The sequence below is a fragment of the Pan troglodytes genome, chromosome 20 (genome assembly GCF_028858775.2).
Source record: "Pan troglodytes isolate AG18354 chromosome 20, NHGRI_mPanTro3-v2.0_pri, whole genome shotgun sequence".
In the NCBI taxonomy this organism is placed as follows: domain Eukaryota; kingdom Metazoa; phylum Chordata; class Mammalia; order Primates; family Hominidae; genus Pan; species Pan troglodytes.
The window spans coordinates 39043687-39114133 of NC_072418.2; the positions used below are offsets into that span (position 1 = coordinate 39043687).

A 70447-nucleotide genomic window follows, 5' to 3' on the forward strand; every position below is an offset into this window, starting at 1 on the left:
GCTCACACCTGTCATCTCAGTGCCTTAGGGGACTAAGGTGAGAGGATCTCTTGAGGCCAGAAGTTCAAGATCAGCCTGAGAAACATAGCAAGATACCATATTTACAAAAATTGTTCTTTTTTTTTGAGACAGAGTCTCATTCTGTTACCCAGGCTGGAGTGCAGTGGCACGATCTCAGCTCACTGCAACCTCCGCCTCCTGGGTTCAAGCAATTTTCATGCCTCAGCCTCCTGAGTAGCTGGGATTACAGGCACCCACCACCAAGCCCGGCTAGTTTTTTGTATTTTTAGTACAGGTGGGCTTTCACCATGTTGGTCAGGCTGTTCTCAAAGTCCTGACCTCTGGTGATCCACCCTCCTCAGCCCCCCAAAGTGCTGGAATTAGAGGCGTGAGCCACTGTGCCTGGCCTAATTTTTCTATTTTTCATACAGATGGGCTTTCACCATGTTGGTCAGGCTGATCTCAAACTCCTGACCTCAACTGATCCGCCTGCCTCAGCCTCACAAAGTGCTGAGATTACAGGCGTGAGCCACTCTGCCTGGCCCAAATTTTTTTTTTTTTTTTTTTTTTTTTTTTTTTTTTTTTTTTTTTGAGATGGAGTCTCTCTCTGTCGCCCAGGCTGGAGTGCAGTGGCTCGATCTCAGCTCATTGCAGCCTCCCCATCCCAGATTCAAGCGATTCTCCTGCCTCAGCCTCCCAAGTAGCTGGGATTACAGGCATGAGCCACCACACCTGGCTAATTTTTGCATTTTTTTTAGTAGGGACAGGGTTTCGCCATGTTGGCCAGGCTGTTCTCACACTCCTGGCCTCAAGCGATCCTCCCACCTCAGCCTCCTAAAGTTCTGAGATTACAGGCATCAGCCACCATGCCTGGCCTCCAAAATTGTTTTAAATTAGCTAGGTGTGGTGGAGCGCACTTGTGGTCCCAGCTACTCAGGAGTCTGAAGCATGAAGGTTGCCTGAACCCAGGGATTGGAGGTTGCAGTGAGCTATCGTGGCACTACTGCACTCCAGCCTGGGTGACAGAAGGAGACCCTGTTTCAAGAGAAAGAAGAAAGGAAGGAGGAAGGAAGGGAGGCAGAGAGAGAGAAAGAAAGAAAGAAGGAAAGAAAAGAAACAAGAAAGAAAGAGAGACAAAAAGAAAGAAAAGAAAAGAAGACAGGCTGGGGGCAGTGGCTCACACCTGTAATCCCAGCACTTTGGGAGGCTGAGGTGGGCAGATCACAAGGTCAGGAGATCCAGACCATCCTGGCTAACACGGTGAAACCCTGTCTCTACTAAAAATACAAAAATATTAGCCAGGCATGGTGGCGGGTGCCTGTAGTCCCAGCTACTCGGGAGGCTGAGGCAGGAGAATGGCGTGAACCCAGGAGGCGGAGCTTGCAGTGAGCCGAGATTGCGCCACTGCACTCCAGCCTAGGCAACAGAGTGAGACTCCGTCTCAAAAAAAAAAAAAAAGAAGAAGGGGATGTGTGATGTGTTCAATGATATTAGGGAACCCACTGAATCTCTAGGAGGTCCAAGAAATCAGTCCCTGAGCTACACAGATCAGATCCTACTCCTGCCTTGGGGAGCAAACACCTCAGCTCCACTGCTAAAGCAATCTGGGACCTTCTGTGAAGACTTCTGTCATTTGCATCAGACACTGGGGGAAGTTTGGCAATTTCTAAGAAATTTAAACATAAACACACCATACAACCCAACACTCCCACTCCTAGGTATTTACCAAAGAGAAGTGAAAACGTGAGTTTATACAAAAACTAGTACCATATATTAATAGTGGCTTTGTTCATAATTGCCCCAAACTGGAAACAACCGAACGTTCTTCACTGGATGAATGGATAAACAAGTTGTTTATCCATTTTTTTGAGATCCACACGGTGGGATACTACTCAGCAATAAAAAGGAATGAACTATTTTTACTTATCTTTTTATTGGAGAAAGGGTCTTGCTCTGTTATGCAGGCTGGAGTGCAGTGGTGCAATCATGGCTCACTACAGCCTCAACTTATTGGGCTCAAGCGATCCTCCCACTTCAGCCTCCCAAGTAGCTGGGACTATAGGTGCGCACCACCATGCCCAGCTAATTTTTATATTTTTCGTAGAGATGATGTTTTGCCATGTTGCCCAGGCTGGTCTTGAACTCCTGGCCTCAAGCGATCCTCCCACCTCATTCTCCCAAAGCCCTGGAATTACAGATATGAGTCACTGCACCTGGCCTCACCAATATTTTTTTCTCCCCTTCTTCTTCTATAGGTGTGAGCCACCACATCTGGGTTTTTTTTTTTTTTTTTTTTTTTTTTTTTTTGAGACGAAGTTTTGCTCTTGTTGCCCAGGCTGGAGTGCAATGGTGCAACCTTGGCTCACTGCAACTTCTGCCTCCTGGGTTCAAGCAATTCTCCTGCTTCAGCCTCCTGAGTAGCTGGGATTACAGGCATGCGCCACCATGCCCAGCTAATTTTTGTATTTTTAGTAGAGACGGGGTTTCATCATATTGGTCAGGCTGGTCTCTAATTCCTGACCTCAGGTGATTTGCCAGCCTCAGCCTCCCAAAGTGTTGGGATTACAGGCGTGAGCCACCACTCCCGACATCCTAATTTTTATTTTTATTTTTTTAGAGATGTGGTCTCACTCTGTCACTGAGGCTGTAGTGTACTAGCAGGAACATAGCTCACTGCAGCCTCGACCTCCCAGGCTCAAATAATTTTCGCACCTCAGCTCTGCAAGTAGCAGGGACTACTGGCAGGTGCCGCCATGCTGGCTAATTTTTTAAATTTTTTGTAGAGATAGTGTTTCACCACCTTTCCCAGGCTGGTCTCAAACTCCTGAGCTCAGGCAATCCACCTGCCTTGGCCTCCTAAGGTGCTGGGATTACAGGTGTGAACCCCCTTGCCCAGCCACCCCTTCTTCTACTGAAACAGAATTTGTAGTTGGGCGTGAGATTCCCTAGCCAAAAAGATGTCTCTCATCCTCTTTGGAGCCTGTTGGGGCCATGTATCTGTTTTCTGGCAAACGGAACTTGGGAAGAAATGATGCGGGCAACTTCCAGATTGTGTCCCTAAAGTCAAAGAGTACGCCCTCTCCTTTTCTGCTCTTCCTATTGGCTGGAATGTGGCCCTTATTCTGGCTGTGGGCACCCACTTTAACCACAACAGCTAACATTTTGAAGGCTTTTTAAGTAGAATCCAAGTAATGCTTGATGGTTTCATCAATTGTGGTTCATCCATAACATAAATACAGTCATGGCCAGGCGTGGTGGCTCATGCCTATAATCCCAGCACTTTGGGGGGCTGAATCAGGAACCTCAATTGTGGCCAGGAGATCAAGACCAGTCCGGGCAACATAGTGAGACCTTGTCTAAGAAAACAAACAAACAAACAAACAAACACATCAGCCGAGTGTGGTGGTACATGCCTGTAGTTTCAGCTACTTGGGAGGCTGAGATAGGAGGATCACCTGAGCCCAGGAGGTTGAGGCTATGATGAGTCATGATTTGATTGGGCCACTGCACTCCAGCCTGGGCAACAAGGACAGAGCAAGACCCTGTCTCAAGGGGAAAAAAAAAATTAAGAACTTGCCACAGTGGCTCATCCCTGTAATCCCAGCACTTTGTGGGGCCAAGGCAGGAGGATTGCTTGAGGTCAGGAGGTATAGACCGGCCTGAGCAACATAGAGAGACACTCTCTCTACAAAAAAAATTTAAAATTAGCCGAGCGTGGTGGCACACACCTGTAGTCTGAGCTACTTGGGAGGCTGAGGTGGGAAGATCACTTGAGCCCTGGAGGTCGAGGCTACAGTGAGCCGAGATCACGCCACTGCACTCCAGCCTGGGTGACAGAGCGAGACTCTGTCTCCCAAAAAAAAGAATTAATGGCCGGGCGCGGTGGCTCAAGCCTGTAATCCCAGCACTTTGGGAGGCCGAGGTGGGCAGATCACAAGGTCAGGAGATCGAGACCATCCTGGCTAACATGGTGAAACTCTGTCTCTACTAAAAATACACAAAAAAATTAGCCAGGCGTGGTGGCGGGCGCCTGTAGTCCCAGCTACTCGGGAGGCTGAGGCAGGAGAATGGCGTGAACCCAGGAGGCGGAGCTTGCAGTAAGCGGAGATATAGCGCCACTGCACTCCAGCCTGGGCGACAAAGTGAGACTCTGTCTCAAAAAAAAAAAAAAAAAAAGAATTAACATTCACCAAAAGATATCTTAGAATGATAATGTGGCTATATATTTAGATCTATATTTTAAAAGGTCATTATTACTTAGCGATACGTACTTCCTACAAATTTGGGAGGTGAAATAATAAGACGTCTGGAATGTGTTAAAAGCAATCCAATAAAGAAGAAGTAGGTTCAAGTAGAGAGGGAATAAGATTAGCACGAATTGACAATTATTAAAGCTGGCAATAAGTCTATGGGAATTCATTATACGATTCTCTCTACTTTTGTGTATGTTTGAGATTTTTTATTAAAAAAAAGATAACCATTAGAAAATGGTTACAGAGTAGGAGAAGAAATTTGTAACACATAATGCAATGAATCTGAACATATCCTGCAAACATAAATAACTCCTTAAAAACAAACAGCAAACCCCAGAAGAATAATTGGCAAACTCAAGTAGACAATTAATTAATTTATTTTATTTTATTTTATTTTATTTTTTGGAGACAGTCTCACTCTGTCACCCAAGCCGGAATGAAGTGGTGCAATCTTGGCTCATTGCAACCTCCACCTCCCAGGTTCAAGCGATTCTACTGCCTCAGTGTCCCGAGTAGCTAGAATTACAGGCACGTGCCACCACACCCGGTTAATCTTTGTATTTTTAGTAGAGACAGGGTTTCGCCATGTTGACCAGGTTGTTCTCAAACTCCTGAGCTCAGGCAATTGGCCCACCTTGGCCTCCCAAAGTGCTTGGATTACAGGCATGAGCCACTGCATCTGGCCAATTGATTTATTTATTTGAAACAGGGTCTCACTCTGTTACCCAGGCTGGAGTAGAGTGGCATAATCCTAGCTCACTGCAGCCTCAACCTCCCTGGCCTAAGCCATCCTCCCACCTCAGCCTCCCAAGTAACTAAGACCATAAGTATGGGCTACTATGCCCGGCTAATTTTTAAATTTTTTTAGAAACAGGGTCTTGCCCAGGCTGGTCTCAAACTCCTGGGCTCAAGGCGTCCTCTGGCCTTGGCCTCCCAAATTTCGGGGATTGCAGGCATGAGCCACTTCAAGCAAGCACTTCAGAAAAGAGGAACTCTAAATGGCAATAAAGGTGTGAAAAGGTGCTCATCCTCAGAAGGAGAACGAACATTGAAACAATGTAAGGCCTGGTGCAGTGGCTCACGCCTGCAATACCAGCACTTTGGCAGGCGGAGGTGGAAGGATCACCTGAGGTCAGTAGTTCAAGACCAGCCTGGCCAACATGGCAAAACCCCGTCTCTACTAAAAATACAAACATAGCCGACATGGTGGCACATGCCTGTAATCCCAGTTACGAGGCGGAGGCAGGAGAATTGCCTGAACCCGGTAGGCAAAGGTTGCAGTGAGCCAAGATTGCAACACTGCACTCCAGAGTGGGCGACAAGAGTCAGACTCCCTCTCAAAAAACAAACAAGACTAGTAGCGCAAAACCACTCCACACCTTTCCCTCTACCCCTAGAAATGTCGAAATTTTCAAAATCCGACACTACCAGATGTGGTGAAATGTGGAGCCACAGAAAATCTCATACACCTCTGAAGGAGGCAGAGGGGTTGAACCACTTTGAAAAACAGTTTGGCACTTTATTTCCCAGGGACCCAACTTCCGCCCCTATCTGTATCTGAGAGAGATGGGTGCAATAGATGCCAGGAGCCTTGTGTAAGGATAGTCACCCTATTTGTAAGGCCACCCTATTTGTAAGGCTTTTCAAAGGAAACAACCCAAATGCCCATCGCAGGAGAAAGGATACATACCTTGGGGCATATCACACAATGGAATACCGTGTAACCATGGGAATACATACCCTAGATCCATTTGCCACAACATGGACTTATCTCTCAAAGATAATGTTGAGTGGAAGAAGAAAGAAGCCGCGGGCACGGTGGTTCACGCCTGTAATCCCAACACTTTGGGAGGCCGAGGCGGGTGGATCACGAGGTCAGGAGATCGAGACCATCCTGGCTAACACGGTGAAACCCCGTCTCCACTAAAAATACAAAAAATTAGCTGGGCGTGGTGGCGGGCACCTGTAGTCCCAGCTACCCGGGAGGCTGAGGCAGGATAATGGCGTGAACTCGGGAGGCGGAGCTTGCAGTGAGCTGAGATCGCACCACTGCACTCCAGCCTGGGAGACAGAGCGAGACTCCGTCTCAAAAAAAAAAAAAAAAAAACCCGCATACAAGAGTATATACAATATGGTTCCTCCTTACATAGAGTTAAAAAATAGTCCAAATTAGACTACACTGTTTTAGGAAGCATACATGTAAGGCAACATTATTATTATTATTATTTTTTTTTTTTTTGAGACGGTCTCGCCCTATTGCCCAGGCTGGAGTGCAGTGGCCCGATCTTGGCTCACTGCAAGCTCCGCCTCCCGGGTTCATGCCATTCTCCTGCCTCAGCCTCCCGAGTAGCTGAGACTACAGGCGCCCGCCACCACGCCCGGCTAATATTTTTTGTATTTTTAGTAGAAACAAGGTTTCACCGTGTTAGCCAGGATGGTCTCGATCTCCCGACCTCGTGATCCGCCTGCCTCAGCCTCCGAGAGTGCTGGGATTACAGGCGTGAGCCACCGCGCCTGACCTATTATTATTATTATTATTATTATTATTATTGTTATTATTGTAGACAGGGTCTGGCTCTGTCACCCAGGCTGGAGTGCAATGGCACAATCACTGCAGCCTCAAACTCCCAGGCTCCAGCAATCCTCCCACCTCAGCCTCCCGGGTAGCTGGTACTACAGGTGCATGCCACCACTTCTGGGTAATTTTTTTTTTTATTTTTTGTAGAGATGAGGTTCTTACTATGTTGCCCAGGCTGGTCTTGAACTTCTGTGCTCAAGGGATCTTCTTGCTTCAGCCTCCCCAAGTGCTGGAGTAACAGGCGTGAGTCACCCTGCCCTGCCAATAGGTGGCAAAATAATTAAGAAAATCAGAAGTGTTCCATCAGAACCAACATGGTGGTTGCCTTTCAGGGGACAGTACGCTTTGTAAATAAAAAGGAACAAAAGAGGAATGTTCTAGAATACATCAATTACATTTATTTATTTATTTATTTATTTATTTATTTATTTATTTTTAAGACAGGGTCCCCCTTTGTCACCCAGGCTGGAGTGTGATGGCACAATCTCAGCTCACTGCAGCCTCAACCTCTGGGGCTCAAGTGATCATCCCACCTCAGCTTTCCAAGTAGCTGGGACTACAGGCGCGTGCTACCACACCCAGCTAATTTTTTGTATTTTCGGTAGAGACGGGGTTTCGTCACGTTGCCCAGGCTGGTCTCGAACTCCTGAGCTCAGGTGATCCGCCCACCTCTGACCTCTTTCTTCATGTGGAAGTAGATGCCTGAATAATTTTACTCAATGATTCACTGTGCTGTGCATTTGTCTTCATCTATAGGCATTTTTTATGTCACAACAGATAAAGTTTAAAAGATCTAGCCAGGCATGGTGGCTCATGCCTGTGATCCCAGCACTTTGGGAAGCTGAGGCGGGAGGGTCACTTAAGCCCACAAGTTCAAGACCAGCCTGGGCAACATAGCGAGACCCTGTCTCTACAAAAAAATTAAAAAATTAGCCAAGCATGGTGATGTGCACCTGAGATATCAGCTACACAGGAGGCTGAGGCAGGAGGATCCCTTGAGCCCAAGAGTGAGGCTGCAGTGAGCCATGTTTGTGCCACTGCACTCCAATCTGGGTGACAGAGTGAGACCCTGTCTAAAAAAAAACACTATGCAAAAATTAGCCAAGCTTGGTGGTGTGCACCTGTAATCCCAGCTACTTGGGAGGCTGACGCAGGAGAATCGCTTGAACCTGGGAGGCGGAGGTTGCAATGAGCCAAGATTGTGCCATTGCACTCCAGCCTGGGCAACAGAGAGACTCCGTCTCAAAAACAAAAACAAAAACAAAAACAAAACCTAACTAATAATGCTTGCTCATTATAAAAAATTTGAAAAATGCAGCAAAATAAAAAAGAAAAAGAAAAAGGAAATTCACCTACTTCTAAGAGACAGCTTCTATTAATGTTTAATTATATTTCCTATCTTTTACTGGGCATATTTGTATGTATTCTGACCATCCTGTATATAGAAATTTGCATCCTGACCATACTCTATATGCAAATTTGCATCTGGCACATTTTTGCAAACAATTTTTATTAACTTGGAATGAACAGCTGTATTTCCTTCAACTACTCAAATATGACCTGACCTCACTATTGTACACCACCTTTTTGCTCTGGAAAGTAACCAAAGAGATGATCCTCACAGTCCTTAGGGCAGAATAAATTATGTTTTTTCTTTTTTTTTTCTTTTTTCTTTTTTTTCACTCTGTTGCCCACGCTGGAGTGCAGTGGCGCGATCTTGGCTCACTGCAACCTTTCACTCCCAGGTTCAAGTGATTCTTCTGCCTCAGTCTCCCCAGTAGCTGGGGTTATAGGCGTGTGCCACCACACCCGCCTAATTTTTGTGTTTTTAGTAGAGACGGGGTTTCGCCATGTTGCCCGGGCTGATCTCAAAGTCCCGGACTCAGGTGATCCACCTGCCTCAGCCTCCCGAAAGTGCTGGAATTGCAGGTGTGAGTCACCACACCTGGCCAGGGCACAATACATTTTTTGTTTTGTTTTATTTTTTGTTTTTTGAGATGCAGTATCTCTCTGTTGCCCAGGCTGGAATGCAATGGTGTGATCTTGGCTCACTGCAACCTCCGCCTCCCAAGTTCAAACGATCCTCCTGCCTCAGCCCCGCTAGTAGCTGGGATTACAGGCACGCACCACTATGTCTGGCTAATTTTTGTATTTTTAGTAGAGACAGGGTTTCGCCATGTTGGCCAGGCTGGTCTTGAATTCCTGATGTCAAGTGATCCACCCACCTCGGCCTCCCAAAGTGCTGGGATTACAAGCGTGAGCCACCGCAACTGGCTTTTTTTTTTTTTTTTTTTTGAGACAGACTCTCGCTCCGTCGCCAGGCTGGAGTGCAGTGGCACAATCTCGGCTCACTGCAACCTCTGCCTCCCAGGTTGAAGCGATTCTCCTGCCTCAGCCTCCCAAGTAGCTGGGACTACAGGTGCGCGCCACCACGCCCAGCTAATTTTTGTATTTTTAGTAGAGACGGGGTTTCACCATGTTGGCCAGGATGGTCTTGATCTCTTGACCTTGTGATCTGCCCACCTCGGCCTCCCTAAATCCTGGGATTACAGGCGTGAGCCACCGTGCCTAGCCCAGAATAAATTAAACATTAAAGCTTAGATTTCATTTCTCAGTTCACTTGTATTTAGAAAGAGCTGTGGGGGCGAATCTGTTTCCCTTTTCCTCCTCCCCCTGCCTGGGAGCCATCCTGGATCTTTCAGGCCAGTGCTTTCCCAGGGATAGTAGCACAAAAGTGGAAGCCACCTGGATCTCTGACTCCATGAAGCCTTCACACCAATTCTGCATTCTTTATGTTTGGTCAATTTGTAGGAGAGAAATAAAGTTCGATTTTGCTTAAGCCACTATTATATTGAGTTCTGTTTCAGGGTTCATATCCTACCATTCCTGTATCTTGTCTAACAAACAGTGCTCATGAAACATGATCCATTTCTCATATTCCTGAATCTCTTTAGAAACACCAGTCTTGAGGCTGGGTTCAGTGGAAGGCCAAGGCAAGAGAATCACTTGAGGCCAAGAGTTCAAGACCAGCCTGGACAATATAACAAGACCCGCATCTCTACATACATGAAATAAAAAAATTACGACGTGGGTGGATGGATCATCTGGGGTCAGGAGTTCGAAACCAGCCTGGTCAATATGGTGAAACCCCGTCTCTACCAAAAATACAAAAATTAGCCGGGCATGGTGGCACACACCAGTAATCCCAGCTACTCAGGACGCTGAAGTGGGAGAATTGCTTGAACCTGGGAAGTGGAGGTTGCAGTAAGCGGAGACTGCGCCACTGCACTCCAGCCTGGGTGACAGAGTGAGACCCTGTCTCAAAAAAATACTTAAATAAATAATTTATGGCGTCATAAAAATCCTTGTAATGAAATCTTTTCCCACTTGCTGGAGTACTTCCAGGAAGTAAATTCCTAGAAGTGGAAATAATGGATCAACAGATATGCACATTTTTAGGCTTTGGATGTAGGCTGCCCAGTTCTTCCAAAAGGTCATCCTCGTTTGCAGCCAGCAATGGGAGTGGGGTCTCCCATGTCGCTGTGCTCTCCTTGGCTATAGGGAACCAGATTTCTGATATCTTTGCTGATTTGACAGGCAAAGAGGAGGGTTTCAGTACTTCAAGTTCAGTTATTACTGGGGGTAAACTTGGCTTTGATCAATTTCAGCTATTTGTATTTCTTTTGTGATCTGTCTTTTCCTCTCATTTGCCCATTTCTCTTTTGGCTGATTGGCTTCTCATATTAAATTTATTAATGTTTTCATTACCTTAAGGATGTTAACTATTTTTCTTGTTTTCCTTTAAAAAAATTTTTTTTAAAGAGACACAGTCTCACCCTATCATTCAGGCTGGAGTGCAGTGACAGATCACAGCTCGCTGTAATCTCCTGGGCACAAGAGATCTTCCTGCCCCAGCCCCCGGGTAGCTGGGACTGCAAGCACGCACCACCACACCTGGCTAATTTTCGTATTTTTTATTAGAGACAGGGTTTCACCATGTTGCCCAGGCTGGTCTTGAACTCCTGAGCTCAAGGGATCCTCTTGCCTTGGCTTCCCAAAATGCTGGAATTACAGGTGTGAGCCACCACACCCAGCCTCTTCCCACATTTTACTCTAGTCCATCTGGAATTTATTTTCATTTATCAGTCTCCAAATTAATATTTGTACCTCAAATGGCTAAGACAGAAATCCAACTGCTGTGACATTATGCTTCTGTTCTATAATGCATTCTTGCTCTTCTGCTCTGTCTTTGGCCAGTCATTCTGGTACATTACCCATCAAGATTGTTCTTACACTGAAACACACTTTAAATTATGTGAGCTTCATGATGTTACTATCTTGTAACCAGGCTCTATCCACAGCACCTAGAGCCTGGCACATGGCAGGATCTCAAGAAATATCTGGCAAAAGAATGAATTAGTGAATGAATAAGTGGGAAAATAAATGAATAAATACAATATGCAGCTGGGCGTGGTGGCTCACACCTGTAATCCCAGCACTTTGGGAGGCCAAGGCAGGAGGATTGCTCAGCCAGTTCTGGCCCTGGTCAACAGCCCAGCTGAGCTCGAAACCAACAGCCAGTGACATTGCCAACTATGGACATCAGCCACCTTGGACATCAGCCTGGTTGAACTTTCACATGACTCCAGCTCCCTTCAACATCTAACTTCACCACATGAGTAACACCAAGCAAGAACCACCCTGCTGAGCCCTTCCTAAATTCCTGACCCAAAAACTCAGAGGGAAATTAAAATAAGCCACTTAACTTGGGGATAATTTGTTATGCAGCAATAGATAACTGAAACACTGGGTTTGCAAACTCAACCCTCACTCTAACCCTACAGCATCCAGATGTTTAATGTAAACAGTGAGTTGGGCCTGGTGCAGGTGAGCAGGTGCGGTGGGAGCCCTGAGGCACTGGGGAACCTGTGCTGCACTGCCCTGAGCTGTATGTCTCCCCAGATTTTTTCCTTGCCCTCCCCTTTCTTCTCCCATCCTAGGCTGCTATTTCCAGTCTTCCCTCCAGCTGGGGTTCGATCAATGGGAAGCTCAGGTAGGAGACTGGAGGACCAGAACAAGCAGCCAGGGTCATTCCACTCCCCAAGGGTCATTCTTCCCCTTCTCCTGGTAGTTATGCCTCCTCTAGAGCCCCAGCTCCTGCCAGCCAGACAATCCCACTGTGTTCCCAGCTTCTACTAGGAAACCTTATCTCTGGGCTCCGGTGACACCACCTCCTCCCTTTGTTCCTCCAACTTACGGTGGAGGCAGCTTCCCTCTGCTGCTAATTTCCAGTTTCTTCACTGACTCCCGCTGGGCCCCTCAGCTCCTCCTTCCCTACTTAACCATCTCCATCTCCAGGTGTTCATGTCCCCCTGTGTTTTTGTCATTGTTGTTGTTGTTTATTTATTTATTTATTACAGACAGTTTCGTTCAGTTACCCAGGTTGGAGTGCAGTGGTGCAATCATAGCTCACTGCAGCTTCTATCTCCTAGGTTCAAGTGATCCTCCTGCCTCAGCCTTCTGAGTAGCTGGGACTACAGGCACAGGCCACCACACCCAGGTATTTCTGTTTATTTTATTTATTTATTTATTCATTTTGTAGAGACGGGATTTCACTATGTTGCCCCGGCTGGTCTCCAACTCCTGGCCTCGAGTGATCCTCCCACCTCGGCCTCCCAACGTGCTGGGATTACAGGCATGAGCCACCGTGCCCAGGCTGCAAATCCCAATGAAGAGGAAGAACAGGATGCGGGACATGCCATGCAGAGAATGAAAGGTGGGTGCTGTGTGAACGTGAGTACAAGGAAGTTAGGCTTTCACTGGGGTGGCACAATGGCAGCTCTGAGGCAAAGGCATCAGAGCAAAAGAGAAGGAAAAGAGGGAGCCTGCCCTACAAAGATCTGGGAGAACCGTGTTCCCAGAAGAGGAATGGCTATCACAAAGACCCAAGGCAGGAAAGAGCTGGGAGTGCCTGAGGAACAGGGAGAAGGTTGAGCAAAAAGAGCAGCATCATGGGGCAAAAAGAGCAGGATCACCGGGAGATGATATGAGGATGGAGAAGTTGCTGTGGTCACAGGAGCCATGGGCAGGAGTTTGTGCAACCAGTTTGTCCATTACCCGATGCACACAGCAAATCAAGACAGCCAGTTGCAGCTGAGAAAGAGGATTAGTTGTAGGGTCAACAAATAACAACATGGGAGAGAAGCTCAAATTCACCTCCCTCAGGAATCTGGAGCAAGGATTTTTTTTTTTTTTTTTTTTTTTTGAGATGGAGTCTCGCTCTGTCGCCAAGGCTGGAGTGCAGTGGCGCCATCTCAGCTCACTGCAAGCTCCGCCTCCTGGGTTCACGCCATTCTCCTGCCTCAGCCTCCCGAGCAGCTGGGACCACAGGCGCCTGCCACCACGCCCGGCTAATTTTTTTGTATCTTTAGTAGAGACAGGGTTTCACCGTGTTAGCCAGGATGGTCTCCATCTCCTGACCTTGTGATCCGCCCGTCTCGGCCTCCCAAAGTGCTGGGATTACAGGCGTGAGCCACCATGTGGGGCAAGGATTTTTAAGGATTTGGGAGTGAGACAAAGTGTGGATATCATTGTTGGAAGACTGCAGGGTGAAGTTTAGGGACATGGAGAGGAAGAAGCAGTATTCTCATACTACTGGCAGTCCTCTGTGGGGGTCTTCACATTGGTTGCTGGAATTTGGGGGTCTGATAAACAACTCAAGTGATCTTTTTTAAAAAAGCCTTAAGATTCTAATGTCAGAGATCCTGTCTGTGGGAACAATGGAGATGCAAGTCAATTAAATGATCTTATGACCCTAATGTCAGAAATCCTATCTATAGGCCAGGCACAGTGGCTCACCCCTGTAATCCCAGCACTTTGGGAGGCCGAGGCAGGTGGATCACCTGAGGTCAGGAGTTTGAGACCAGCCTGGACAGCATGGTGAAACCCCGTCTGTACTAAAAATACAAAAATTAGCTGGGCGTGGTGGCAGATGCCTGTAATGTCAGCTACTCAGGAGGCTGAGGCAGGAGAATCGCTTGAACCCGGGAGGGGGAGGTTGTAATGAGCCGACATCATGCCACTGCACTCCAGCCTAGGCAACAAGAGCAAAACTCTGTCAGAAAGAAAGGAGAGGAGAGGAGAGGAGAGGAGAGGAGAGGAGAGGAGAGGAGAGGAGAGGAGGGGAAAGGAAGAGAAAGAAAGAAAGAGAAAGAAAGAAATCCTATCTATAGGAACAATGGGGGTCTAGTACCACCTGACTTTTAGCAACAAGGAAGTGGACCAAAGTGCAACCTGATTATGTTTAATTATAACTACATTTCTGGGGCTCGATGGCTCACGCCTGTAATCCCAGCACTTTGGGAGGCTGAGGCGGGCGGATCTTTTGAGGTCAGGAGTTTGAGACCAGCCTGGCCAACATGGTGAAACCCCGTCTCTACTAAAAATACAAAAATTAGCCAGGCGTGGTGGTGGGCGCCTGTAATCCCAGCTATTCGGGAGGCTGAGGCAGGAGGATCACTTGTACCCGGGAGTTGGAGGTTGCAGTAAGCGGAGATTGCACTACTGCACTTCAGCCTGGGTGACAGAGTGAGACTCAAAAAAAAAAAAAAAAAATGAGAGACAGGCATGGTCGGCTTGTTAACATGCAGACTGCTGGGTCCCCCGGAGATTCTGGTTCAGTAGGTCTAGAACAACAGAGAATTTGAATTTCTGACAAATTGTCATGTGATGCTAATGCTGCTGGCAGAGGTCACACTTTGAAAACCACTGGTCTAGAAAAACACCTTTTTTTTTTTTTTGAGACAGGGTCTTGTCTCACCCACGCTGCAGTGCAGTGGTGCAGTCACGGCTCACTGTAGCCTCAATCTCCCAGGCTCAAGTGATAATCCTGCTTCACCCTTATGAGTAGCTGGGACTACAGGGTGCACCATCCCACCTGGCTAATTTTTTAAAGATTTTTTTTTAATATATATGGGGTCTCACTAAGTTGCCCAGGCTGGTGTCAAATTCCTAGACTCAAGCGATCCTCCTGTCTAAGACTCCCAAAGTGCTAGGATTACAGCTGTGAGCCACTGTGTCCAGCCACAAGTGAAAGTAATTTAATAAAATATTTCACTTGAATTTAATTATTTTGCTAATAATTAATAGATATGCTGGGCATGGTGGCTCACATCTGTAATCCCAGCACTTTGGGAGGCCGAGCCGGGTGGATCACCTGAGGCTGGGAGTTCGAGACCAGCCTGACCAACATGGAGAAACCTCATCTCTACTAAAAATACAAAAAATTAGCCAGGCGTGGTGGCACATGCCTGTAATCCCAGCTATTCGGGAGGCTGAGGCACAAGAATCGCTTGAACCCAGGAGGCGGAGGTTGCGGTGAGCCGAGATTGTGCCATTGCACTCCAGCCTGGGCAACAAGAGTGAAACTCTGTCTCAAAATAATAATAATAATAATAATAAATAGATAATATTTATATAAACATATCCAAAATACTATTTCAACATGTTATCAATATTTTATAAATGACTAATGAGCTACTTTTTATTATTTTTTTCTTTTTATTTGAGACCGAGTTTCTCTGTAGCCCAGGCTGGAGTGCAGTGGCATGATCTCAGCTCACTGCAACCTCTGCCTCCCGGGTTCAAGTTATTCTCCTGCCTCAGCCTCCTGAGTAGCTGGGATTACAGTTAGATGCCATCACACCCAGCTAATTTTTGTATTTTCAGTAAAGTCAGGGTTTCACCATGTTGGCCAGGCTAGTCTCGAACTCCTGACCTCAAATGATCCACCCACTTTGGCCTCCCAAAGTGCTAGGATCACAGGCATGAGCCGCCCCACCCGGCTTACATTCTTTTTTCCTATTAAGTCTTCGAAATCCCTGTGTATATTTTATATTTGCAACACATCACAATTAGGACTTGTCTTCAATAGCCACATGTGTGACTAGTGGCTACCATACTGGACAGCACAGGACAGGCCTGGAATGGTGGCCACTGTTGCGGGGATAGTGAGTTGAAGGTGGAGACTTGCCTCTTGAATTTAGCAACGAGGATGAGCTTTGGCAATAAAAAGTTTCATTTTTGTGAAGTGGAGAGAGAGTATATGAACACTTCCTTCCTGAAGTTTGGGTGTGGTTTTAACACCAATAGAGAGATCTGGCTAACAAAACTCAAAACCAACACCAGATATTAGCAGCACAAAAAAAGACAACCACATATTATGTCCCTTCTGATAGGAGATCTTAATATTATCCCTAAAGTATACTTAACCCCAAACTGAATGTGTATCTGACTCAGCCTCTAGATCTACCAGTTTGCAAGACATACAGAGGATGGCAGAACATATTAAAGGACACCAAGAGGGGAAACCAGTCAAATCAGACTGAGAAGAGATTATTTATAGGTGGATAGTGTCAAAAAGAAAGGAAAAAATTAAAATTTGTAAAAAAAAAAAAAAATCACACTTTGGGAGGCCGAGGCAGGAGGATCGCTTGAGCTCAAGAGTTTGAGACCAGCCTGGGCAACACAGTGAGACCCTGTCTCTATTAAAAAAAAAAAAAAGTATAAAATTTTGGCCAGGTGTGGTGGCTCACACCTGTAATCCTAGCACTTTGGGAGGTCAAGGCCAGAGAATCACCTGAGGTCAGGAGTTCGAGACCAGCCTGGCCAACATGGTGAAACCCTGGTGCGGTGGCGCATGCCTGTAATCCCAGCTACTCAGGAGGCTGAGGCAGGGGAATCGCTTGAACCTGGGAGGTGGAGGTTGCAGTGAGTCCAGATCGTGCTATTGCACTCCAGCCTGGGTGACAAAAGAGAGATTCCATCTTAAAAAAAAAAAAAAGTATAAAATTAAAAAATTAGACTGAGATGAATGAGAGGGAGAGGGAACAGTTATAAAATAGAAGACTTAAAGAGGTAACAAACAAATACAATGTGCAATGCAGGCACCCTGGTCGGATTCTAATTTGAACAAGCCAACAGTTTAAAGACATTTCTATGACATTTAGGGAAATTTGGAGACAGGATGAATGTTAAGACACTACTAAGGATTTGTTGGTTTTTTAGGTGCGATAAAAATGTTATAGTAATGTTTTTTTTAAGAACCTTATATTTTAGAGATACATAATGGATGAAATCATGTGATGTCTGGGATTTGCTTTAAACTAACTTTGGGGGAGGTGGAATAAATAAAACAAGATTGGCCATATGTTGATAATTGTTGAAGCTGGGTGATGGGTACTTAGAGGATCATTATATTATTCTATTTCTGTGTACGACTGAACATTAATAAGGCTTTAAAAGGGGGACTGCTGTGAAAAAGAGAAAAAAGTAGGGAAATTGTGTGTTTTTTCCCCCCAGGATCGAAGCGCCTTTAACAGGCTCCACAGCTGACAAGGACGTTGGGATGCAAGAGAGTGAGAAGGCGCCAGGGTGGCTGCAGGGCACATTCAATAGTCGGTCTAGCTCTTGCTCCCGCGGCTGCCTTCTCTGCAGCTCTGGAGGCTGCAGCTTCTGGTCCTGGACCGGGACTTGGGTCCACACCCACGCGCTGAGGTCGGGCAGGCTCAGCGGCCTCCCGCGCCTGCGCAGCACCGCCCTTTTCGGGCGCGGCGCCCAGTCCCTACACCCCACAATCCCCCGCGCCGTTCCGGAGGCGCGCCAGGAGTGGGTGTGGCCTCTGCCTCCACATTGGAACAAGGTGAGGCAGAGGGTGTCGCGTGGTCTTCTGGGAAATGTAGTTCGTCTGCCAGGCCGGAACCACCGCTCAACCGGCTCGCGAGACTATGCACCCCACAATGCGCCGCGCGCGCAGCGGCTAAGCGATGCGTTGCTGCCTCCACGTGGTGGCTGAGTGATCATGCTCCGGTTTGGGAATGGGGCCCAGAAGGGTAGGGTTAGGGGCGGGGACGGTGCTGGGGATGCTGAGGGTCGCCCTGGAAACCTCTGGGAAGATTTTCCAGAGGGTAAGTCCCCTGGACCTGGCCCACGAAAGGGTAGTAGTAATGAAGAAATGGGAGGTGGGGCCCGCTATGAGGACCGAATGACAGAGCAGCACCTGTTGGCTGCATATGATAATCAGGCTACTGTTACACCTAAGACTCACACAGTAGGCACTTCCTAGGCCACTTACCGCTCCCTGCGCTTCAGGTATCTTAGCCCATTCAATCCTCCCAGCCACCATTCGAGATATTATCAGCCCTCCTTTCTAGGAGTGAAGCTGAAGCCCAGAAAAGCGAATCACTTGCTCAAAGTTATTCAACATGTCAATGGCAGAGCTGGGATTTGAACTAGGCTGTCGGGCTACCAAGTCTGGGCTCTTCTTCATAGGAATATCTCATCACCCTATTCAGTTATCCTAAAATTGTAATTAGCACATGAATCAAGTCAAGATGGTCTTTGAGTCGCTGATTACCAGCGCTTGTTCCTGCCCGAATTTGTGACTTAGACCTGCTTCAGGACAAAGTTGACAATCAACATAGATTTATAGTTAGCACATGAATCAGCACAGGTTTCTGTTCACAGGGATCAGATTTCTGATTAGCACTTGAATCAGCAGTGGTTTGTGTCAACAGCTGGAGTCTTTAGGTTCCTGATTTGCACAGGGATCTCCATCCAGGGATTATTTTCTTGCCTAAATAGGCCTGTTCCTTTATGTCCAGGTGACCTTCTCTTCAAATGTTGTCCCAGCTGGGTGCAGTGGCTCACGCCTGTAATCCCAACACTTTGGGAGGCTGAGGCGGGAAGATTGCTTGGGTCCGGGAGTTTGAGACCAACCTGGGCAACATAGCGAGACCCCGTGTCTCCATGAAAAATAAGACAATTAGCCTGGCATGGTGGCATGCTCCTGTAGTCCCAGCTACTTGAGAGGCTGAGGTGGGAGGATCCCTTGAGCACAGGAGTTTGAGGCTGCAGGGAGCTATGATCATGCCACTGCATGGCAGCCTCAGCGACAAAGCAAGACCATTTCTCTTAAAGAAAAAAAAAAAGGGCGGGCACAGTGGTTCATGCCTGTAATCCCAGCACTGTAATCCCAGGCTGAGGTGGGCGGATCAACTGAGGTCAGGAGTTCGAGACCAGTCTGGCCAACATGGTGAAAACCCATCTGTACTAAAAATTTTTTTTAAAATGGCCAGGCACAGTGGCTCATGCCTGTAATCCCAGCACTTTGGGAGGCTGGGGTGGGTGGATCATCTGAGGTCAGGAGTTTGAGACCAGCCTGGCCTACATGGTGAAACCCCATCTCTACTAAAAATACAAAAATTAGCAGGGCATGGTGGCACGTGCCTGTAATCCCAGCTACTCGGGAGGCTGAGGCAGAAGAATTGCTTGAATCCGGGTGGCGGAGGTTGTAGTGAGCCAAGATCATGCCACTGCACTCCAGCCTGGGTGACAGAGCGAGAGTCCGTCTCAAAATAAAAATCAGCCAAGCGTGGTGGTGCATGCCTGTAATCCCAGCTACTCGGGAGGCTGAGGCAGGAGAATAGCTTGAACCCAAGAGGTGGAGGTTGCAGTGAGCCGAGATCATGCCACTGCACTCCAGCCTGGGCAACAGAGCAGGACTCTGTCTTAAAAAAAAAAAAGAGATGGGGGCTGGGCGCAGTGGCTCACACCTGTAATCCCAGCACTTTGGGAGGCCGAGGTGGGGGTATCACCTGAGGTCAGGAGTTCAAGACCAGCCTTGCCAACATGGCGAAACCCCATCTCTACTAAAAATACAAAAATTAGCCGGGCATGGTGGCACATGCCTGTAATCCCAGCTACTCGGGAGGCTGAGGCAGAAGAATCGCTTGAATCCGGGCGGCGGAGGTTGTAGTGAGCCAAGATCACGCCACTGCACTCCAGCCTGGGTGACAGAGCGAGACTCCGTCTCAAAATAAAAATCAGCCAAGCGTGGTGGTGCATGCCTGTAATCCCAGCTACTCGGGAGGCTGAGGCAGGAGAATAGCTTGAACCCAAGAGGTGGAGGTTGCAGTGAGCTGAGATCATGCCACTGCACTCCAGCCTGGGCGACAGAGCAGGACTCTGTCTTAAAAAAAAAAAGAGATGAGGGCTGGGCGCAGTGGCTCACACCTGTAATCCCAGCACTTTGGGAGGCCGAGGTGGGGGGTATCACCTGAGGTCAGGAGTTCAAGACCAGCCTTGCCAACATGGCGAAACCCCATCTCTACTAAAAATACAAAAATTAGCTAGGCATGGTGGTAGGTACCTGTTATCCCAGCTACTTGGGAGGCTGAGGCAGGAGAATCACTTGAACCAAGGAGGCAGAGGTTGCAGTGAGCCAAGATTATGCCACTGCACTACAACCTGGGCAACAAAGTAAGACTCTGTCTCAAAATAAATAAATAAATAAATAGGCCGGGCACTGTGGCTCACGCCTGTAATCCCAGCACTTTAGGAGGCCGAGGCGGGCGGATCATGAGGTCAGGAGATCAAGACCATCCTGGCTAACATGGTGAAACCCTGTCTCTAATAAAAATACCAAAAAAATTAGCTGGGCATGGTGGCAGACGCCTCTAGTCCCAGCTACTCGGGAGGCTGAGGCAGGAGAATGGCGTGAACCCGGGAGGTGGAGCTTGCGGTGAGCCAAGATCATGCCACTGCACTCCAGCCTGGGCAACAGAGCTAGACTCTGTCTCAAAAATAAATAAATAAATAAAATAATAATAAAATGGGGTTATTTGTTTTTTGCTTGTTGCATTGTTTAAGTCCCTTATAGACTGAATTCCTCTTTATGTCTCTAAATACATTTGTCTCTTTGGTACATATCTGCGGTGCTACATCCCCTCAACCCACCAGGTTTTAGCATAGCTGTTGTGGTAGACAGTTCCGTGTGCAGTGCAGATAGCCCTGGTTCAGCCCAGCTGTTCTCAAAATGTGGTCCCTGACCAGGTGTAGTGGCTCACACCTGTAATCACAACGCTTCGGGAGGCCTGGGAGGGAGGATTGCCTGAGGCCAAGAGTTCAAGACCAGCCTGGGCAGCATATTGAGACCCTGTCTCTACAAGAAATTTAAAAAATTAGCTGGATATGGCGATGCATGCCTGTAGTCCCAGTTACTCTGGAGCCTGAGGTGGGAGGATTGCTTGAGCCCAGGAATTTGAGGTTGCAGTCAATTATGATTGCACCAATGTGCTCCAGCCTGGGTGACAAAGCAAGACCCTGTCTCAAAAAAAAAAGTATGGTCTTTGAAAAGTCACATTAGCATCACCTGGGTACTCGTTAAAAATGCAAATGTTCGGGTCCCACCTCAGACCCACTGAACCAGAAACTCTGAGGTTGGGACCTGGAGATCTATGGTGCCCCCGGGTGATCCTGGTGGGCTGCACTGCAAGGACACCTGGCCTGGCTCCTGCAAGGCAAGGCATCCCTCTCTGCTTTTCTTTCTTTCTTTCTTTCTTTTAAAGACAGAGTCTCACTCTGTCACCCAGGCTGGAGTGCAATGGCTGGATCTCAGATGACTACAATCTCCACCTCCCGGGTTCAAGCAATTCTCTTGCCTCAGCCTCCCAAGTAGCTGGGATTACGGGCGCCCGCCACCACACCCGGCTAATTTTTGTATTTTTAGTAGAGATGGGGTTTCTCCATGTTGGCCAGGCTGGTCTCCAACGCCTGATCTCAAAAGATCCGCCCGCCTTGGCCTCCCAACGAGCCGGGATTACAGGCGTGAGCCACCGCCCCCGGCTGTCAGTGTGTCTTGAGGTCTTTCCCTAATCCCAGATGGCACAAGTTTTCCCTCTTGCAGGCAGAGAAAGGAGCCTTGGGAAGGAGCCCCTCTGGCCTGAAAGATCAAGCCTGTTGCTGGGCATGGCCAGGTAAGGAAACTCCAACCGTGGAAAGGACATTCCAGGGAGGTGGTGCTGAGATAGGGGGGCAGAAAGAGACAGGTTTCGGGGGCCAGTGGCTCTGGAATGAAGCGCTACACTCAAGGCTAGGAATGGTTACTGAATGCACATATACACACACCATTCTCACAGCCCAGGTGCTGCGTCTTAGAGCGTATGAGTGTGTATGTGTGTGTCTGTGTGTGCGCGCGCACGCACGTCTCTATCTCTGTTTCTGTCTTTCTCTGACTTGTCCTTATCTCTTGTCTCTCCATCACTCTCTGTGTCTCGCTGTCTCTGTGCATTTCCATGTCTCGAATATGTGTGTGTTTCAATCTGTCTCTCTGCCTCTTTCCATTTACTCCTCTCTATCCATCAATCTAAGCCTGCCCATCTTTTTGTCTGCCTTTCTGTATCTCCGTTCTTCTCTGTCTCTCTGTCTCAGTCTCTCTGTATCCAGGGATTCTCGTTCCCAGCAGCGCCAGTGCGACTCCATGGGAGGTGGGGCCGGGGCGCGTCTTTGAGAGAAGGGGCGGGTGCCTACGCCTTTAAGCGCGGGTGCGCGCGGAGCCTGCGCCTTTAAGCGCCGGTGCGCGCGCTGCCCTGGGTTCCCGGCGAGGAGGCCGCGGGAGCGCCTGGACCCGGCCCGCCCAGCCCGGCCCCCGCCCGGCCCCCGCCTCGGCCCCGGCGGGGGAGGGGTCTCTGAGCGCGGCCCCTCCCCCCTGCGCCCCCGCCTGCGCTGCGGTGCCCCCATCCCGCGTGTTCCAATCTGTCTGACCGTCCCTCAGCTCCCAGGCCTCGCCCCACCCGGCCCTGGGGCTGCCCGGTCGCCCCCCTCCCCACCGCAGCCGGTCCCCTCCCTCCCAGTCAGCCTCCGCCGCAGCCCAGGAAGCCAGCCGGGACGCCGCCGCCCCGGACTCCGCGCCCTAACCTCCACCTCGGGGGCCTGCACCCCCAGATTGAATCGGGAATTCCGGAAACCCGAGCCTGGAACCCTGATCTGGGACCAGCACCCCGAGATCCGGCCGTGGAACCCCAAGATCTGGAGCCTGAACCCCAGTATATGGGGCTGGAATCTCAACATCGGTCACTGGGACCTCAATATTTGGAGCCGGAACCCCACAATTTGGAACACAGACCCCAATATTTGGAGCAGAACCCCAAGATTTGACATCTAAAACCTCAAGCCTGGAGCTGAACTCTGAATTCTGGGCCTGGGACCTTGAAATCTGGGACTGGATTTCCAGTACTGTACCCTGGAACCCACTCTTGGGGACCTGAACCCTGGGATTCAGGCCTCAAATTCCAAGATCTGGACTGTGGGATTCCAAGGGGCCTGAACCCGAGTTTGGGCCTGAAGTCCTTGCTGCAGACCTGAGTGCTTAAATCTGGGGCTTGAGACCTCCCAATCTTGACTCAGCACCCCAATATCTGAATGCAGAACCCCGGGATCGGATCTCAGACTCTAAACCCCACCGTTTGGCTGCTTAGCATCCCAAGACTGGACCTGGGAGACCCTGACCCTGAACAACCCAAACTGGACCCCTAAAACTGGACCCTAGAGGCCCAATATTTAGGGGTCTGGAACCCCGAGTATTAAGGTCTGGAGACTCCGTTGCCACAGATTTGAGCCGAGTCAGGACACAGTCCCTCTACAGAAGCCTTGGGGACAGGAAAAGCATGACCAGATGCTCCCTCCAGAGCCTTGACCTCTGACTCCCCTGGAGCTAGGACTCTGCTCCCTGGGGCTGCTTCTAGCTCAGGTAAGGCTGCTGAAACCTCAAGGTGGGGAGGGGCTGGGAGGAGCATTGTGGCTGCGGGTTACGGTACCAGGTACCCTTTGACACTCTTGGGGTTTCTCCAGAAAAAAAGACATTCCCCCATGGGTCTGCCTTCAGCTCCTGCTCTGCTCCAAACACTCTCTGGACACTGGCCATCCCTGCCCCTCTCTGACCTTCCCTGCCCCAGTTGATGGGACCTCCAGGTCTCTGACCCCTGCAACCCTTACAGCCTCTCGCTGTCTATCCGGTCCGACTGTCTCCGCCACCTCTCTTGTCCACCACTCCTCTCTCTGGTCTCCTTTCTCCACCTGTCCTCTCAATGGCCATCTCTGTTCCCTTTTTCTCTCTCTGATCATCTTTGTGACACCCCTGTCCACAGGTCCTCTCTCCAGTCGCCTCTGCCTGCTGCTTCTCAGTGACCATCGCTGACATCTGTGTCCACTGTGCCTCTCTCTAATCATCATTCACCAGCTCTCTTGCTCCTTCTCCACCCCTGAATCTAAGCCTGGGTCTGTGACCATCCCCATCCATCTTTGACATTGCTGTCCACCACTCTTCTCTCCAGCAGCCTCTGTCCATCTCTCCTCTCTAGCTTCCTCTGGCCACCTTTCCCTTTCTCTGGCCATCTCTCCCACTGCTCTTGCCCTCCTCCCACCCCTGACCCTAACTCCCAGTCTGCAACTGTCTGACCATCTCTGGCCACCTCTCCTCTCTCTCTCACTCACTGATGCCCTCTGATCATCTCTGGCCACCTCTTCTCTCTCTCTCACTCATTGATGCCCTCTTGATCATCTCTGGCCACCTCTTCTCTCTTTCTCACTCACTGATGCCCTCTTGATCATCTCTGGCCACCTCTTTTCTCTCGCTCGCTGATGCCCTCTGATCATCTCTGGCCACCTCTTCTCTCTCTCTCACTCACTGATGCCCTCTGATAATCTCTGGCCACCTCTCCTCTCTCACTCGCTGATGCCCTCTGATCATCTCGAACATCTCTGCTGCCTTTCCTCTCTCCGATGACCTGTCCCCGCACCATCCTCCTGAGCAGCTGTCCTGGGCTCCCACTGACTCTGCCATGTCTGTCCTTTTCCTCCTCTCTGACCACCTTGCTGGCTTTGGGCCGTTTCTGACCACGTGTCTCTGACATGGTCATCTCCCCCAGATCTGAGCCCAACCCATGCCCTCCCTTCTCTTTGTCCACTGCTCATCTTCCTGACCATCTGTAACCCTTTCTCTTCTCTGGTCATATCTGACCACTTATGATCATTGTTGCCACCCTGGCTGCCCCATCTCCCCATGGCCAGCTTTTACCATCTCTGACCACGTCTAAAGCCCTCTGGTTTTCCTGCCACTCACCCAGACCAGCTGTCATTTCTCTGACCATTTCTTTTCTTTTTTCTTTTGGAGAGACAGAGTCACACTCTGTTGCCCAGGCTGGAGTGTGGTGGTGCAATCATAGCTCACTGCAGCCTCAAATTCTTGGGCTCAAATTGATCCTCCCACCTCAGTGTCCCACGTAGCTAGGACCACAGGTGGGCGCCACCATGCCCAGCTAATTTTTAAAAATTTTTGTATAATAGATACACGGTCTCACTTTTTTGCCCAGGCTGGTCTTGAACTCCTGGCCTCAAGCCATCCTCCTGCCTCAGCCTCCCCAAATGCCGGGATTACATGTGTGAGCCACCGCGCCTGGCCTTCCTCTGGCTTTTGGTCACATCTGACGGTCTTTGACCAGCCCTTCTGCCCTCAGCCCACTGTGACCTTCTCTCCTGGTCTCAGACCACCCCCAGCCCCTGTAGAACCCCTCTTCTGCCCTCACGCCTCCCCTCTTCTCCGCAGGACACCCCTGCCCGCGATGGCCATCCTCCCGTTGCTCCTGTGCCTGCTGCCGCTGGCCCCTGCCTCATCCCCACCCCAGTCAGCCACACCCAGCCCATGTCCCCGCCGCTGCCGCTGCCAGACACAGTCGCTGCCCCTAAGCGTGCTGTGCCCAGGGGCAGGCCTCCTGTTCGTGCCACCCTCGCTGGACCGCCGGGCAGCCGAGCTGCGGCTGGCAGACAACTTCATCGCCTCCGTGCGCCGCCGCGACCTGGCCAACATGACAGGCCTGCTGCATCTGAGCCTGTCGCGGAACACCATCCGCCATGTGGCTGCCGGCGCCTTCGCCGACCTGCGGGCCCTGCGTGCCCTGCACCTGGATGGCAACCGGCTGACCTCACTGGGCGAGGGCCAGCTGCGCGGCCTGGTCAACTTGCGCCACCTCATCCTCAGCAACAACCAGCTGGCAGCGCTGGCGGCCGGCGCCCTGGATGATTGTGCCGAGACGCTGGAGGACCTCGACCTCTCCTACAACAACCTCGAGCAGCTGCCCTGGGAGGCCCTGGGCCGCCTGGGCAACGTCAACACGTTGGGCCTCGACCACAACCTGCTGGCTTCTGTGCCCGCCGGCGCCTTTTCCCGCCTGCACAAGCTGGCCCGGCTGGACATGACCTCCAACCGCCTGACCACAATCCCACCCGACCCACTCTTCTCCCGCCTGCCCCTGCTCGCCAGGCCCCGGGGCTCGCCCGCCTCTGCCCTGGTGCTGGCCTTTGGCGGGAACCCCCTGCACTGCAACTGCGAGCTGGTGTGGCTGCGTCGCCTGGCGCGGGAGGACGACCTCGAGGCCTGCGCGTCCCCACCTGCTCTGGGCGGCCGCTACTTCTGGGCGGTGGGCGAGGAGGAGTTTGTTTGCGAGCCGCCCGTGGTGACTCACCGCTCACCGCCTCTGGCTGTGCCCGCAGGTCGGCCGGCTGCCCTGCGCTGCCGGGCAGTGGGGGACCCAGAGCCCCGTGTGCGTTGGGTGTCACCCCAGGGCCGGCTGCTAGGCAACTCAAGCCGTGCCCGCGCCTTCCCCAATGGGACGCTGGAGCTGCTGGTCACCGAGCCGGGTGATGGTGGCATCTTCACCTGCATTGCGGCCAATGCAGCTGGCGAGGCCACAGCTGCTGTGGAGCTGACTGTGGGTCCCCCACCACCTCCTCAGCTAGCCAACAGCACCAGCTGTGACCCCCCGCGGGACGGGGATCCTGATGCTCTCACCCCACCCTCCGCTGCCTCTGCTTCTGCCAAGGTGGCCGACACTGGGCCCCCTACCGACCGTGGCGTCCAGGTGACTGAGCACGGGGCCACAGCTGCTCTTGTCCAGTGGCCGGATCAGCGGCCTATCCCGGGCATCCGCGTGTACCAGATCCAGTACAACAGCTCGGCTGATGACATCCTCGTCTACAGGTGCAGGGTCCAGGCACTGGGGTAGCTTGGGTGGGGGAGTGAGGCAAGGGGAGGGTTGAGGGTACACCTACTAATACCCTACACCGAAGCACAACTGATAAGTGATGCTGGAAGGTTCCAAAAGAAATCAGAGAGCAAAAGTAAAAGAAATCAGGCAGCAAGGATAACAAGAATCTGGCAGAAAGGGTCAATGAAATCTGACAGCAGTGATAAAAAGAAGTCAGACAAGAAGGACGAAGTAAATGAGACAGCAAATGTTAAAATATATCAGGCTACAGGGCTAAAAAAGATCAAGCAATAAGGATAAACGAAAACAGGCTGCATGGGTAAAAAGAAATTAGGCAGCAAGAATAAATAGTAGTAGCAAACAGAAAAAGGAAACCAGGCAGCGGGAAGAGAAAGTAATCAGGGCAGAAGAATAAAATGTTAATGGGCAAGGGTGGGTGGGGAAGGTAAGGGGATAAAAATAAATTTAAGTTGTAAAGATAAAGAGAGAAACACCAGGTTTTCCAGATGACAGGACTAGATACTAGCTGGGCTGCCGGAAGAAAAGGAGATCAAACAGGAAAGCACAGGGAGCCCAGAAAAAATGAAATAAGCAGCTCTGTTAGAAAAAGAAATCAGACCAGAGGTTAGAAGGAAATTGCAGGGAGGAGGTTTGATAGAGACTGGGCTTCGGGTGTGTGTGGTGTGAACTATTCCATGTTTCAAGTTCTAATATAGTGACATCCAGATTTTTTTTTTTTTGAGACAGGGTCTCACTTTGTCGCCCAGGCTGGAGTGCAGTGGTGCCATCTCGGCTCACTACAACCTCCGCTTCCCAGGTTCAAGCGATTCTTGTGCCTCAGCCTCTCGAGTAGCTGGGATTACAGACGTGCACCAGCACGCCCAGCTAATGTTTGCATTTTATTTTTAGTGGAGACGGGGTTTTGCCATGTTGGCCAGGCTGGTCTAGAAGTCCTGACCTCAGGTGATCCACCTGCCTCAGCCTCCCAAAGTGCTGGGATTACAGGCGTGAACCACCACACCCAGTGTAGGTTTTTTCTTTTCTTTTTTTTTTTTTTGAGACGGAGTCTCACTCTGTTGCCCAGGCTGCAGTGCAGTGGCACGATCTTGACTCACTGCAAGCTCCGCCTCCCAGGTTCATGCCATTCTCCTGCCTCAGCCTCCCGAGTAGCTGGGACTACAGGCGCCCGTCACCACACCCGGCTAATTTTTTGTATTTTTAGTAGAGATGGGGTTTCACCATGTTAGCCAGGATGGTCTCGATCTCCTGACATCGTGATCCACCCGCCTCGGCCTCCCAAAGTGCTAGGATTACAGGCCTGAGCCACCGCGCCCGACAGATTTTTTATTTTCTAAATCAAATCAAACCTAGTTCAAGTTCCTTTTGCCAGGTAAACAGAAATATCCAGTTTGCCACACTTGTGGGGGATTCTCTCCTCTCTCCTGTTGTTGCAAACACAGAACCTGGGGTTTACACACTCCAAGAGGTGGCTCAGTCCAACTTGTTCCCCCAAGCTGGAGAGCACTCAGCACATCTGCAGTGACCGCATGTGGTCAGCAGTGGTGGCTGCTGACCTAGGTGCTGTTGACACCTCTTACCAAAGTCCAACCTTGCATGGATGGACTGCGGCTGTGGGTGAGTCCCTGTCCTCACGGCCAGGCTGGGCCAAGGGTGCAGCCCCAAGGCTGACTGTAAAGACTGGACCTCCCCAGGGTTGAGGACTGTTCCTTGGGGACCTAGTAGTACCTGGATGTCCTTTCCCTCCCTTGGGGCCAACACCTCAAGAAAAGGCCACTTGATTTCCATTTCAGTCCTGGCAACCCACTGAGCTCATTCTACTCCCTTTCTCAGACATGACTCGGAAGATTGCACAGAAGTCCTGCCCCTGAAAATCACACAAGTCGGCCAGGCGCGGTGGCTTAACCCCTATAATCCCAGCACTTTGGGAGGCCGAGGCAGGTGGATCACCAGGTCAGGAGTTTGAGACCATCCTGGCTAACACGGTGAAACCTCGTCTCTACTAAAAATACAAAAAATTAGCCAGGCATGGTGGCACGCGCCTGTAGTCCCAGCTACTCAGGAGGCTGAGGCAGGAGAATTGCTTGAACCTGGGAGGCGGAGGTTGCAGTGAGCCGAGGCTGTGCCACTGCACTCCAGCCTGGGTGACAGAGTGAGACTCCGTCTCAAAAAAAAAAAAAAAGTCACACAAGTCCTGGCCACCTTGCCAGGTGGGGAATGGGATGAATGCTGTCCTAGACAGTCACCCTGCCCCAGGCGGCCACGGAGTTCCCTGTACCTCTCTCATTAGAATAGCCTAGGAATAAAACAGGTGATAAGTCAACTCTCCAACAGGGTGCCCAACTACAAAAGAAACTATAGTGAAATTGGGTGGTAAGGATTAAAAGGAAACAAGAAAGAAAAAGATAAATAGAAACCAGCCAACAGAGATAAAAGAGAAGCAGGTGACAGAGCTGGAAAGAAATAAGGCAACAGGGAGAAAAAGAAAGCAGTAGTGACGGAGGCACATTAGTTTAATGAAAAGGGAATCAGACGACAGGACTCATTGGAAAACAGGCTATCGATACAGTCATAATAATAAGGCAATAGGGCTAGGGGGACATTTATTGGCAGGTTACAAGGAAATTGGGCAACAGGGGTACAGGGAGATCAGGTGGTTTGATTGGAGAGAATCCTAGCTGTACACTAGAGGAAAATCAGGCAGCTGGAAAAGGGAAATTTGGCATAGGCTGCAGGAAATAGGGGAACCAGAGGGAAATTGGCAAGCGTCTGGAGGAGACTGGGAGGTAAAATGTGGGGGAAATTGGATGGGGGTGGCTAGAAGACAAAAGGATTAAATTAGATGGAAATTGGACAGGGTTAGAGCAGAATTGGGTGGTGAACTGGAGAGATGACTGGCAGTGGGACCAGAGTGAAATCAGGCAGAGGATTGGGGCAAAATTGGGCAGGGAGGCTAGAGCGGAGCTGGGCTGCAGGCTGCAGGGAAATTGAGTGGGCAGTGCAAAAGGGAAATTGGGCAGTTGGGTATAAAATGAAACCGGCAAGGTGTGGTGGCTCACGCCTGTAATCCCAACACTTAAGGAGGCCAAGGCAGGAGGCTGGACTGCCTTGAGGCGAGGAGTTTGAGACCAGCTTGGGCAATATAGCAAGAGCCTGTCTCTACAAAAAATTTAAAAATTAGCTGGGCATGGTAGTGCACACCTGTAGTTCCGGCTACTCAGGAGGCTGAGGCGGGAGGATGGCTTGAGTCCAGGAGTCAGAGGCTGCAGTGAGCTGTGATCATGCCACTGCACTCCAGCTTGGGCAACAGAGCAAGACCCTGTCTATAAGAAAACAGAAAGAAAGAAAGAAAAGAAACAGGATGGATTGGAAGAACTCACGTGGTGAGCTGTTAGAGAAATTGGGTGGTGGGACTAGAGTGAAAATGGGCAGCAGGCTATGAGGACGTGTGAGAGGGTGGGCTAGAGTGAACTTGGCCAACAGACTGGAGGGGTATCAGTCAGGTGGCTGAATGGGATGTCAGACCAAAGGGAATTGGGATGTTGGTGAGAGGGAGCTCATTGGGTAGAATGAAATGAAGGAGTGGACTGGTGGGAAGTCTAGCCCCGCAGGGAGTTTGGTGGGGGAAGCACAGGTTGGGGGCTGGGCAGCCTGAGACCTGACCCCCACCTGCCTGCCCTGCAGGATGATCCCGGCGGAGAGCCGCTCGTTCCTGCTGACGGACCTGGCGTCAGGCCGGACCTACGATCTGTGCGTGCTAGCCGTGTATGAGGACAGCGCCACGGGGCTCACGGCCACACGGCCTGTGGGCTGCGCCCGCTTCTCCACCGAACCTGCGCTGCGGCCATGCGGGGCGCCGCACGCTCCCTTCCTGGGCGGCACGATGATCATCGCGCTGGGCGGCGTCATCGTAGCCTCGGTATTGGTCTTCATCTTCGTGCTGCTAATGCGCTACAAGGTGCACGGCGGCCAGCCCCCCGGCAAGGCCAAGATTCCCGCGCCTGTTAGCAGCGTTTGCTCCCAGACCAACGGCGCCCTGGGCCCCACGCCCACGCCCGCCCCGCCCGCCCCGGAGCCCGCGGCGCTCAGGGCCCACACCGTGGTCCAGCTGGACTGCGAGCCCTGGGTGCCCGGCCACGAACCTGTGGGACCCTAGCCAGGCGCCCCCCCTCTAAGGGTCCTCTGGCCCCACGGACAGCAGGACCCGGACACCCTGTGGGACCTGGCCTCAAACTCACCAAATTGCTCATGGTTTTTAAAACTCTGATGGGGAGGGTGTCGGGGACACCAGGGCAAAACAAGAAAGTCCTATTTTTCTAAGCTTGGGCGAAGACCCTTGCCCTCGTCTCTGTCTATGGGGGTTGGGGGACGGAGCAGGGGTCTGGAGCTGGGGAATGCCTCCTTTGGGGAGACACCCCCTCCCCGCCCAGTTCAGTCTGAGGACCCTGGAGGAGGCTGAGGATGGCGATCCATTCAGACAATAGATGTTCCCTGCGTGTCGGCTCTGAGCATGCCCTGGGTTGGGGGATGCTGTGGTGATCCAGATAGCCCTGAGCCCTGCCCGAAGGGGCCTAAAGTCAAATGGGAGACAGACACATCCCCAGACAGTGATAGCACAGAGTGACCAGGGATGTGGGGATGAGGGAAGCCTGGGGGATTGTGACAGTCCAGAAGAGGTACCCTGCTCAGCCCCAGGTGTGGTCAGGGAGGGCTTCCTGGAGGAGGACACATGTGATCTGAGAATGACATATGAAGGAGATAACTGGGCAAAGAGCAGAAGGAAAGCTCTTTCAGGCAGAGGGCACAGCACAAGCAAGGTGGTGGTGTGCCCTGGGCACTGGGGGTGCTATGGTAGAGGTGAGGCAGGACGGTTGAGCAGGGTCTAGGACCTCCAGGCTGAGGAGCTCAGACTCTGGCCTGATGATACTGGGGAGCCATGGAGGGTTGTATGCAAGAGAGGAATGGGGTCAGGTTGGGGCTTTAGGAAGATCCTTCTAGTGCTATGAGTAGGGTAGACCCAAGGGGAAGACTGAAGCTGGGAGCCCCAGGGGAAGCTGGGGCAGGGACCTGGGTGGGTGAGGACGAAGTTGGACCAGCTGGGCTAGGGAACAAGAAAAGGGAGTGGGTTGACAGAGACACTCGGGAAACTGTGGGAAGCTGAGGCGGTGGGTTATGGAGCTGCGGGGCCATGGGGTGGGGCAGGAAGATGGGGGGGACTGCCCTCATATAGGACCAGGGAGGAGGAGCAGGTTTGGGAAGATGATATGGCCAGTGGGGAACTTGGTAGGTGTAGGGGGCCCTGAGGATGTCCAGGATGTGGCATTCAAGAGGGTGCAGGACCCCTGGTCTGAGGCTGAAGCTGGAAATAGAAATGAGGGCTTTGTCAGCAGAGATGGGAACTGACGCTGCTGGGGTTAAGACGGCTTCTTGTGGGGGGTGGTTCCAAGTCCCCACTATGGGACATTTTTTCTTTTTTCTTTTTTTTTTTTTTTTACAGATGGGGTCTCACTATATTGCCCAGGCTGATCCCAAACTGGCCTCAAGTGATCCTCCCGTCTCAGCCTCCTGAATTGCTGGGATTACAGGCGTGAGCTACTGCCCCTGGCTAGGGACTTTCCATATTTAAGGGTGACGCAAAGAAAAACCTAACCAAGACTAAACAGGACCAGCAGGCAGAGGGACAGGGGGAAGAAGACCAAGCAATTCAGACCCAAGAAACTCTTGTGTTCAATGATATAAATAAAGGCTGCGGTGACCCCCCAGAGAGCAGTGTTAGGGGGTCAGTTGGGGCAGATGGCAGATTCAGCTGATTTGAGAGGAGGGGGTAAGAAAATGTAGCTAGAGGGTGCAGCCCCTGTCAACCTGTGGGCCTGGAGTCCCATGTCTTTGCAGGGTGGGTCCTTACTCTGTCTTGGGCAGCCCTAGGCCCCATGAGACACCAAGCCTGGAGGTTTGCAGAACCAAACCCCGGTCTAGGAGATGTTGAGCCTCCTTGGAGATCCAGGAACTGGGTTGGCAGTAAGAGGAATAGCACCCCCTAAACTCAGGGCTTCACTAATGATGTCCCCAGAGGTAGGAGAGTGGAGGGAAGCTGGGTCCTGTCACCTGGAGGGACACTGGTGTGAGGGCATGGTAAAGAGAGCCCAAGACTGAACTGGCCCTTTTCATGACCTGGGGCACATGACTGTGACCTCGTGGGATGACATATCCTAGATTCTGCCACAGCTTTTCTGGGGGGTCTAGGCCTTGAACATGTTATGCCATGAGTCATGGGACCAGCCTGAGTCCTGGGGGACCTCGTCTGACCACACCCTACTCCCCAAGTCCCCAGCAGTATCATGAGATCCTTCTTGTTGTTCGTTAGCCTTGGGCAGCTGAAGTCAGGTGACGTCATCAAGAAGAGTGAGGGCATGAGTCCTGGGGAAAGGGGCCTAGGAGCAGGGGCATAGTGTTTCGAGACTGTGGTCCCAGCTACTCGAGAGGCTAAGGCGGGAGGATTGCTTGAGCCCAGGAGTTCGAGGCTGCAGTGAGCTAGGATTGCGCCACTGCACTGAGCCCAGGAGTTCGAGGCTGCAGTGAGCTAGGATTGCGCCACTGCACTCCAGCCTGGGCCACAGAGCGACACCCTGTCTCCAAAAAAACAGAAAAGGAGCCTAGGAAGTGAGGATGCTGGGGGCCTAGTGCTGGCTACAATTACCAGTTGCTCCCATGAGGGGGAGCCAGAGGGCACTGTTCGTGTGTGTGTGTGTGTGTGTGTGTGTGTTTGTGTGTGTGTTCCCATGAGGGGGAGCCAGAGGGCACTGTTCGTGTGTGTGTGTGTGTGTGTGTGTGTGTGTGTGTGTGTGTGTGTGTGTGTCGAAGTCTCGCTCTTGTCGCCTAGGCTGGAGTGCAATGGCACGATCTCCGCTCACTGCAATCCCCGCCTCCTGGGTTCAAGCGATTCTCCTGCCTCAGCCTCTTGAGTAGCTGGGATTACAGGTGCCTGCCACCACGCCCGACTAATTTTTTTATTTCTCCACGTTGGCCAGGATGGTCTTGATCTCCTGACCTCGTAATCTGCCCGCCTCAGCCTCCCAAAGTGCTGGGATTACAGGCGTGAGCCACTGCGTCCGGCTCTAAACCCACATTTTTAAATGTGAGCAATCCTTGCTGTGTGCAGTGTGCTGGGGATTCATTGCGGAACAAATACAGCACAGGTGCTGCCTTCGCGGCGCTATTTGGTGGGGACACAAATGTTTTCTGAGTTTTTTTTTTTTTTTTTTTTTAGACACAGTCTCAATGTCACCCAGGCTGTAGTGCAGTGGTGCAATCATGGCTCACTGCAGCCTCCACCTCCCAGCCTCAAGTGATCCTCCCACCTCAGCCTCCCAAGTAGCTGGGATTACAGGCATGTGCCACCACACCCAGCTAATTTTTGTATTTTTGTAGAGATGGGGGGGTCTCACTGTGTTCCCATACTGGTCTTGAACTCCTGACCTCAAGTGGTCCTCCCACCTTGGCCTCCCACAGTGCTGGGATTACAGATCTGACCGTAGATGTTAAATAATCACACCAGCAAGTGTAAGCATCTGCAGTGACCAAGGGGCGCCATGCGGGAGACACATACAGAAGTGCGCGACCCTGTAACCAGGGGCCCTGACCCAACAAGAGAGATTGAGGAAGGCTTCCTGGAGGAGGGGAGGCCTGGCGGAGACCTGAAGGATGCGCAGGTTGGAGTTAACCACGAAAGGGGTGGGAAGGGTATTCCGTGCAAATGGAAGAGCCTGTGCTGAGGGAAGCATGAGTGAAAGAGCTGAGGCCAGGGGGCTGAAGTAGGGGAGGGAAGGGAAGAGAGTGACCTTGGGTTGAGGCTGGAAAGCAGGAAGGGAGCCGATGACGCAGGACCCCGTAGGCTGCTGGGAGGAGTCTGGATTGTCCTCTAAGTGGCATGAGAAGCCATTGAAGGGTTTTTTGGGTTTTTTTTGTTTTTTTTTGAGACGGAGTCTCGCTGTCGCCCAGGCTAGAGTGCAGTGGCACAATCTTGGCTCACTGCAACCTCCGCTACCCGGGTTCAAGTGATTCTTCTTCCTCAGCTTCCCGAGTAGCTGCGATTACAGGTGCCCTGCCACGACGCCCAGCTAATTTTTGTATTTTTAGTAGAGACTTCTTCACCATGTTGGCCAGGCTGGTCTCGAACTCCTGACCTCATGATCTACCTGCCTCGGCCTCTTAAAGTGTTGGGATTACAGGCGGCATGAGCCACCCCGCCTGGCCCATTGAAGGGTTTTGAGGTCTAATGAGAGTAGCAGTCCCTGATCTCAAGGAAGCTCTGTGGGGAGGAGGATACTGCAATAGTCCAAGCAGAAGGGTGATCCGGACCAAGTTGGGGCCTGAAGTGGTTGAAGAGAGATTTGAGACGACCTTAATAGAGGCCTCTGCCCCCCACCCAGCAGACAGTGTGCCCTACTGTACAGCTACCCCGTTCTGCAGCAAGATTGCAGAGATGGGAAGAAGAGTTGTAAGACACTGGGCTCTGATATCCACAGCTCCACCCCTTAGATGGGGGAGGGACTTCTGTGTAGCATGGGAATGACGGACCTTTTCCAGGCTCAAGTAGCAGGCAGACAGTGGATGGAGGCTGAGAGGCAGTGGGTGGTCAGGGGGAATGTGGACACAGGAAATGCAGGGCTGGAAGGGGGAAACACACTTGGTAGTAGCTTATTACAAATTTGGAAGCAGGAAGGATGGGAGGAGGGCAGACTGGTCCCTCTAGCATGGGTCCCCCATGTTCCCCCACAGCGTGCCTGGACCACCCCCGCCCGCCTGCAGAAACACACAGTCACATGTGTCTAGGATTTAAAGTTAAAATTTTGCTTGTCAGCTAGGCACAGTGGCTCGTGCCTGTAATCCCAGTGCTTTGAGAGGCCACCCTCAGGGAGGATTGCTTGAGCCCAGGAGTTCAAGACCAGCCTGTTTTCAACTCCATGGACCCTGTGAGGCACACTTCACTCTCCCCAGCCCTCTGGATAAAACAGTAGTTCCTTAGGAACTTTAACTTCCCCCAAAATGCTGTGGCCTCCCAGGCAACATAGCCATACCCTATCTCTACAAATAATAATAATAATTAGCTTGTCCAACTGCCCAGCTAAGTCCATCAATTTCCTGAGCTCAGGGAGTACAACTACTTCTACTGTCAATTCCTCATCTGCCTTTGGCCCTGCACATTTTTTAGACCAAAGCTCCGGCTGCTGGAGCATTATCTTGAAGTGACTGTAGACCCAATACCAGGATTCTGCCCTGTCAGTGTACTGCCAGATCCAACCCATGTGTCTTGGGGTGGCTAAATCTGACAAAGGCCCTGAGTGTCTGGGGACACCTGTGATCTCCTGCAAGGCTGAGGCTAATGCCACGCTTTTGCAGCTCTTTGCATGGGCACATATGTGAGAGAATCAGATAAAAGGTGTTCCCAAAAAGGATGTTTGTGTTCAGGGTGGAACCTGACGCCTGCCTCCTGCCTTTGGGTCCTCCCTGATGGCTGTGCCCTCTCATACCTCGCAAAAGCAAAGATAGGTATCAGTGCTGCCTGTCGTCCTGACCTGTGCGGAGTGACGTTGGGAACATTGTGGTGACCAACACAGCCCTAGCCCTTGCCCTCAGAGTTCCAGTTCAAGGCTGGGAGCAGTGGCTCGCGCCTGTAATCCCAACACTTTGGGAGGCCGAGGCAGGCGGGTCACTTGAGGTCAGGAGTTCGCAACCAGCCTGGCCGACATGGTGAAACCCCAACTCTACTAAAAATACAAAAATTATCCGGGTGTGATGGCAGGCACCTATAATCCCAGCTACCTGGGAGGCTGAGGCAGGAGAATCGCTTGAACCCGGGAGGCAGAGGTTGCAGTGAGCCAAGATTGGGCCACTGTAGTCTAGCCTGGGCAACAGAGCGAGACTCCGTCCCAAAACAAACCAACAAAAAAGAGTTCTATTTCCAGTGGAGGAAATAGATAATCACCAAACAATGGCATCCCAGAGTGGTCGGGGATGGGGAAAGAACAGGCAAGAATGATCAGGGCTTTTGCAGAAGCCCAGGGGACTCCCAGAGCCAGAGGATTCTACACTTGATCTTAGCCAAAAGGCCAAGAAGCAATCTGAAGTTTCTAACTGGGCCTGGGATGGGAGGTGGGGAGACAGTCCAAGATTTCCTGAGGCAGGGCCAGCTTTATGGCAGTGTGACTGTGGGGTTGCACCATGCCCCAAACTTAGAAGTACCCTATGCTTGCTTTAATGCCCTGGTGTCACTATCTTGAAATTAATAATTTTTGAACAAGGGCCCCACATTTTGATTTTGCACTGCGCCCTGCAAATTATGTAGCCAGTCCTGCCCGGAGGAGCGAACACTTGAGGGATTTACAGAGAGAGCCGAGGCAGAGAGGGTCTTCCCAGGAGAGAGAGCATTGGGTACAAAAGCCAAGAGAGGGCCAGGCGCAGTGGCTCATGCCTGTAATCCCAGCACTTTGGGAGGCTGAAGCGGGCGAATCACCTGAGGTCAGGAGTTCAAAACCAGCCTGGCAAACATGGCGAAAACCCGTCTCTACTAAAAATACAAAGAATTACCTGGACATGGTGTCAGGAACCTGTAATCCCAGCTACTTGGGAGGCTGAGGCAGGAGAATCGCTTGAACTTGGAAGGCAGAGGTTGCAGTGAGCCCAGATCCTGCCACCGCACACTAGCCTGGGTGACAGAGCGAGATTCCGTCTCAAAACAGAAAAGAAAAGAAAAGAGAGGACTGCACACTCAAAGAATGAGCCAGAGTTCAGTGTGGCTGGCGCACCATGGGAGAAGGGCGCACTGTGGGGCCATGGAGGGTGGAGGGTGATAAGGTGGAGGGACAGGGTCAGGTTTGCACTTTAGAAAAATCCATCTGGCAGCTGGGCACAGTAGCTCACACCTGTAATCCCAGCACTTTGGGAGGCCAAGACGGGCGGATCACCTGAGGTCGGGAGTTCGAGACCAGCCTGACCAACATGGAGAAACCCTGTCTCTACTAAAAACACAAAATTAGCTGGGCGTGGTGGCACGTACCTGTAATCCCAGCTACTCGGGAGGCTGAGGCAGGAGAATCGCTTGAACCCAGGAGGCGGAGGTTGCGGTGAGCCAAGATTGCACCATTGCACTCCAACCTGGGCAACAAGAGTGAAACTCCATCTCAAAAAAAAAAAAAAAAAAGAAAGAAAGAAGGAAAGATCCATCTAGCTACCATGGGGAGGGTGGATGGGGGCACAAGGCCAGGGAGAAGATGGGGGACTCAGCTGCCTGTGGAAGGGGCTGGGAGTGTGGGTGATTCTGAGGAGGAGAGGCCAGCATGGGCACGTTTACCAGAACCTTAAATGCTTGGGTAATAGACATCCCAGTGCAGGAGACGGGCTGGGAGACCCCAAAACCACGGGATGAACCCAGAGCCTCATTTTCACTTGCAAATTTTTACCGTGGGTGGCGGGGGATGCAGAAGGGTAGGTTACAGAATGTCACTCACTGGTAAGTACTTGAAAATCTTTTTATATGAAAACTCGCATGGATAGACTGATGGAGGTGAATGCAAAATTGGCAAGAATTTCGAGTATAAAATGTGAGATTTCGAAGGACTTTCTTCTGGATATGTTCTGGCTTCAACTCCATAGACCCCCGGGGTGCACTTCACTCTCCCCAGCCCTCTGGGTAAAACAGCAGTTCCTTGGGAACTTCCTCTTCAGCTTCCCCTAAATGCTGTGGCCTCGGGGAGCTGGGAATGAGCCCCTTCCTGCCTCTCTACTCACATTCAGGGACATCGACCCCTAACACCTGTTTTTCTTCTTTGTTGGCAACCTTCATATTTCTTTTCTTTTCTTTCTTTCTTTTTTTTTTTTTTTTTTGAGATGAAGTCTTGCTGTGTTGTCCAGGCTGGATTGCAATGGCGAGATCTCGGCTCACCACAACCTCCGCCTCCCTGGTTCAAGTGATTCTCGTGCCTCAGCCTCCCGAGTAGGTGGGACTACAGACATGTGCCACCAAGCCTGGCTAATTTTTGTATTTTTAGTAGAGACGGGGTTTCACCATGCTGGCCAGGCTGGTCTCAAACTCCTGACCTTGTGATCCTCCCGCCTCAGCCTCCCAAAGTGTTGCAATTACAGGCCTGAGCCACCTCACCAGGCTACAACCTCCATATTTCCATCCTCAACCCCAGCATCTCTCCTAAGTCCAGACCTGGCTTACCTCAGTTTCCCGGACCCCTCTTCCTGGACATCCCCTGGGGCCCCTCACACCCACTGGATCCCACACCCATCTCGGCTTCTTCCCGGACCCATGCCTCCTCCTAGGTCCTGTCTGGGAGAGCAACCCCCATTCAGCCTCCTGAATGTCCCCCACCTCCCCTTCCTCCCTGCCCCGGCCCCATCCTGGGCTAGCTCTAGCCTCACCCATCTGGGTCCTTGCACTGGGCTCCTGGCCTCAGTCTCTTCTCTGGTCCAGGATCTTCCTAAAGCCAAACCCTCCTCTGTATAGGCACCCCCATGGCTCCCCAGGGTTCCTGGGACAGTCTGAGCTCCTCAGCCTCTAGCATCCCAGCCCTTCCCACGCCATCCCTCTTCCCCAGCTCTGTTTCTAGCACATATGTTTGTTCCCCACCTCAGGCAGGAAGGAAACACTAACCACGTCCTCTGCTTGTGATGAAGGAGGATCTTAAGCAAGTGACAGATGAAGCTATTGAAGGAAAGTGGGTTCCGGCTGGGCGTGGTGGCTCATGCCTGTAATCCCTGCACTTTGGGAGGCCGAGTTGGATAGATCACTTGAGGCCAGGAGTTCGAGACCAGCCTGGCCAACATGGTGAAACCCTGTCTCTACTAAAAATACAAAAATTACCTGGGCGTGGTGGCACGTGCCTGTGGTTCCAGCTACCCAGGAGGCTGAGGCAGGAGAATCACTTGAACCCAGGAGGCGGAGGTTGTAGTGAGCCGAGATCGCCCCATTGCACTCCAGCCTGGGCAACAGAGTGAGACTCTGTCTCAAGAGAAAAAAAAAGAAAGAACATGGGTTCCTTCTTGAATGCTCCCCTTATTCCTCCCACCAAAGATAACGTTCTGGGGGAGAAGGAGGCCTGGGTGCAGCTACTAGCATCTGGGGGAGAGGCAGTTGGTAACTGTACCCAGGGTCCCTTGCTTCTCCATTTCTGGAGATCCATCCTTGCCCTCCTCTCCGAGATCCTCCTAGAAGGCTGTAGCTCCATTGTTCTCAGCTTCTGGGAAGCCGAGAGGATGTTCTGGGAAGAAGAAAGTGATGTATAGGCCATTGTTTTCTCATGGGAACCTCTGTCCCCAAATCCTCCAGACCTCCACATCCGGGCACCTGGTGCCCTCTCCTGCCTCTGTCTCTGGTCATTTCCACAGTCCAGGAGCCCAGGCGTCTAGCTTCCTCCTTCCTCAGGAGTTCAGGTCTGCAGTCCCCTCCTTCCTCAGGCACAGAAGCCCCATCTCCACTCCCCTCTGTCCTCAGAACACAGGCTCCCGGCCCCCTTCCTAGGATCCTCAAGTTCAAAAGAGACTGAAAACTTCTCTCTCGGCCAGGCGTGGTGGCTCACGCCTGTAATCCCAGCACTTTGGGAGGCCGAGGCGGGCGGATCACGAGGTCCGGAGATCGAGACCATCCTGGCTAACACGGTGAAACCCTGTCTCTACTAAAAATACAAAAAAATTAGCCGGGCGTGGTGACGGGCGCCTGTAGTCCCAGCTACTCTGGAGGCTGAGGCAGGAGAATGGCGTGAACCCGGGAGGCGGAGCTTGCAGTGCGTGGAGATCGCACTACTGCACTCCAGCCTGGGCCACAGAGCGAGACTCCGTCTCAAAAATAAAAAATAAAAAAAAATTCTCTCTCAGCAGGCTCAGGAGTCCTCCCCCTCCCCGCACTGGCCCTGCCACCTCTTTTCTAATTTATCTATTTATTTTTTATGTTTTTTGAGGCAGAGTCTCGCTATGTCACCCAGGCTGGAGTGCAGTGGCACAATCTCAGCTCACTGCAACCTCTGCCAGGTTCAAGCAATTCTCCTGCCTCAGCCTTCCGAGTAGCTGGGACTACAGGCACCCGCTACCACGCCAGGCTAATTTTTTTGTATTTTTAGTAGAGATGGGGTTTCACCGTCTTAGCCAGGATAGTCTCGATCTCCTGACCTCGTGATCCACCCGCCTCGGCCTCCCAAAGTGCTAGGATTACAGGCGTGAGCCACCGCGCCTGGCCTTACTTTTTTATTTTTAGAGACTGGGCCTCACTCTATCACCCAGGCCAGAGTCCAGTGGCACCATCTCAGTTCAGTGCAGCCTTGATCTCCCTGGGTCAAGCAATCCTCCCACCTCAGCCTCCCAAGTAGCTGGGACCACAGGTGTGTGCCACCACACCCGGCTGTGCCCCTCTTGTCTTAGGATGGTCTTCAGGTCTCAGCTTCTCCACCTTGCGCCTTCAATCCCTTATTCTGTCTGAGAAACTTACATTCCTCACTCTCTCCAAATACAACCACTTCCTCAATATTCAAAAGGCTTCTTCCGATGCTGGGCGCGGTGGCTCACGCCTGTAATCGCAGCACTTTGGGAGGCTGAGGAGGAGGGTGGATCACCTGAAGTCAGGAGCTCAAGACTAGCCTGGCCAACATGTGAAACCCCGTCTCTACTAAAAATACAAAAATTAGCTGAGCATGGTGGCACCTGCCTGTAGTCTCAGCTACTTGGAAAGCTGAGGCAGGAGAATTGCTTGAACCCAGGAGGCGGAGGTTGCAGTGAGCCAGGATTATGCCACTGCGCTCCAGCCTGGGCAACAGAGCGAGATTCCATCTCAAAAAAAAAAGGTCCTGGCGTGGTGGCTCACACCTGTATTCCTAGCACTTTGGGAGGCCGAGGTGGGCAGATCACCTGAGGTCAGGAGTTCGAGACCAGCCTGACCAATATGGAGAAACCCCATCTCTACTAAAAATACAAAATTAGCCAGGCGTTGTGGTGCATGCCTGTAATTCCAGCTACTCGGGAGGCTGAGGCAGGAGAATCGTTTGAACCCGGGAGGCAGAGGTTGGGGTGAGCCGAGATTGCACCATTGCACACTCCAGCCTGGTCAACAAGAGCGAAACTCCGTCTAAAAAAAAAAAAAAAAAAAAAAAAAAAAAAAAAAAAAAAAAGGCTTTCCAGGAATAAATTACTTTCTTGTCTGTCTTTGGTCTTTTTTTTTTTTTCAGCTTTATTGAGATACAATTCAATGGATTTGAGTATATTCAGAGTCATGCAACCTAACACCACAAGCTAACTGCAGGATATTTTCATCACCCTGAAAAGAAACCCTACACCCATTAACAGTTAATCCATTCCACCTACAGCCAGCCTAGGCAACCACTAATCTTTCTGCCTATTCTGGACACTTCATATGAATGGAATCATCACGTGATCTTTTGTGACTGGCTTCTTTCACTTAACGTTTTCAAGGTTTATCCATGTTTAGCATATATCAGTATATCAGTCCTTCTTTCTTTTCACTGCCAAATAATGGTTATGGGCCTAGGGGTAGAATTGCTAAATCACGCGGCAGCTGTGTTTCATTAGTTTGAGGAACTGACAGTCTGTTTCCTGAAGTGGCTGCACCATTTTACATTCCCACCAACAATGTATGAGGGTTCCAATTTCTGCACATCTTCACCAACACTTGTTACTATTTCTCTTTTTAATTACAGCCATTCTAGTGAATGTGAAGTGATATCTCATAGTTTTTCGTTTGCTTGTTTGTTGTTGTTGTTGTTGTTTGGAGACAGAGTCTCACTCTGTCATCCAGGCTGGAGTGCAGTAGGCACAATCACAGCTCACTGCAACCTCCACTTCCTGGGTTCAAGTGATTCTCCTGCCTCAGCCTCCCGAGTAGCTGAGGCTACAGGCATGCACCACCACACCTGGTTAATTTTTGCATTTTTAGTAGAGATGAGGTTTCACCATGTTGGCCAGGCTGGTCTCTAACTCCTGACCTCAAATGATCCACCTACCTTGGCCTCCTAAAGTACTGGGATTACAAACGCGAGCCATTGTGCCCGGCCTCATAGTAGTTTTGATTTACACTTCCCTAATGATTGTGTCCAGCATCTTTTCATGTGTGAACTGGCCATTTGTTAGTGGGTTTTGCTTCTTTTAAAAACTGCTGAGCCATCCATAAACATTTTCAAAATGCAGGGTATGTTTTTCAGTGTTAAGGCAACTGTTTTGATGTGTTTTCCTTTGCTCTCTATCACCAAATACTGTACATACAAATAGTAAGACTGGGCTTTGTGTTGTCCATTGTTAATCCTAAATGCAACAAAACACATGGAGACTTTGAAAATCCTTCAGAATAATGCTATAGTTAAGATTTTGCTAAAGCCAGTGTTTTTTCTAACTCCTTGAGCTGCATATTGCCTTGAGTAATCATCATCCGAATTGTATCCTCTTCGGTGGCACTTTTGTTTCTTTTGAATTCTTCCCTTGCCCAATCCTTCAGGTATTTGCGATCAGAATCATTTGGAACTTGCTGAATTGTTTGGAAAATCCTTCTGTAGAGGAGAACTTGTTGCCTTCTGATGAACTGCTTTAACATTAGTGTTGCTAGGGGTAAGCGGGAAGCGGCCATGTCTGCCAGCCGTCCACCGGAGCCTCAGCTGGTCTTTTTCCTTCTTTCCTTCTCCATTCCTTACCCTATCTGTCCCTCTCCCCTTGTCCATCTCTTCATCTCACCATAACCCTTTTTTTTTTTTTTTTTTTGAAACGGAGTTTCGCTCAGGCTGGAGTGCAATGGCGTGATCTCAGCTCACTGCAACCTCCACCTCCCCGGTTCAAGCAATTCTCCTGCCTCACTCTCCAGAGTAGCTGGAGTAGCTGGGATTACAGGTGCACGCCACCACGCCTGGCTAATTTTTGTGTCCTTAGTAGAGATGGGGTTTTACCATGTTGGCCAGGCTAGTCTCAAACTCCTGACCTCAGATGATCCACTTGCCTCGGCCTTCCTAAATGCTGGGATTACAGGTGTGAGCCACTGTGCCTGGCCTTCACCGTAACTTTTGTGTATCTTTCCCTCTCCCACATTTACTCTCTATGCCGATCTCTGTCCCCACCTCCCCATAGCTGTCTTTCCTTTCTCTGTCCCCTCTTTTCTCCACCCAGCACCCCCATACTTAGGCCTCTGTATGATCAGTGGCACCAGGTCAGGCTGGAGCCAGTACTAATGGGTACATCTGTGTGCAGACCCAGGGTGGGTGCTGAGGGCCAGGCCCAGGCACCTAGGACTATAAATGCCCCTGCAATGTGGTTGGCCTCAGCCCTGCTCTGGCAGGTGACCCCCGGGCCCTGGGCTCTGAGGCTGAGCCCTTCTCTGAGGTCTCCCTTGTGCCCCCTACTGCCCCTGCAGTGGGAGGCCTGGAGGGAAGGCTGGCAGGAGGAACCACACTAACCAGTCTATCTCCCTCTACCCCCAGCTGTGCCTCGATGCCTTGGGTTTCCTACAGGGTGAGTGCCCCAGAAGGAACACAGAAAGCTGGTGAGTTGGTCTGGATTTGCAGCAGAGTGTGGGGTAGGGAGGGGCTGGTTGTGCTGGCTCAGGTTGGGAGGCTGTCTGGCATGGCTCTGTGACAGGGGATTGGCCACAGTGGAACTTCTTGGGACAGGGCCCTGGCCAGCTGGACAAGGGGCTATTTGGGCAGACTGTGTGCCAGGAGATTGGCAAAACTGGTTCTGAGGAGGCTGGGCGGGCCTTTTGGGGACAGATGGTGCAAAAGAAGCAAGTTTAAGCTAATATTGATATAGCTGACTTCATGCCATGGCTTTGACATCAAGTTCCCCATCGTTCTGTGAAGTGTGCACCAATACCCCCTTTACAGACACAGCAGCTTAAGCCCCAAGAAAGGAGGTGACTTGCCCAAGTTCACTTGGCTAGAAAGTGGCCGAGTCGGCTGGGCAAGGTGGCTCACGCCTGTAAGTAATCCCAGCACTTTGGGAGGCCAAGGTGGGAGGATCGCGTGAGCCTGGGAGACCAGCTTGGGCAACAGATTGAGTCTCTTCTCTGAAACAGAAAAAGAAAAGGAAGGAAGGGAGGGAGAGAGGGAGGGAGAGAAGGAGGGAGGGAGAGAGGGAGAGAAAGTGGCAGAGTCAGAATTAGAATCTGACGCATTTAGCTTCCAAATCCACCGGATTATTCTTGACTGCCTCCTCTGGGCTCCTGGTTCCCTCAAGCCCGACGGACGTCTGTGTTTTGTTTCCAGGGCTGCCGCTTCATCACGGCTTTCTCGGAAAACGGGGGCGCTGAGAAGCCCAACTTCCAGCTATATATGTCGCCACCGCCCACAGGGCCCCCGACGGCGATGCTGGTGACAGCGCTCCCTGCGTGGGCGCCACTCTCCCCGTGCTCCCCGCGCCTGCAGCCAGGCACGACGGTGTGGGTGTGCCCGCCCGAGGCAGAGGAGCTGCAGGGCTCGCGGCAGGCGGCGCTGTGCAAGCAGCGACGTCGCGGCCCGAGGAAGTGGAGGCGGTGAACGCGCGTGGGCGCGCCTCCCGGGACACGGCGCTGGCTCTGCGGCGCTACCTGCTGGGCACTCCCTAATCGATGGTGACGCCGTCGCTGCCGCCCGGCGACCGGCACAAGGAGTTTGCGGTGGTGGCGGGCGCTGGGCCCACGCTCTTGAGGCGCCTCAAGCCCCCTAAGCCTGTTCTGCTGGACCGCGTAGGCCACCCTGCCCGCTGGCCCCATCTATTGAGCCTTGAAGGCTTCCAGAGGCGCTGCAGTTGCAGAGAGCAGGAGACCTATCCGGCACCCGCGTCGTGGCCGCCCATCCTGTCGCGCTGCTGGCTGGCCTCAGTTGTCTGCAAGCGAGAAGCAAGGCCTGTGGCCACGCGTTTGGACGACCGCCGCCCCAGGGTCGCTGGAGTGGTCTCCACACGGTGCCCCACTTTGCCCCAGAGCGTCCCGGGCGCCGAGACTGCGTGTTCCTGGAGGCTAGTGGCCCGGGTAGCCTGTGCTCCTGGTGCTGCGACGCCGACCGGGCGTGCGTGGGCTCTGCGCCCTGGCACGGTGCTGCGCTCTGTGGTGGACCAGTGCACTCTCTGGCTTTGCGCTCTTCGGCTGGCGTGCAGGTGTTTTTCCCCCCCGAGGCCGCCGCGGCCCGCGGGGGTTGACACCTACGATCCCTCCTTCGCGCTTACGCCCTGGTGGGCGCGTTCAGCTGCAGCTTCACAAGCATGGCGCAGCCAAACTTTTCCAACGTGGAATTTGCACCTGCCCCGGTGCTCCCGGACTGCCTGCTGGGCCCGAGCCGCGTCATGAGCAGCATTCTGACCAAAGGCTGGTCCCGGCTCAGGGCTTCGCCTGGACTGAGGTGGCCTAGGGGCGCAGGTGCAGGGCAGTGCAAGACCTGGAGAGGAGCGGGGCGCCCATGGGCATGTTTAGCTTCGGCATCGCCCAAGGCGCCGGCTTCGGGACCCAGGCCGTAGGGCAGCCGGTGGCAGATGAGCAGCCCTGAGGGCCCAAGGGTTTGGGGAGGTGAACCGGCAATGGGATTCGTGGATATTAGGATTGGAGAAAATCATAACACTACATTCCATTGCTTATATAACAAGAGAGGTAGTTTTTTTTGTTTTTGTTTTTGTTTTTGTTTGGTGGTTTTTTGTTGTTGTTGTTGTTTGTTTTGGTTTGGTTTTGCTTTGCACCCCACCCGACCCTCAATTTTTTTTTTTTTTTTTTTACTAGAGACTTTTTTTTTTTTACTAGAGAATTTTTTTTTTAGTATTTTTACTAGAGACTGGGTATCAGCATGTTGGCCAGGCTGGTCTTGAGCTCCTAACCTTAGGTGATCCACCCGCCTCGGCTTCCCAAAGAGCTGGGATTACAGGCCTGAGCCACTGCGCCCGGCCCAGAGAGGCAGTTTTAAAATACAAGTCTGTCCCTCCTCCACTCAAAATCTCCTTGGCAATTATCCCATCTCCCAGCAAAAGCAGTCCTTACAGTGGTTTAAGAGTTCCTACATGATGTGTTCCCAGCACACTGCTCATCTCATCTCTCTCCCTTGCCTCACTGTACTCCAGCCACACTGGTTGCCTTACTTTCTTCTTCCTACCCCAGGGCCTTTGCACTGGCTGTCCCCATGATATCCCTGTGGATCACTCTCTCCCCTCCTTCAAGCCTTTGCTCAAATGTCACCTCTCCACTGAGGCCAACCTGACTGCCCAATTTAAAATTGCAATCCCCAGGCCAGACATGGTGGTTCACGCCTGTAATCCCACCACTTTGGGATGCTGAGGTGGGTGAATCACTTGACAAGGTCAGGTGTTCAAGACCAGCCTGGTCAACATGGAGAAACCTCATCTCTACCAAAAAATATAAAAATTAGCCAGGCGTGGTGGCACGTGCCTGTAATCCCAGCTACTTGGGAGGCTGAGGCAGAAGAATCACTTGAACCCGGGAGGCAGAGGTTGCAGTGAGCAGAGATGGTGCCACTGCATTCCAGCCTAGGCGACAGAATGAGACTCTGTCTCAAAAATAAAATAAAATTGTAATCCCCCACCCCCAACATTACCTAGCCCTTTCCCAGAATTTTTTCACAGAATATATCACTTTCTGTATAATTACTTTTTCTATTATCTGTCTACAACACATACATTCCTTAAGGGCAATAATTTTTTTAACCGTTTAATAACCTTAAAAAAAAAAAGAAAACTGAGGCAGAGTCTCCCTATGTTGCCCAGGCTGATTTTGAACTCCTGGGCTCAAGGGATCCTCCTGCCTCAGCTCCCCCAAAATGCTGGAATTTCAGGTGTGAGCCACCGTGTTTGGCCTGTTGTCAAGTTTTTGTTTGTTTGTTTGTTGTTATTTTGTGATGGAGTTTTGCTCTTGTTGCTCAGGCTGGAGTGCAATGGCATAATCTCGGTTCACTGCAACCTACGCCTCCCAGGTTCAAGCAATTCTCCTGCCTCAGCCCCCCAAGTAGCTGGGGTTACAGGCATGTGTCACCATGCGTGGCTAATTTTTTGTATTTAGTAGAGATGGGGCTTCACCATGTTAGTCAGGCTAGTCTCGAACTCCTAACCTCAGGTGATCCACCTGCCTCGGCCTCCCAAAGTGCTGGGATTACAGGCGTGAGCCACTGTGCCCGGCCTGGCATGTTGTAAGTTTTAAGATACACAGTTAACTGAACAATTTAAAGTTTCCAACCTGAATGAATTTTCACATATGTTCATCTGTGTAACCCTCACTTAAATGAAGCTATTAGAACACTTCTGTCACCCCACATAGCTTCATGAGGTCAGATTCTTACAAAAAGCTTTTGTGCACTATTAAATCTCCAGCACCTGTGACAGTGCCCAGCTCTCAGCAAACATTTGTGGAAGGAATAGTAATGGTTGTAATTTGTTAAATGTGCACCACATCATATGCCAGGCACTGGGCTCATAGAGGCAATTATTGCCCAAGGTCATACCTTTTTATTACAGTGTAAAATGTGAACAGTGGGGTGGGAGAAGGGATAAAATAATAATAGCTAGTATTGAGTGCATAACTCTGTGCATTATTTCTTTTTACCTTCCCGCTTGTCTTTGAGGTTGACTGTCTAATAATATTGTGGGGTTTTTTGTTCTTTTTTTTTTTTTTTCTGAGAAGGAGTCTCCCTCTGTTGCCCAGGCTGGAGTGCAGTGGCACTATCTCGGCTCACTGCAACCTCAGCCTCCCAGGTTCAAGTGATTCTCCCGCCTCAGCCTCCCGAGTAGCTGGGATTACAGGTGCATGCCACTACGCCCGGCTAATTTTTTTAGTTTTAGTATAAACAGGGTTTTGCCATGTTAACCAGGCTGGTCTCGAACTCCTGACCTCAGGTGATCCACCCACCTTGGCCTCCCAAAGTGCTGGAATTACAGGCATGAGCCACTGCGCCTGGCCTGTTTTTTGTTTTTGTTTTTTCTTTTCTTTTTTAAGATAGAGTCTCGCTTTCTTACCTAGGCTGGAGTGCAGTGGCATGATCTAGGCTTACTGCAACCTCCGTCTCCCAGGTTCAAGCAATTCTTGTGCCTCAGCCTCCTGAGTAGCTGGGATTACAGACGCACAGCACCACCACGCCTGGCTAATATTTTTGTATTTTTTTTTTTTTTTTTTTAGTAGAGACAGGGTTTCACCACGTTGGCCAGGCTGGTCTCGAACTTCTGACCTCAGATGATCTGTCCACCTCAGCCTCCCAAAGTGCTGGGATTATAGGTGTGAGCCACTGTGCCCGGCCAATTTATTTTGTTTTGTTTGAGACAGGGTCCTTTTCTTTCACCCAGGCTGCTGTGCAGTGGCACAACCGTGGTTCACTACAGCCTTGACCTCTGGGCTCAAATGATCCTCTAGCCTCAGCCTCCCAAGTACCTGGGACTACAGGCGTGCACCACCATGCCTAGCTAATTTTTATTTTTTGTACAGACAGGGTCTTGCTATATTGCCTGGGCTGGCCTCAAATTCCTGGGATCAAGCAATTCACCTGCCTCAGCCTCCCAGACTGTTGGGATTACAAGTGAAAACCACCACCCTCAGCCTATAATAATATTGTAACGATTGCTTTTCCCTGGGGAGAGGGGCCGAGACCAGAGCTCAAGTCTCTTGCTAAGCTCACACAGCTAGAAAGTGGCAGCGTCTGGATTTGAACCCAGGTCTGTCTGTGTCCACAGTGCAAGCTTTTAACCACCTTTTTGGTTGTGGGGGGTTTTGTTTTGTTTTGTGTTTTGTACCACCTTGCAAAGACTTATAAAGTAGTCTAGACTTATGTGCTAAGTGGCAAGTGCTTTTTTAAATAATGTACATACATTATATAATGTTCTCTTTACAGTCATCCTGGAGATGGGTCTTTTTGTTATCCTCATTTCATAGAGAAGACAGTTGAAGGTTTAAGCCATGAAATCACTGCCCAAGGCCACATGCTGAACAGATGTCAGCTTTGAACCCCAAGCCTGCTTGGGCTGCTGGGAAACAGGCATGTTGTCTCAGAGGGCACCGCGCTCGGCGAAGACTCAGCGAGACTGGACGCTGACCACGGTTCTGAACACACTGTGCTGCGGGACCTGGGCTTTTCCTGTAACCCTGAAATCCCATTCAACCTCTTACGGTCCTGAGAAACAACGGGAGACCAGGGAGATGAGAGAAAAGTGAGGGAATGCTCAGAGAGAGAGGCTGGGTTTCTTAGAAATGAAGACAAGGACTTCAATTCATTTATTTATAACAGCTCAGAGCTGGACTCTGGAGCCAAGAGTCCTGGATGCAAATCCTGCTCCAAGCTGTGTGATTCTGCATAAGTCACTTCATTTCTCTGACTATCTACTTCCCCTCTATTAAAGGTGGATAATAGTATGAACATCATAAGGTTGTTGTGGCATTTTAAATTAAATTATTTATTATTCCTATTATTATTTAATAGAAATAGAGATGGGGTCTTGCTATGTTGCCAGGCTGGTCTCAAACTCCTGGGCTTAAGCAATCCACCCACCTTGACCTACCAACACACTTGGATTACAGGCATGAGCCACTGCACCTGGCTCTAATTTTTTATGTTTATTTATTTATTATTATTATTTTTTTTTATATGGAGTCTGACTCCGTCGCCCAGGCTGTAGTGCAGTGGTGCAACCTCGGCTCACTGCAACCTCCGCCTCCCAGGTTCAAGCAATCTTTCCACTTCAGCTTCTCTAGTAGCTGGAACTACAGGTGCCTGCCATCACTCCTGGCTAATTTTTGTATTCTCAGTAGGGATGGGGTTTCATCATATTGGCCAGGCTGGTCTTGAACGCCTGACCTCAAGTAACCCACCTGCCTCAGCCTCCCAAAGTGCTGGGATCACAGGCATGAGCAACCGCGCCCGGCCTTATTTTTATTTATTTATTTATTTATTTATTTATTTATTTATTTATTTATTTATTTTGAGATGGAGTTTCATTCTTGCTGCCCAGGCTGGAGTGCAATGGCAAGATCTTGGCTCACTACACCTCCACCTCCCAGGTTCAAGTGATTCTCCTGCCTCAACCTCCCAAGTAGCTGGGACTACAGGCACAGGCCAGCACACCCACCTAATTTTTGTATTTTTATAGTAGAAATGGGGTTCCCCCATGTTAGCCAGGATGGTCTTGAACTCCTGACCTCAGGTGATCTGCCCACCTCGGCCTTCTAGAGTGCTGGGATTATAGGCATGAGCCACCACACCCAGCCTTTTTTTTTTTAATTAAAAAAAAAAAGTAGAGATGGGGCCTCACCATCTTGCCCAGGCTGGTCTTGAACTCCTGGGCTTGAGTGATCCTCCTGTCTTGACCTCAGAAAGTGCTGGGAGTACAGGCGTGAGCCACTGCACCCTGCCAGCGTTTTTTAAATGACTTCATAGAACACTGTCTGGCATGCAGTAAATATTTGCCAGTATTACTTTGCAACAATTTTTTTTTCATTTTCTTCAGGCTAGGCCTGTTCTAGGCACTGCAGATGCAACAGTGAACAACACAGACAACATCCCTGCCCTCAGGGAGCTGACACTCTGGCTCAGTCCATACGAAAACTCTATATTCCATCTTTTTTTTTCTATATTCCATTGTGATAGAAAATATGCAAAGTTCTACAGAACACAAGAGTATTCTTAAAAGTTCACTTTGGGGTCAGGCGTGGCGGCTCATGCCTGTAATCCCAGCACTTTGGGAGGCCGAGGTGGGCAGATCACCGGAGGTCAGAGTTCAAGACCAACCTGAGCAACATGGCAAAACCTCATTTCTACTAAAAATACAAAAATCAGCCAGGTGTGGTGGTGCATGTCTGTAATCCCAGCTACTTAGGAGGCTGAGGCATGAGAATCTCTTGAACCCGGGAGGTGGAGTCTGCAGTGAGCTGAGATCACACCACTGCACTCCGGCCTGGGTGACAGAGTGAGACTCTGTCTCAAAAAAAAAAAAAAAAGTTCACTTTGTAGGTGGCTAGCTTCGTGCACTGATAGCAATGAATAAATAACATCCCTTCCTGGGAAGAAGGAAGGAATATATGTCTCCAGTTCCCCACAGCATACACACATGCGCACGCACACACGCACGCACACACGCACACACACACACACACTCTCACATCCTACCCTCAAGTCTGCTTAATGTGGCAAGTTGAAGTCCTCGATGGCCAGAATCAATGCACCATACATTTGCACTGGCATAGAGATGCTCACATAATTGAATCTGGCTGTCTTCAGATGCAGCCTGTGCTCTCGAGCTCCCTGCAGACCTATTCTACACCCAGGCCGTGCTGATCATTTTGTCCCTCAGTCCCACTCTTTTCTTTCTGCTGATACATACAGACCCAGTTTATTTTAAATTGGGAACACTGATAGCTTCTGAATGTTGAGTTTCCAGTGCCAGGGACCCTGGAGGCCCGGGGTATGAAGGCAGGTCGGGGATGAGGCTAAATTCCAGGATCCAATTATATTGCATCCTTCCCTCATCTCATCTCTAAATATTTTGACTGAGGAGGAAGTGAGCCCTTTCATAGAGTCCCATCCCCTCCTAGAGTCTTCCCTGGTGATGCCACTCCAGTTCCAGGTCTCCTGTGAGGGCCATACATGCTCTGATGGGACCACATGTCAGCTTGTGAAGCACAGACTTAAGTGTGTGGCTGGGCACAGTGGCTCACACTTGTAATCCCAGCACTTTGGAAGGCAGAGATGGGTGGATCACTTAAGCTCAGGAGTTGGAGACCACCATGGGCAAAATGGCAAAACCCTGACTCTACAAGAAATACAAAAATTAGCCAGGTGGCATGCACCTGTAGTCCCAGCTACTTAGGAGGCTGAGGTGGGAAGATGGCTTGAGTCCAGGAGGTGGAGGTTGCAGTGAGCTGAGATCGCACCACTGCACCTCAGCCTGAGCAACAGAGCCAGACCCTGCCTCAAAATAAAAAAGAAAAAGAAAAAAGAAAACAACAAAAAAGTAATTTAAAATCTAAATAAATAAATAAATAAATAAATGAAAAAAGCGTAAATGTGTGCCCACCACTCAGGTCACATGTGAGTCTGAGACCTCGTCCAGTTCCAAGATGGCAGGACTCCAAAACACCGTCCATCTTCAGCTCTAAGACCATGGCAGTGGCTGCATCAGGACCAAACAACACACCTGAAGCTGAGCCAAGGCTTGTGCCTGTGCTCCTGGGGGAACCTGAGCCTGAACCTGTGGCCGTGGCTCATCTGGGGCTTGCACAAGTGACCGTAAATGAACCCTGCCCTGAACCTGTAGCTGCAGCCGCACCAGTGCCTCGACTTGTGACTGTGAAAGAACCACTTCCTGCAACTCTGGCTGTGGCTGAACCAGCACCTATACCACCTACCAAACCCATAGCTAACCATTGTCTACAACCATGTCCAAAACCAAGACAGTATCTGTGTCTGGGTCAGAACTGTCTCATGGCCAAGCTGGGGCTCAAGGTGGTGACAGTGACTAAACCAAGCTTAAAGACTCTGGCTGTGGCAAAATTAGGACTTGAGTGTAGCAAAGGACAAGGGGCCATCACAGGGGCTACCACCTGAGCCTCTGGGCTACCATACATCTAGACTTTTTTTCTTTCTTTCTTTCTTTCTTTTTTTGAGAAGGAGTTTTGCTCTTGTTGCCCAGGCTGGAGTGCAATGGCATGATCTCGGCTCATTGCAACCTCTACCTCCCGGGTAGAGGTTCAAGCTTGAAGGTTCTACCTTCAAGCGATTCTCCTGCCTCAGCCTCCTGAATAGCTGGGATTACAGGCATGTGCCATTACACCAGGCTAACTTTGTATTTTTAGTAAAGATGGGGTTTCTCCATGTTGGTCAGGCTGGTCTTGAACTCCCAACCTCAGGTGATCCGCCCACCTCAGCCTTCCAAAGTGCTGGCATTACAGGCATGAGCCACCGCACCCGGCCTGATTTCTTTTTTTTTTAAAGACAGGGTCAGGCCTGGCGCAGTGGCTCATGTCTGTAATCCCAGCACTTTGGGAGGCCGAGGTGGGCGGATCACAAGGTTAGCAGTTTGAGACCAGCCTGGCCAATAATGGTGAAACCCCGTTTCTACTAAAAATACAAAAAAATTAGCCAGGCATGGTGGCGGGTCCCTGTAATCCCAGCTACCTGGGAGGCTGAGGCAAGAGAATTGCTTGAATTCGGGAGGCGGAGGTTGCAGTGAGCCGAGATTGCACCACTGCACTCCAGCCTGAGCGACAGAGCAAGACTCCATCTAAAAAAAAAAAAAAAACAAACAAAAAAAAACAGGGTCTTGCCGTCACCCACACTGGAGTTCAATGTCACAGTCTCAGCTCCCTGCAGCCTCTGCCTCCCAAGCTCAAGCAATTCGCTTGCCTCAACCTCCCGAGTACCTGGGATTACAGGTGTGCACCACCACGCCTGGCTAATTTCTGTATTTTTAGAGACGGGGTGTCACCATGTTGGCCAGGCTGGTCCAAACTCCTGGCCTCAAGCGATCTGCTCACCTCAGCCTCCTAAAGTGCCGGGATCACAGACGTGAGCCATCGTGCCTGGCCAGTATACATCTAGATTTTCAATGACCACTTGTTCCCCATGCCTGGGATCTGCACATACATGCTGAGCTGATGCCCCTAGTCCCTCCTCAGCAGCCTCCCTGCCTCCTAACTGTGGGTCCCCTGTCCTGAAGGGAGGCAGCCCATGTGCTTTGTCACAGGGTGCATCTTTGGTATTACCATCACTGCTGTCAAGCACAAGTGTGGCCCTATCCAGATAAGAATCACAGTGTATGGGATCTTGGGAGACCCCATCCTTCTCTGTTCATCAATTTTGGGAGCTTTTTTTCTTTTTCGAGACAGGGTCTTGTTTAGTCACCCAGGCTGGAGTGCAGTGGTGCCATCATAGCTCACTGTAGCCTCAACCTCCTGGGCTCAAGTGATCCTCCCACCTCAGCCTCCCAAGTAGCTAGGACCACAGGCACACACTACCATGCCTGGCTCTTTAAATTGTTTTGAAGAGACAGGGTCTCGCTATATTGTCCAGGCTGGTCTCAAACTCCTGGCCTCAAGCAATCTTCTGTCCTCGGCCTCCCAAAGCACTAGAATCACAGGCATGTGAGCCACCATGCCTGGCAGGTCATTTTTGTCACCTCTAAAATAGAAGCAATGATATAGGCTGGGGCGGTGGCTCACATCTGTAATCCTAGCACTTTGGGAGGCTGAGGCAGGCGGATCACCTGAGGTCAGGAGTTCGAGACCAGCCTGGCCAACATGGTGAAACCCCGTCTCTACTAAAAATACAAAAATTAGCTGGGCCTGGTGGCGCTCACCTGTAGTTTCGGCTACTAGGGAGGCTGAGGTGGGAGGATCACTTGAACCCAAGAGGCAGAGGTTGCAGTGAGCAGAGTGTGCCACTGCACTCCAGCCTGAGTGACAGAGCAAGACTGTCTCAAAGAAAAAAAAAATTGTTTACCGGGCATAGTGGCTCATGCCCATAATCCCAGCACTTTGGGAGGCCAAGGCAGGCGGATCACCTAAGGACAGGAGTTCGAGACCAGCCTGGCCAACATGGTGAAATCCCATCCCTACTAAAAACACAAAAATTAGCTGGGCGTGGTGGCGGGTGCCTGTAATCCCAGCTACTGGGGATGCTAAAGAAGGAGAATCACTTGAACCTGGGAGGCAGAAGTTGCAGTGAGCTGAGATCACGCCACCGAACTCCAGCCTGGGGGACACAGTGAGAGTCTGTCTCAAAAAAAAAAAAAAAGATGCAATTATACAGGTCCAAAGTCCCTTATCTAAAATGTCTGGGGCCAGGTGCATTTCAGATTTTGGAATTTAGAATGGTCAAACCAGGCAAATGCCACATATTATATAACACTCCCAGTGTGTGTTACATAATCACAAACATTAATATCTTTGCAGTGAAATGTCTGAATAGTCACACAAAGGAGGATAAATTAAGACTATAGCAGCCACACATGAGTTCAGGTTAGCTTTTGCTGATAATTGAGTTTTAACATCAAACACACAAAACATATTCAGTCTTCAGGTCTTTTGGTTGTTGTTGTTGTTGTTTGCTTTTGTAGATGGTAGATAAGGGATTGTGGCTCTCTAGCTCCTCCCTCAGCAGGTTCCTGTGAGGTGAGAATGAGTTAACACAGGAAAAGCACTTGGAACAGAGTCCAACTCATGGTAAGTGTCATATGAGGGGGTGTTTGCTGTGTTTATCATTTCCTGACACAGGCATCTGAAGCTTCCAAATTCCCCGAGCTGTGAACATATCCTAGGACCACATGCAGCCACTAGCATGTCCCAAATCTCTCCTCCAGGAAGGTTTAGGGGCTCTGCTCTGGTTAGAAGGTTGTGGGGGCTAGAGTATGTTTAATCCGGGTTGCTGGCTGGGGGGACCTGATGAAGGTTATGATGTACTAGTGTACCCGGACCAAACCGAGGGTTGGGCTGCTTATTCTCACAGCCTAATAATGAGACGCAAATAAACTGGGAAAGAAGAGAATTTTTATTTCTGTAACTGATTACAGGGAGAAGGCCTGGAAATTATCCCCAGATCAACTCAAAATTATAACGTTTTCCAGAGCTTATATACCTTCTAGGCTATATTAGAAGAAATTAATCACTTATGTCTTTAGATGAATGCAAACTTACATGAGTAAATTTACTTCATCTAAATGGGTCCAGGTGCTGGGGTGATTACCCTTATCTTGTCTCCTGCTAAATTATGGAGGCTTGGGGAGTTCCTTTAGTCTCCAATAAAGCTTGTTTGTGAAGGTCTGGGGAGTTCCTTCAGACCCCCAATAAAACTTGTATAATCTTAAATGGGAACTGTTAAGAATTCCTTCGTGAGGCTGGGCATGGTGGCTCACACCTTTAATACCAGCACTTTGGGAGGCCGAGGCAGGAGGATCACCTGAGGTCGGGAGTTCGAGACCAGCCTGACCAACACGGAGAAATCCCATCTCTACTAAAAATACAAAATTAGCTGGGCATGGTGGCACATGCCTGTAATCCCAGCTACTCGGGAAGCTGAGGCAAGAGAATCGCTTGAACCTGGGAGGTGGAGGTTGTGGTGAGCTGAGATCGCGCCATTGCACTCCAGCCTGGGCAACAAGAGTGAAACTCTGTCTCAAAAAAACAAAAAATAAAGGAATTCCTTCATGATCTTGTCATGCCTCAAGGGCCAGGAAAGGCCTGGCCTAAACTCTTGGTGAGCTTTTGTTACATTCCAGCCTTTGTATGGACGCTGGCTCTACCAGCGTTTTTTGTTTTGTTTCTTTTTTCTTTTTTGAGACGGAGTCTCACTCTGTTGTCCAGGCTGGAGCACAGTGGCGCCATCTCAACTCACTGCAACCTCCTCCTCCCAGATTCAACTCTCCCAGGTAGCTGGGATTACAGGTGTGCACCACCATGCCCAGCTAATTTTTTTTGTATTTTTAGTAGAGACGGGACTTTACTATATCGGCCAGGCTGGTCTCGAACTCCTGACCTCAGATGATCCTCCTGCCTCAGCCTCCCAAAGTGCTGGGCTTACAGGCGTGAGCCACCGCTCCTGGCCTCTATCAGCTTTTAGTATTTAACCCAACCACAGTCAGTGCTAAAACAGTTGTTATGGAGGCCTGCGTTCATGAGATGTGGCTTGCCACACTAGGCCACCCCTCAGCACCACTATAGAAAAACAATGGTGGCCTGGGTTCAAATTCCGGTTTGGCACTTGATATCTATGTGACCTTGGATAAATTATTTAACCTCTCTGGGCCTCAATTTCTTCATATGTGAAATGAGAATGATGAAAAGATCTGATTCATAGGGCTGTAGTGAGGATTAAATGAGCTAATATATGGAAAGCACAGAAAATATGCAAAGCTAGGACCCGAGACGTGAAGCCATGATGCTGCATACCTGCCTCCACACCGCCTGTGAGTTCGCCCTGCCACTCAGGGGTCAGGATGCCCACCAGTGCTCTTAAGGCTCCCCAGCATCCAGTAGCCCCCACCCCAGGTATCCAGAACCTTCGGATACTCAGGGCTCCAGACTTATACTCTCACCAACATGATCCCTCTTTTCCCAAGGACTTGACACTCCTGTGTTCCTTCCTCAATTAATTGGAATTTTAGAATTTTTTTTTTTTTTGAGACTGAGTCTCACTCTGTTGCCCAGGCTGGAGTGCAGTGGTGAGATCTTGGCTCACTGCAACCTCTGCCTCCCAGGTTCAAGCAATTGTCCTGCCTCAGCCTCCCAAGTAGCCTGGGACTACAGGCACATGCCACCACACTCGGATAATTTTTGTGTTTTTAGTAGACACGGGGTTTCACTATGTTGGCCAGGCTGGTCTCGAACTCTTGACCTCAGGTGATCCGCCTGCCTCAGCCTCCCAAAGTGCTGGGATTACAGGCGTGAGCCACTGCGCCCTGCCAAGATTTGGGCAGGGACAAATAGCCAAACTATATCAGACACTAACAAGATCCCTGTGGCTGCCAGTTGAGAACAGATTACAGGGCTTGTGAAGGAATGAGGCCTGGAGGAACAACAGTGAGGAGGCTGCTGCAGTAGTCCCGGCAGGAGACGATGGGGCTTGGACCAGGGTGGGGGCAGTGAACACAGGAGAAATGTGGGCTGGAAACCACCAAGTGAGGCAAAATAAGGAAATCATGGACTGGGAGAAAGGAGGTACCCCTTGATCTGGAAGGACAGGTGGAGGCTCTTGGTAATGGGGGAAGCCCTTGGGTCCTGTCTGAAGGCTCTCCTGTTTACTGGATGAGGTGGGCACACCTGGCTCCTTGGTAGGATTACTCATCGAGATTCCTGAGAAGAGGACTTGCAAGTATTGTGTTAGGACAAATCTGGATATTGAAATCAAGACTCCCAGTTTAAAAAAAAAAAAAAAAAAAGGCCGGGCACAGTGGCTCACGCCTGTAATCCCAACACTTTGGGAGGCCAAGGCGGGCGGATCACGAGGTCAGGAGTTCAAAACCAGCCTGACCAACACGGTGAAACCCTGTCTCTACTAAAACTACAAAAATTAGCTTGGCATGGTAGTGCACGCCTGTAATCCCAGCACTCAGGAGGCTGAGAGAGGAGAATTGCTTGAACCTGGGAGGTGGAGGTTGCAGTGAGCCAAGATCTCGCCACTGCATTCCAGCCTGGGAGACAGAGCGAGACTCTGTCTCAAAAAAAAAAAAAAAAAGATTCCCGGATAGAGGCTGGGCATGGTGGCTCACATCTACAATCCCAGCATTTTAGGAGGCCAAGGTGGGCAGACTGCTTGAGCTCAGGAGTTCCAGACCAGCCTGGGCAACATGACGAAACCTCGTCTCTACTTAAACACACACACACACACACACACACACACACACACACACACACACACACAGAAAGATTCTTGGTTAGCTGGGCACGGTGGCTCACGCCTGTAATCACAGCACTTTGGGAGGCCGAGGTGGGCGGATCACAAGGTCAGGAGATCGAGACCATCCTGGCTAGCACAGTGAAACCCTGTCTCTACTAAAAATACAAAAAATTAGCGGGGCATGGTGGCAGGCGCCTGTAGTCCCAGCTACTGGGGAGGCTGAGACAGGAGAATGGCGTGAACCCAGGAGGCGGAGCTTGCAGTGAGCCGAGACTGTGCCACTGCACTCCAACCTGGGCGGCAGGGTGAGACTCTGTCTCGAAAAAAAAAAAAAAAAAAAAGAAGAAGAAGAAAAAGAAAGATTCTTGGTTAGTAGACGAGGGTGGGGCATCCTAGATCTGCAAAGGCCCCACTCTCAATATCCCAGAATCCAACACCCTCAACCTCCTTATCCTCCACCCCTCCCCGATGCTCAGGAATTCAGCCCCTCTGAAGACCCCAGCTCTTGGTCACTCCTGCAGGGGAACCCACAGCAGCTGGGGCTGTCAGTTATCCTGGGCGACAGATGGCTATGGTTGTACTTCCGCACCTCAGAACCATGGGCAGAGGCAGGTCTGGAGCAAGAACCGCCTACACTGCATCTCTTTTACAACCGGCAGCACACACGTCACTGCACGTGGCTGAAGGTTGCCACTCACACAAGGCAGACTGTGCAGTGACTTCATTCAGGCAGGACCATGACATGGGCAGTCCAGATCCACTGGTCTTCGTGCATTTGGGCCCCGCAGCCACCTGATACCCTGAGCCAAGCCTCAGTCCCCACAGGAGACTGGGGGCCCTGTGCTGTCCCTGTAGCCCTAAAGGGGCCCCTTAGCCACTGCCACCAAGTGTGACACCTACACCCTTCGAGGCCAGCGCCGTGCCTGGATATGCCCCTTCCCCAGCTCCCTGCCTGTGCTTTGGGAGTGCTTCCATGTCTGTGTGCACCCTGTCAGGCCTCAGTGTCAACACTGAGCCCTCGAGCTTCTGGGCTGGCTGCCATGAGTGACCCTTCAAGGGAAAGGGTTATAGGCTGCTGGGTAAAGGGGATTCTGGGACTTAGGAATGACACTCCTTAGTTCTGGAGGCTGATTCCTGGGGCAAGGGTGTAGGGTCCCTGGAATGGGACAGCCTCTGGGTCCTGGGGGCAGGACTGCTGAGTTGGGGGGTGAGGGGAAAATAATTCTAGGGCCCAGAGACAGGGCTCTTTGGGTCTGGGGCCAGGGCTTCTGGGTCCTGGGCATGGGAACAACTTGGCTATAGGGCTGGGACTGCTGGGTTCTCAAGTTCTAGAGACTAGAACACCTAGGTGCTGACAACTCCAGTATCTGGGATGAGCGCTCTGAGTCCCAGAGCCAGACTTATTTATTTATTTAGACAGGATGTCACTCTGTTGTTTATTTAGACAGGGTATCACTCTGTTGCCAAGGCTGGAGTGCAGTGGTACTATCATAGCTCACTGCAGCCTCAACCTCCCAGGCTCAAGCCATCCTCCCTCCTCAGCTTCCCAAGTATCTGGGACCACGGGCATGTGCCACTATGCCCAGATAATTTTTTAATATTTTTTTGTAAAGATGAGGTCTTCCTATGTTGCCCAGGCTGGTCTCTAATTCCTGAGCTCAAGGGATCCTCCCACCTTGGCCTCCCAAAATGCTGGGATTACAGATGTGAGCCACTACGCCTGTCCCAGAGCCAGACTTCTATGTTCTGGGGAGTGGACTTCTGGTTTCTTAGCACAGAGACTTCTTTACTCTGTGAGGCAGGGATTGCTGGGTCTGTTGCCTGGAGAGCTCCATTCTAGAGGGTGAGGACCACAGGATATTGGTAGGGATTCCTGGAAGCTGAGAGCAGGGACATTTGCACTATAGGGGTGGCCAAATGCTTGGGTCTCGGAAACCAGACCTGGGAGTCCTGATGTGAATACCTTCCCCTTCCTGTCTTTCTCCATCCCCACTCCTGCCCCTGCAGCTATTGAGTGCCCCGAAAACAATCACTATGAGCCATGTGGCTTATCCTGTCCAGAGACCCCCCCACAGGCAGGCCCACTGGGGGTTACCACTGCCCTGCGGGCATACTTGTGCCTGTGACACAGCCTGCTTCTTCCTTTTTTTAAGAGACAGGGTCCTGCCAGGCGCGGTGGCTCATGCCTGTAATCCCAGCACTTTGGGAGGCCGAGGCAGGCGGATAATCTGAGGTCAGGAGTTCAAGACCAGCCTGACCAATATGATGAAACCCCATCTCTACTAAAAATACAAAAATTAGTTGGGTGTGGTGGCAGGTGCCTATAATCCCAGAATCTAGGGAGGCTGAGACAGGAGAATCGCTTGAACTCGGGAGATGGAGATTGGAGTGAACCGAGATTGTGCCACTGCACTCCAGCCTGGGCGACAGAGCAAGACTCTGTCAAAAACAAAATCCTAGAATCTCAAGGGCAAGCCCCAGTGTACCAGAAGTGTCAGACTCTGGGATCTTGGAACCCAGTTCTGAGCCAATAATTCCATTTCCTCATTCAACAACCATATATTGAGTATCTACTGTGTTCCAGGCACTATTTGAAGTGCTTCTTTAAGTATGTTAACTGAATTTCAGAACACACTCTCAGTCCAGGTCCTGGGCACCCCCATATAGGATCCAGGAGTTCTAAAGTCCCAATCCCCAATGTTTACAAACCCTCACAGCCCCCCAAATCCTAGATGCCAAACACAACTGCTGTGGACAATAACGATCAGAACCATGGACAGCAGTTCAGGCATTTGTAGCTGCTGTGGGCCCACCCCCTGCCCAGTACCAGTCATCACAGCACCCTGGAACCCCTGCCATTACTTAGAAAGTCCAGCATCCTTGGAATGCTTATAGACCAGCATCACCTATGAACCTCATTCATTTATTCATTCATGCATTAGTTCGACAAATATTTATTGAGCACCAACTATGAGCTGAGAACTGTTCTATTTTATACACGTGTGTGTGTGTGTGTGTGTGTGTGTATGTATGTATTTGAGACAGTCTCACTCTTGCCCAGGCTAGAATGCAGTGGTGGGACCGCAGCTCACTGTAGCCTCAACCACTTGGACTTAAGCAATCCTCTCACCTCTTGCCCCTGTAGCCTCTCTAGTAGCTGGGACTACAGGTGCAAGTCAATATGTATGTTCATTTTTTGGAAAGACAGGGTCTTACTGTGTTGTCCAGGCTGGCCTCGAACTCCAGGATTCAAGCAATTGGCCCGCCTTGGCCTCCCAAATTGCTGAGATTAAAGCATCACCTACTGCACCCAGCCTATTCTGCACATAAACTATATCAATTCTAATTGAGGAATACTATAGCCCCAACCTCCAGAATCCATAATTCTTACCTCTCAAGATTTGTTGAAAAGGGTGGTCAGGATCATGAACAGCAGTCCAAGCATTTCTAGGTTTGTGGACAGACCCCCAGCCCCTCAACTGGCCCCCCAGAACCCCTGCTAAAAGCAGGGATCCAGGCATCCTTGATACTGACACTGGGCCCCCAAGCTCTAGCTTGACCTGCCCTCTCCCCACAGGTGAATGGTGACTGCAAGAATCTGCACTTATAGGCTCCAGGCAACAGTGCACTCATCTTCTGCCAGGGCTGGGACACCATGGCCAGCTGCCCCTTTGGCCTGTGTGGGACCTACACCCCAGGATCCATGCAACACTGATGCTACCAGCAGCAATAGGGGCGGGGTTAGGTGCTGACTACACTGGGGGGTCCCTGGATGCCCAGAGTTGAGGCAAGCACCAAGCTGCCTGAGGACATATTGGCTTGGGCCTGTGGCTGCTTGGTGGGCTGTCCGGGTGTCCAAATGCCTCTGGCAAGATGCCATCATGACCACCATCCTGTGCCACCCTGCCAACCACTAGCACCCTGGCCCACTTTGTTCACATCTATGGCATCCTCCTGGATGCCCTGGGGCCCCTCCAGCTGTGTCATGAGTTGCTGGCACCAGGTCCCTATTTCCAACACTGAGTGGTGGAGATGTGTCTGGGTGCTGGACCCTGCCGCATGCTCACCCGGGTTTGCTCATCTGGGGAGCCTGGCTCCACTCCCAACTGGAGTTCAGCTCCTCAGCTGTTGCCTATCCCAGGATGGCAGACCCTCACTGCCCCATTTAATCCCTGAGACCTTGTACTTCCCGTGATGCCGGCCTCACCCCCTCCCCACTCATTGTCCAGACTTGACCTCCACCATTGCCCATCCTAAAGTGTCAGCCCTACTCTGATTAAAGCCAGCCCCCACCTCATATGCTTCCCCAATCTCAGCCCTGATTATGGCCCAGCACTTCAGCCCTTATCTCTTCAGGGACTCAGAACCTGATCATGGCCCAGCCCCGAAGCCGTCACCCATCCCAGAGACCCATCACTGCCTCTGAACCACAGTTAGTCACCTGGGCTTTACTGATCTGAGGTTCCAGCTTCAGTTCTGTCTAAGCTGAGCTCTCCAGCCCCACCCCTGCAGGGCACCAGATGACAGATCCTAGCGCCCCCTGCATGGAGGGTGGGCCCACGGCAGCCACTTGCCCGCCATCTGGTGCTGCTGCCTGCCAAGGTTGGTGGCTTGCAAACCCTGCCACATCCCCTAGGAGGCCCCAGGCCTCTGCACAGCCTCAGGCAACTCCATGACCGCCCCTTTGGGAGCACCACATTTGGGCTCCTGGGTGTCTGCACGGTTTTGGGCTGCCTGTGGGGTGTGCAGCCCTTCGAGGTGGTGCTGGAGAGAGACCTGGGACTGTCCGGCCTCTGCTATGTGCTGCTGCTGTGTGTGCATGGCCACTACTTTGGTGTGGACCTCGGTAACCAGGGACAGTCAAGAGAACCCTTGTCCTGTCATTTACCTCATTTTAGCAACTTCGCATCTCTGTTCCGGTGGACAGGATCTCTGTGTATGGCTCTCTGATGCCTTCCTTCCCTTCCCCTTGCCAACACCCTAATTTCCACTCTTCTCCTCCCTTCTCCCATCTGCACTTCTGTATCGCTCTCCTTCCCTTTCCCTTTCCTTATTTCTTTCTTTCTTTCTTTTTTTCTTGATGGAGTGTCACTCTGTTGCCCAGACTGGAGTGCAATGGCATGATCTCGGCTCACTGCAACCTCCGCCTACTGGGATCAAGCAATTCTCCTGCTTCAGCCTCCTGAGTAGCTGGGATTACAGGTGTGCACCACGACACCCAGCTAAGTTTTATATTTGTAGTAGAGATGGGGTTTCACCATATTGGCCAGGTTGGTCTCAAACTCCTGACCACAGCTCATCCACTGGCCGGCCTCCCAAAGTGCTGGGATTACAGGCATGAGCTGCCGTGCCTGGCCCTCATGGTCCACATTGGACCTTAACCCATCCTAAAGTGCCAGCCCTGCTCTGATTAAAGCCAGTCCCCTGCTGGCCGCACCTCCTGCTCCATGCAGCCCAGTCTCACTGTGTCTCCCCCACTCCCCTCCTCCCTCACTTCACCACGCCAGCACGCCCCACCACTCTCTCCTGCCCCAAGTCTTCATCTCCCCGTTCTTTCTCCTCCTGTTAGATCTGGAAGTGACCCCTCTCCCCAACAGCTGCCATTGGCTCCTCCCCAAACCCCTTCCCTGCCTGCCCCTCCCTCACCACCAACCCTTCCTCTCAGTGTAGCCCCTTGTCCTCTTAGTCTCTCCAGACTCCTCCCTGGCTCTACATCCCTCCCCTGTCCCTAATGCTAATCCCTGTTTCTCCCCACACCGCCCTGCCCACCCTACTACTCTCTCTCCTCCTCCCTTGGTCTCCACGCCCCTCCCCTGACTTCCTGTCGTGGTGCTGGTCGTACTCCACAATGCCCATCCTGAGTGTTGCCTACAACCCCCTCGCCTCGGCTCTCCCCTCCCCCACAGTCCCGTGTTTCTTCATACCTCACCCCCATGTTCCTTCTCACATGCATCTGATCCCCCTCCACTCTTCCCGCACCAGTCCTGGCACACCGCCTCCGACCTCTGATTCCCCGTGGCCTCCATGGCAACTGCAAAGGTAAGACAGCAGGTGGATGACTTGGCAGCTGCCGAGGCCCGAGCCCTGTGCCCCGCCGCATCCTTGCCCAAGGTCAGGCTGTCCGGCAGCCACCGAGGACCCTGGCACAGACACGATGTGGTCCAGTGCCTGCAGCCTCTTGCCTAGCCAGGGACCCACTGGCACCCTGTCACACACACCTGTCACCAGACAGTCCTTCTTCCAGGCCTGTGTGGCCGAAGTGGACCACATCCCTGGAACCACAAAGTGCCCCATGCCTGCCTGTGAGCTGATGGCTGGTACCAGTGTGCTGTCCTGGAGGGCCTGGGCCTCTGCCGTGAGTCTCCACCCAAGAGCGGACAGAGCCAGCATGAGGCAGGGCCTGCAAGAGACCTGGGTCTGGTCTGTAGTGACTCCACAGGTATGGATTGAGGACCTACTAAGTGTTGGGCATAGGCTGGAGATAGAGCACCAACAGGATAGAGTCCTGCACATATTTTTTTTTTTTTTGAGATATTCTTGCTCTGTCACCCAGGCTGGAGTGCAGTGGCGCAATCTCGGCTCGCTGCAACCTCCACCTCCTGGGTTCAAGCGATTCTCCAGCCTCAGCCTCCCGAGTAGCTGGGACTACAGGCACTCACCACCATGTCCGGTTAATTTTTGTATTTTTAGTAGAGATGGGGTTTCACCATGGTGGCCAGGCTGGTCTCAAACTCCTGACCTCAGGTGATCTGCCTGCCTCAGCTTCCCAAAGTGCTGGGATTACAGGCGTGAGCCACCGCGCCCAGCCGAGTACTGCACATATTCTTGTGGGGAAGACAGATTTGATTTTCTTTCTTAGCTAACACTTACAGGGCACACAACCTACATCAGGGGCTATCTGAAGACAGCAGTTCTTAAAGCCCCCCAGCAGCATTAGCAACACCCAGAGCTTATTGAAAATGCAAAATCTGGCCAGGTGCAGTGGTTCACACCTGTAATCCCAACACTTTGGGAATTGCTTGAACCCAGGAGTTCAAGACCAGCCTGGGCAACATGGCAAGACCCTGTCTCTGCAAAAAAAGTTAAACAATTAGCCAGGTGTGGTGGCATGTGCCTGTGGTCCCAACCACAGCTCTGGAGGCTGAGTAGGGAGGATCACTGGAGCCCAGGATTTGGAGGCTGCAGTGAGTTATTATGGCACTACTGCACTCCAGCCTGGGTGACAAAGTGAGACCCTGTCTCAAAAAAAAAAAAAAAAGGCCAGGCACAGTGGCTCACACTGTGATCCCAGCACTTTGGGAGGCCAAGGGGGGTGGATCACAGGGGGCCAGGAGTTTGAGACCAGCCTGGACAACATGGCAAAACCCTGTCCCTACTAGAAAGACAAAAATTAGCCGGAGGCCGGGCACAGTGGCTCACACTTGTAATCCCAGCACTTTGGGAGGCAGAGGCGGGTAGATCATGAGGTCAGGAGATCGAGACCACGGTGAAACCCCGTCTCTACTAAAAATACAAAAAATTAGCCGGGAGTGGTGGCGGGTGCCTGTAGTTCCAGCTACTTGGGAGGCTGAGGCAGAAGAATGGCATGAACCCAGAGGCGGAGGTTGCAGTGAGCCGAGATCGCACCACTGCACTCCAGTCTGGGTGACAGAGCGAGACTCCATCTCAAAAAAAAAAAAAAAAAAAGAACAGCTGACCTTTACTGAGTACTCTCTCGGTTCTAAGCCCTGTTCTCCCTCAATCAATCCTCCCATTTACATTTTATGGATGAAGGAAACCAAGGCATGGATGGTTAAGGAATGTGCCCGATGTCACATACCTAAAACATGGCATAGCTGGCATCTGAACATTTGTTCATGGATTTAACAGATTCTCCCCAACTTGGAGTCTCTATATCCACGTCTCCTCCATGTGCCTCAAGGATTCCTGGCCCCGCCCTGACTTACCCTTTTTGGGTCACCATCCTCCACTCCCCCCATCTCTTTTTGCCTCTAGGTTGAAGTGCTCGTTGAGGGAATCTGTCTTGCCTTTTGCTATAGATTGGTGACCTCTTGCCCCCCCGAAACACACACACTTTTTGTCCAGCTCTGACCTAACCATCTATGGCAAGAGGTAGGGTCATGTGAACACAATGTGGTCACTCTATCAGGAAGGATTCTTTTCTTTTCTTTTTTTGAGACAGAGTCTTGCTCTGTTGCCCAGGCTGGAATGCAATGGTGTGATCTCAGCTCACTGCAGCCTCAACCTCCTGGGCTCAAGCGATCCTCCCATCCTTGCCTCCCAAGTAGCTGGAACTACAGGCACATGCCACCATGTCCAGATAATTTTTGTACTTTTTGTAGTGATGGGCTTTTGCCATGTTGCCCAGGCTGGTCTTGAACTCCTGGGCTCAAGCGATCCACCTACCTCAGCCTCCCAAATTGCTGGTATTACAGGTATGAGCCACTATGCACAGACCCTGGAGAAAATTTAACACCCTTTGCCATCGGTTCCTGCAAAGGTCCCAGGGTTGCCTCTGATAGGCTTTGCCTGGCCAATGATTGGGGCCCGGAGGCGTGAGAAATAAGCTGATTAGGCAGCCCTGGGTCCTGTACACATCACTGGATCCTGGATATGGAATCCCTTCAGTGCACGTGCTGAAAGTACGGGCAGCTGCCAAAAAGGAGGTGCCAGTATTATTATTAGAAGGGTGAGGGACAGGCGTGGTGGCTCACTCCTGTAATCCCAACACTTTGGGAGTCTGAGGCGGGTGGATCACCCAAGGCCAGGAGTTCGAGACCAGCCTGGCAAACACGGTGAAACCCCATCTCTAGTAAAAATGTGAAAAACAACAACAACAACAACAAAACAGCTGGCGTGGTTGTGTGCACCTGTAATCCCAGTTACTTGGGAGGCTGAGGCAGAAGAATCGCATGAACCCAGGAGGAGGAGTTTGCAGTGAGCTGAGATCGAGCCACTGCACTCCAGCCTGGGTGACAGAGCAAGACTCCATCTCAAAAAAAAAAAAAAAAAAAAAGGGTGGGGAAGGCAAAAAAGGCATTCATTACTAGAGATCCCTGACAGGTTCCCCACACACCCATGATGCTGGGTGGGACCACATGTCTCCCTGTCAGCAGAGGCTGGGAATAGTAGGCAAGACCCCTCCAAAAAAAGAGCAAGGAAGCCATGTTTGTCATATCCAGGGCACATGAAAGTAGCTAGCACACTGCATGGTATGCAGACACTGCCCAGTCAATGCCGGTTGTTGTTATTGCTGCTATAATTAATCCAAGGGGGAGGGTTCCTGGGAGGATGCCGTCTGGGGGTGCTGGTTGAATAGAGGTTGGGTCCCTGGCTTGCCTGAGCCTCTCAAGCCACCTCTCCAAAGCCAGGCTGTGTTCCTGGCACAGCCACCACAGCCTGTGTGTGAACCCAGGTGTGCAAGAGGTGGTAGGGCTCCCCACTCCCCATGCTGAGGGCCACAAGTGTAAGGATGGAGTCTTCCCGGCTAGGGGTGACTGCATCCCTGTTCCTCCTTCTGCAATGGCCAGTAGTTCCCTGCAAGCATTCTCTCCGGTCTTTGTTAACAGTCTTGCTTGGGTCATCCACTGATTCCCCGTACTCATCCTTATACGGGTCTTATCTCAGAACCCATTCCCTCCATGACCACCTCACCATCCCCACACCACCCCCAACCCCGATTCCTCCCCAGCCTGGCCAGACCATCCTCATCAAGGTCCCTTCCTCCTCCTGTACCTGCTGGCTAGGAGAGGCTATGACCCATGTTCCCCTTCAGCTGCCCTAGAGGGCAGGTATGTGGCATCACAGATGGAGTCTTAGGCTGTCAATTCTGAGGTGTCCATGGCTGTGGCTTTGGTGCAGTTGTGTGGTTACAGAAGTGGAGTCAAAGATTGGGGCATGAGGCCAGGCATGGTGGCTCATGCCTGTAATACCAGCACTTTGGGAGGCCAAGGCAAGTGGATCACTTGAGTTCAGGAGTTCAAGACCAGCCTGGTCAACATGGTGAAACGCTGTCTCTACTAAAAATACAAAAATTGGTCAGATGTGGTCATGGGTGCCTGCAATCCCAGCTATTCGGGAAGCTGAGACTGGAGAATCACTTGAACTCAGGAGGCAGAGGTTGCAGTGAGCCGAGATCGTGCCATTGCACTCCAGTCTGGGCGAAAGAGCGAGTCTCTCTCTCTCTCTCTCACACACACACACACACACTCATGCGCATGCACACACACACACACATATTGGGGCGTGACTTCTGGATCATGAGAAAGAAGGGACTGGGGACCTTGTCTTCATGGGTCCCTGATCCCTCTTCCTCTGACAGCCCCCCACCTCGACCCCTGCCCTGAGTCTTGTGACCCCACCACTTGTTTTCCCACCATTGTGTCCCAGCCCCAGTCCCCAGTGCCCAGAATACTCCTGCTTTGTCGCACATGGCTCTGCATGCCCAGCCACATGTGCCAACCTCATCAGCCCCAGTGCACTGCAGCCACCCTGTACCGCTACTTTCAAAGCCTGATTAGCTGCCTGCTGCAGGAGGGCTGCTGCCCAGCCCTTGGGGCCCTGGTAACCAGGGTGCCCCAGTGCTGGCCTGAGAAGTGCCAAGATCACTGCAAGGCCTCCACAGGTAGCTGGCACAGCTGCCTGTCAACCCAGTCCCTGTCCAGCCCCATTGTCCTGGAGGAATCACAGGTCTGCACTGCCATGGGAGCTGTCTGTTTCCACACATTTGGAGGAGCTCACTATGAATTCCTCATCTCTTGTGTCCACTGCCTGGTGCGTCTCTGTGGCGCAGCCCATGCCAACCTCGAGCCTTCAGCCTGGATCTGCTCCCACTTCTGTGGCCACACAGCTTCCCCAAGGCCCTGACCCTCTCACCCTGTGGCCCGAGGACATGAGCCCAAAAGACCTCAACCACAGTGAGGTGAGGCTCCAAAGGCCCCACACTGACCCACTCTTCCTCACTGTCCCATCTACTCCCCGGTCACCCATGATGACTACTCTTTTCCTACTGATGCTCCCTCTAGTAGTTCTGCCCCTGGCCCTTAAAGATGTCTACTCCAATTTCCTAGTGGCCCTAGTGGCACCAGTGGCTACTCACCACCTTCCCCTTGACTTGCTTGTTGACCCCTCCCCACGACTCTCCACTTGTCATTATTATTATTATTATTGAGACAGAGTCTCATGCTGCTGCCCAGGCTGGAGTGCGATGGTGTGATCTCAGCTCACTGCAACCTCCACCTCCCAGGTTCAAGTGATTCTCCTGCCTCAGCCTCCCAAGTAGCTGGGACTACAGGCACGTGCCACCATGCCTGGCTAATTTTTGTATTTTTGGTAGAGACGGGGTTTCACCATATAGCCCAGGTTGGTCTCTAACTCCTGATGTCAAGTTATCCACCT

General features: G+C 51.2%; 3 protein-coding genes and 1 pseudogene across 3 annotated transcripts; 2 read left to right on the forward strand and 2 right to left on the reverse strand.

Moving 5' to 3' along the window:
• The first annotated feature begins 22233 nt into the window (after positions 1-22233).
• On the forward strand, positions 22234-31046 carry LRFN3 (leucine rich repeat and fibronectin type III domain containing 3). Its single transcript, XM_524229.8, has 3 exons — positions 22234-23416; positions 25271-26701; positions 30411-31046. Exons 2-3 carry the CDS (start codon positions 25287-25289, stop codon positions 30880-30882), a joined length of 1887 nt encoding a protein of 628 aa, XP_524229.1. The 5' UTR covers positions 22234-23416; positions 25271-25286; the 3' UTR covers positions 30883-31046.
• A 5627-nt stretch (positions 31047-36673) lies between these two features.
• Positions 36674-36847, reverse strand: LOC112206458 (U2 spliceosomal RNA; annotated as a pseudogene).
• Positions 36848-43089: 6242 nt separating this feature from the next.
• LOC100608885 (LYR motif-containing protein 2-like) lies at positions 43090-43353 on the reverse strand. The gene has a single exon (XM_054673339.2). The coding sequence runs from the start codon at positions 43351-43353 to the stop codon at positions 43090-43092; it is 264 nt and encodes an 87-aa protein (XP_054529314.1).
• Positions 43254-50294, forward strand: LOC134809048 (uncharacterized). The gene is made up of 2 exons (XM_063800733.1): positions 43254-44256; positions 44978-50294. The coding sequence occupies exon 2, from the start codon at positions 45319-45321 to the stop codon at positions 46033-46035; it is 717 nt and encodes a 238-aa protein (XP_063656803.1). The 5' UTR covers positions 43254-44256; positions 44978-45318; the 3' UTR covers positions 46036-50294.
• The last annotated feature ends 20153 nt before the right edge of the window (positions 50295-70447 follow it).

Coding starts and splice junctions, on each gene's coding strand:
- LOC100608885 (XM_054673339.2), bottom strand. CDS start 43,353: ATGGCCGCTTCCCGCTTACCCCTAGCAACACTAATGTTAAAGCAGTTC.
- LRFN3 (XM_524229.8), top strand. CDS start 25,287: ATGGCCATCCTCCCGTTGCTCCTGTGCCTGCTGCCGCTGGCCCCTGCC. Junction 26,702..30,410: donor GATGACATCCTCGTCTACAG/GTGCAGGGTCCA, acceptor CCTGCCCTGCAG/GATGATCCCGGCGGAGAGCC.
- LOC134809048 (XM_063800733.1), top strand. CDS start 45,319: ATGGTGACGCCGTCGCTGCCGCCCGGCGACCGGCACAAGGAGTTTGCG.